Source organism: Hevea brasiliensis, chromosome 11 (genome assembly GCF_030052815.1).
Source record: "Hevea brasiliensis isolate MT/VB/25A 57/8 chromosome 11, ASM3005281v1, whole genome shotgun sequence".
Lineage (NCBI taxonomy): Eukaryota > Viridiplantae > Streptophyta > Magnoliopsida > Malpighiales > Euphorbiaceae > Hevea > Hevea brasiliensis.
Window position 1 is genome coordinate 55,632,853 of NC_079503.1, and position 72,089 is coordinate 55,704,941.

At 35.2% G+C, this 72,089-nt stretch overlaps 1 protein-coding gene across 1 annotated transcript; it reads right to left on the minus strand.

Annotated features, from left to right (window-relative positions):
- Window positions 1-52,182: 52,182 nt before the first annotated feature.
- On the minus strand, window positions 52,183-52,929 carry LOC131170248 (uncharacterized). Its single transcript, XM_058129310.1, has one exon. It carries the CDS (start codon window positions 52,927-52,929, stop codon window positions 52,183-52,185), a length of 747 nt encoding a protein of 248 aa, XP_057985293.1.
- Between the last annotated feature and the right edge of the window lie 19,160 nt (window positions 52,930-72,089).

Genomic DNA, 72,089 nt, shown 5'->3' on the forward strand with positions numbered 1-72,089 from the left:
CTTAAGGTTTCATTTTTCCACATTTAACTCCCAATTTTTGCTATTTAAACTATGTACCACCAATTTAATTTTTCATGACATTTTCCAAGTGTAATATCATGTATTTTTAATGGACATTTAGGTCAAAAGACAACTCGGGGTGTCAAATGACTACAATGCCCTGTTCGGGTTGCATTCCTGATTTTTTGGTAACACCGAGTTTTGTCCGTTTTTCGATTTTTCACTTTTCTTTGTACTAATTAATTAATTAATTTTTTTTTGATATTTCTAATGATATTTATACTTCAATAGGTCTTTATTTAAGTCCTAAAAATATTTTCCAGGGTTCCCCGCGGTCCAGGGCTAGTCAACGGTCCACGCCGCAATTTCCCGGTGCGGTCACCCATCGTTAGGGTTCTCGGCTCGTTTAACTTGGTTACATTTCATTGCTATTATTTTTCCTTTATTTTTCTTGTATTTTCTTTTCTTGTATTTCATTATTTTATGTCTCCTCATCCATATTTAAGTATAGTTCTAGGCATCCTAGCTGTCCCGACAACACTAGTTGCCAGAACAGTAGAACGCTTTACCGAACATAGGGGTGTTACACCCATAGAGATTTTGACATATGAGGTGAAACAGCTACGGAACAAATAGATACCGTTAGTGAAAGGGTTATGGAACCATCATTCAGGCCAGGAGGCTACTTGGGAACGAGAGGAGGACATGAGAAGACAACACCCACAGCTGTTCAGAGACTGATACCAGGTAAAAATATCGAGAAGAAATTTATTTTAAGGGGGAGAGAATTGTAACACCCCTATTTGCATAGCCTGGTATATTTCTCTATTCTGGTGATCAGTATTGGTCCAGACAAGTAAGAGAAGTAGAACCATGTCTAAGACACCTAGATAAGCCCTGAACGTTAATAATTAGTAATTGCCAAACAGTTAAGTATAAATAAGAAAAACAGAATACAAAAAGTTAAATAATCCGAAAGTCATAGCGATGGGTGACTTTCTCAAGAAATGATTACGAGATCAGTCTAAACTCAAATTTTGAATCAAAAAATGTGACGCTGCAGTCCTTATGACTATTGTGAACATAGTAGAAAAGAGAAAATCACAGAAAAGAGTTGTTAAGCAGGTCAAATAATTAGGTTAGGGATCTAGAAGAAATATCAAATAACTTGCAAACCAGATTGAACCAGCGAGGGGCAATTTGGCCAATTCACCCCTAAAGCTTACTCCTGACCTAACTGTCCAATAAAATTGGAGAAAAGAAAATTTCGGGATCAAGAATTACATTAAAGAAGTATGGGAAAAACAAAAGGAAAAGAAAATTAAATTAAAAAGACTTATGACACGATCATGGTGATGCAAGCATGACCTCATTAATATTATAATTTTAAAATATGAAAAAGTGAGGATAAATATTACAAAAATAAGATAAAAAAATAAAAAGAAAAATTGGTCTTCTTCTTCCCAAAAAGTTGCCGCCCACCTCTCTCACCTCTCTCTTTCATTTTATTTTCTTTCCAACATTGTTACATATTTTCAAGCTTTCAAAGCTTGATTTTGTCTTCTAAACCCTAATCAAACTCCATAGAAAACCTCTAATTAACCCTAGATTGGAAGATTGGGAGAAGAAAAGTGAAGAAATTGAAGAAGAATTTGAAGATTGGAGAGCTCAAGTAAATGTAAGTTCTTCTAAGCATGATTAATTGCATATTAGTTGAGTTTGAGTGAAATTGAGTAGAGATAACATGAAAAATTGAGAAAATTATATATGAGAACAAAGGTATAAATTTTAGCCAGCTATGGGGTTGTGAAGTATTGATGTTTTAGTTCAAGTAAATGTGTATGCAAGCCTAATTGAGCATGTAGATATGATTGGCACACTTTGATTTGATGAATTTTGATAAATTGGAAATTAAGGTTTATGGCACTTAGGTTTTGGGTGAAAATTTATTGAAAATTGTCACTTGATGCAAATGACCTCATTTGAGTTGAGAAATGGTCAATTGTGACCATTTGTGATATGTATGAATTGCTGGAACTAAGTTTCAATTCGGATTGGTTAGGGTCAGTCTACAGGCAGCTTGACCTAGGTCCCTTTCACGGACCAAAACTAAAAATTTAGCAACCCAATTGGTATGAGGCCAATTGGGAATGAAATTAGACAAAAAATGACACATTTTTCATTCAGGAATCATACCCAGAAAGTGACCATAACTTAGTGAACAATTAGGCCAAATCCAAAATTGGGCACACTAACCTGTACAAAAATGACCAAATGAACAGTAGTTAAGTAAATGACCATAACTTGGCCTAGGAAGGTCCAAATGACCTGAATTTTATACCGATAGAAAGCTGAGACATAGAACTATAACTTTCATGAAGAAAATAAGCCCAAATTGTGACCATAACTTGTCCAAAAACTCACCTGTAGTTAATGTACAAAAATTGCCAAATCCAGGAAATGCCCAGAATTCTAGGTAACACCAAATCTGGCCAGCCATGTTCAAATGGCCATAACTAGGACTACAAAACTCCAAATGGAGTGATTCAAAAATGGAAATAAAGTTAAGATAATAAGAAACAACTTCTATAAAGAAAATTTAGCCAAATTATCACAGCAACTTGACCAATGGAACAATCCAAAACAGGACAACAAATCTAAAATTTGGAAATTTCACCTAAGAGACTTAGAATTTGAGTAAATAACCAAAACCAACAAATTAGGTAACCAAAATGTGGTGTGTGGGTGAAATTGAAAATTCCATACTTATTAGGCATTAGAAAGTCAACAAATTGATTTGAATAGTGTCGTGAATAGTAACCCCGAAATACAAATTTTAAAAAATGTCAAGTTAAGCTTATTAAAGTTAGATATAAATAGATTTGAATTTAGTTTTGGACTTATGATAAATTATGATACTGAAACACTATAAAATTGTGTGTTTCAGTTGAAAAAGAATATCGAGAAAGAACCCGAGGCATCGAGTCAAGGCCAAGAGGTGACTTGCATAAGGTTTATACATAACATAAATATTTTTTAAAATTTCCTTTGCAAAGTGCATGAAATGAATTGTGATCTACTTATATTGCAAAATGGTGATTAAAATGTATATTATGCTTTTGACTTAAATTGTTGAAAGTTTACTTGTATGTGTTTGAAATGGCAATTAATGTTTTGTAAATTGCTAAGACAGTTTCGAAACTAAAGTGTCATAACCATACATTTGAATACCTCACTAGCATGACTAGTGAGAGGAATTAGTTTTGAATTTTGATTCCCTCTCTGGCTGAAGTGTTGAGGTGTGTGCCAGTAGAAGAAGAAATTTGAATGGATACCCATGGTTTGAGCTAGCTAGCCTTGTGATTTCTCATAAGCCTCCGGTTATTGAGATGAATTTTCTTCTGAATGGCATGATATGACTGTGTGTTTTTATGAAATTCATTTTGAGACTTCCTAAATGAAATTGTTTGGACTAAAAATTTATAAATCATGTTTTGTATCTTTTTTCCATGTTCAGTTTAATATTTGAATAAATGTGATTTGATTTATGCATAAACTATTATTTTAGTATGTTGTGCACCACTGAGTCATAGTACTCAGTGAAAGCTATTATTGCTGTCACAGATATAGAGACTAGAGGAGCAGCAGAGTGAGCTACTGAGGATCTTGGAGCCACATCCCTGAAATTTTGTTGGGTATAATTTTATACCCTATTTGTAATGTTTATATTTGTGTATGTAACCGTATGTACATGTATAAACTGGTCTTGAGCAGTTGTATAGAGTTTGTAATAATATTATTTTGGAAATTGCTAATGTATAGTTTGGTTGATGAATGTAAATTGTTTTTACTTTAATGAAAAATGAATGGAATTATTGAGTATTATTTTTTATGACATTTGAATTGAGAATTGTTTGAAATATTGGAGTTTGGGAAAATTTGTGTTGATTTTATTGTAGTAGTGATGGATTTTAATGAAAAGAATTATAGGAAGTACTTTTATAGGTTTTTTGAAGAACTGTTTTTACTAGCTTTTAAACTTATATTAAATGTAATAAAATGCTCACCACTTCCAAAAAGTAAGAAAATGGTTTTTAAAATTACTTGTAGGGTATTTAATGAGTTATCGGTAGGTGAAGTTCGGTAGTTTATTAGGTATTCTACGGGATCATGTTATGCCTTACAAAGGGGTAAAGTGTGACAAATCTCGAATTCGACTCCAATTAAAAATAATTAAAAAAAATTCATGTTTGATTCATATTAAGAATAGGCAAATGTAAAAGCATAATAATTTTATGCGTTATGATTATACTTAATTTACATTTCTATATTCAGCACATGCAATATACCTTATCCTTGTTTATTTAGGGTTTGTTTAGCATTGCTATTGGTGCTACTATTAAAAAAAAAGTAACTTTTAAATATATTGGTTAAAGAATATTAAAAAATGATTTAAAATTAAATGTGATAAGTTTTAGTCGTTAGGACATTAAAGTAATAAAATAGTTTTTTTTTCAAGTTTTTTTTAAGCAATAATTAAAATAGTGTTTTGTTTTCTAAAAAATAATTTTTGCCCTCAAACCATAATACCAAACAACACTTAATAGTGGTAGTAGTAAGACTGGTGGGCATGGTTCGTGATGTGGTCATGGAAAGGGGGAGAGAGTAATTGAACAAGCGTGAGGGTGATAAACCCCACTGGTGGATCAGTTCTCGCTCTAACCAAGAACCTCTCCCTTCTCTCTAAAATTTCAAACCCAGTTTTTTTAATTCTTAGTTTTAGGGGAGGGTCGGCCTTTTGGTCATTGACTCTCACCCTCTATATCTTTTCTTTATATATTTTCTTTCACTTCCTTAGTCTGTTCTTTTTATTGTAGTGTTTTGTTGTCTCTAGATCTAGAGTTTAGTTCCCCTCCTTGTATGGGATATGTTATTCTATTGATCTTGATGTTCACTTATGGGTGCATGTTTGTTCTAGGGTTTCCCTACTTAGATGGGATCTCAAAGGAGTGTTTATGGTCATATTTGGGCATTGATCTTCTTATGGGTTAGATAAGATTGAGAGGCCAGAGCTCTGTCATTCCTCTCCCAGTTTTCCACCATCATATACATGGGTAGTCTCTCTTTCAGCTTTTATTACCTTCTTTGGTTGGCTTGCCCATTTGGAGGGAGATATCTCCTTTCTTTGATGGAGATAGAGCTTTCTAATTGGTGATTTTTTCTTGATGCTAGTAGTGTTAGTAGTATGCCCTAGAGCATATCATTTAATATGTATCTTGTACATATTTTATGAATAAAAGGCATTTCCACTTTTCCGTTTACATAATATATTTATGTGAAATAGAAAAGGTCCACTGATATTTTGTTAGAAATATTATTCTTAAGTTGTTAAGAATATGAGTGACAATATTTCTAGCACAAAGTATCATAAATAGGTTCACAATCGAGGATACTTCATAATAAGGACATGACTTATTCAGAAAGATTGTATTCATGTTTGTTCCCAAGTTATTTATATGAGATATAAATAAGATGGAATGGTGAGTCTCATGCCATATAACAAACATGATAGGCACTTATAAATGATAAGTAGGCCGAACTAGTGACACTTATGACAAGCACATGGAGTTTACTCTTGTCAATGTTTTGTCATAAATCATATCAGTGCATATAATCTTTAGACTTGATATAGCACAGTATCTTGTATATAGGTATTTTGAGTTTGATACTGCTTTCATACTTGTACTGTGTATGGGTATATGGGCATGTGTTGGCTCCTACTAGTTATATATGGAGGTAGGTGTTGATTAAGATGAAATCTATTCCTCTAAGTAAATAGAGATAAAATCCTATGTTCATTTAATTGTTCTTGATGTTTCAAGTTCCTGGCCAGACAGATAGATTTATTCAGAAAAGAGTTTCCGATGAGAAAATCTTTTTAATCAAGAACTGGAATTAAAAGAGAACATAATACTCATAGCAAATGGAGTTTGACATAAACCATGACTCCAGCTTGAGTTGGAATTTTATAATAGAGAGATTCTAGTGCATGGTAGCATATGATTATAGGTTCATTTGAGGTAAAACTTATTACTAATTGGGTGGCCATGGCATGCTATGCTAGGCATTAACCATGGTCTATGAGGTTCATAAAATGATTTAAAGAAATCATTTATGGTAAGAAAGAGTTCTGATGATATTAAGAGTTGATATCATGTCTCATTGCCAATTAGTGATGAGCCTGGTAAGTCACACACATACACAAGTTATCACCTATTTAAATATGATTTAATTAATTAATTAAAGAGTTTAATTGATTAATTAAATAGGTTTGGTTTGCAATTAAATTACAAAGTCCCTAGCATGACTTGAAACCAAATCTAGATTATTGGATGTATAGTATAAGTTAAATTTATATTTAAAGTGTTTAAATATGAATTTAATTAATGAGAAATTAATTAATAGAGATTAATTAATTAATTTATATTTAATATAAATTGATTAGAAGAAGAAAAATAATTATTTTGGGTTAAGAACTCAAAATTAAGACACAGGGGCATTTTGGTCATTTCACAATGTGACACGTGGCACCATGAGATGGTGACACATAGGATTACACATAAGCTTGCCAAATGTTTTTTAATCATGTAAGATGATTAAAATCAAGATTAAATATAGGTTTGACACTTGGCACAATGTGATTGGGTCACTTAAACCTAGAGCTAATCAAAGGGTGACATGTGGTAAGGGTTTAATGTGTTAACCTAGCTATATAAGTGTTGTTATGAAAAAGAAAAACAACCAGCAGCCACTCCTCTCCTTTGTCAAGCCATTTTGAGGCTCTCCATCTATTCTTCTTCATCTCTCATCAATTCAAAGAGATTAGCCATCAATCTCTTGAATTAAGAACACTAGAAATTGTTTCTAGCGTCCTGTTTACATCTCTAATCTCTTAAAAGACAGAACTTGAATTTCTAATTAATAGAAAAAGCTTTAGAAGCTGTTCAAGGGCTGCCATAGGTGTTCTTGGTATGGACAATCTAGAGGGACAACATTTGGTGTCCTGAAGATAAATCTCAAAGGCGCAGACACGCTGCAGTGCATCAAGAAATTAGTGTAATCGTTCTTGATTTAATCTAGGATTCTAAAATTAATCTGATTAATTTTAAAATCTTAAATGGCAAATACAGATCCAAAAACATATTAAAAGAGTTTTAATATGTTGTTTATCATTGAAATCAAATAGATAAAAATAAATCTTGCATGATGCATGTGACCCTAGGTGAAAATTTTTGAATTCAATGGTATAAACTTGTGTTTTTCACGCTTCCGTTCCTTCAAGTAATTGTTGGTTGGTGTGGTAGCTAAGGCATAGACATGCTTCAAGTTTTTTGGGTATTCAAGTTCATTTGGATCTTTTACCCTATTGAAATGGGTATTTTAGTTATATGGGTTTTGGGCTTTGTTTCTAAAGGTTTAATGGCTGAAGGTGTAGTTTAGAATCCTTGTATGTATGAGACTATTTTCATTAAAAAAAAATGAATATGTCCATGTGATGGATTTAGGATAAGGGTATTGGGGAATTTGTAACACCCTCACCCAACTACAGTGTAGCCGAGCGAAGTGCGCTACATTCAGTGCCGGAGCACCCTATCTTATCTTACTTTATTCCTTTAATAATTTGATCTCATTATATATTATTTTTCTATAAAGAAACCAGCAGAGTTTCCCCTATTTTATTATCAGTTGACGTATTTCACTTTTCACCTGCTTGAAATTTTCAATAATATTTTACAATAAAAGTATTATTCATGCTCATCATATTCATCTCACATTCAATTCTTGTAATTCACATACTCATTTGTACAAATCTATTCATACTCAATTCATATGTAAACATTCTCGAATTACATAAGCAAAATTTTCAAATTTTCTTAATTTACATAATTTACAAAATAATTACATAATTTCATAATTTACATGATCTACAAATTAATTACAGTTCCATAATCTATATTTCAACATACAATTCATAGTTGACATTACAAATATTAACCAATTATAATGTACAAAATACATAATATGATCTATATGGGCCTTATCTACATGCATTGCTGCGGAGGTGACAACCTTGAACACTCTGCAGATCAGACTCCAAAATCTCTGTTTAGTATTCGCTGGGCTTTAACTTCAGTACCTGCGCAAGGAAACAAATCCATCGAGCTAAGCATTGCTGCTTAATGGTGCAATAATACACTAAGAAATAATGTATACAAATAAAAATAATTGGAGCATATTTTCTATACTCAAGAATTTTATTGGATTCATATGAAATTTGCCATACAGTATATTTTTTGTCATTTTTCTTGCTCTCTAGGATCTCTTTTAGCAATTTCTTAATACTTGCTAAGTTGTCTTAGATTATCTCATAATAAGTAAATTTTAATATCGATCCAGTTCATTTTGATTCTTTCTAATAAATAACTATTCTAACTTATTTTAGGTCATCTTACTCATTTATTAATTTAATTTCTAATATTTTTAATTGCTAATATTCTTAACTTATTTTAATACTTTTTTTCTCTCCCCAGGTAACCTATGACAGGTTGACTAAACTGGATAAGGGGTCGTTGGCATAGGACACCGCGGTGCCTCGAGCCATGTATAACACCCCTCACCCGTCTACAGTGTAGCCGAGGAAGACGTGCTACACGGCGTGCCGGAGCACTTAGTCTATGATTATCACATTTTCTAAACTCAATTTGATTTTAAGAAGTCTTTATGTGCTATTCATAGCATACTGGTTCTATTTTCACACTTTAATAAAATCAGTGTTTTAAAAATGGTAATAAAAATTTGGCAAGGTACCATCTGTGTTTCGGACAAACTGTCCTTCCAAACCTGTTGAAAATAGTTTAATATGATAATATCAAAATCTCAAATATTTCACAGTCTCTATTTCTCAGTAAAGTCAATAGACTTTTACAGTCATTAAACAAGTCCATAATACAGTCCTTAATAATTCAAATATATCCAAAAAATTTCCATGTTATTTAATATGTACAAGATATTACAAACTTTAAAGCTTTCATAATATTACAAAATATAAGGCTGAATTTCAAAGATACAACAAAAGTATAAAATACAAGATATCCTAAGTCCTACCATGTATGCAATGCAGTGCAGATGACTCTGGACTCCTGTGCAGATCTGATGTCTCACCCGGTCGTAGGTCTGCTGGGCTCCCCAGCTGTGTCTCCAATACCTACGCGTTACAAAAGCAACGCGCTAAGCAATTTTGCTTAGTGGTGCCAAATATAAAGAAATATACACCAAAATAAAGTAAATAAAGTGTTTACGAATTTTTGGTGGTGCTGTATGTCAGTAGACTGGATTTAGGCATTTGAATTTAATAGTACTTGAATTACTGCCCTTGTAGCCTATATACTGACCAGACTGGATAAACGGATATACTGGCATTGGGTACCTAGTAAATCGAGCCGTCACACCAATGGTCACAAAGTGTTTCCCGGTGTGCAAATAGCGTGGCTAAAAAGCCATATAGTCAATCTGGCGATAAGCCATGAATAAATACAAAATATGTATAGCCGTAGGCTATTAAAGTCACAGTGCAGCATAATAAGCCGTAAAAACACAGTATGGCATGACGCCATTTACAGAACAGCTGTCAGAATCCTATTGGCATGCCAACCTATCCATACTAGTCAACTAGGCAAACTATGGCACATTATAAATTAGTTGTTTAATTCTTCAATCTTTGGAGTTTACTAACTATTATATAATTCACAAGTCAATGCATATGTTGACCTTTTTAGGTAATATGGATAAGTTGTTTCTAGCATCAATATGTCACAATTTATATCTCAATATGCTGCCAATATAGTGCAATTTACCATTTTTACAAGTTGGCATTCATTGCCAAAATGCTTCAAGCATCATTGTATGTAAGATATCAAATTCTTAATTTTTGTGTGCTAGATTGGTCTAGCTTAAAGTTCTATTTCTCTTGGTTTTTAGCTTCTAGTCAAAGAAGCAAAATTGTAGCTCTATGTCTTATTGCACGTGGGGCAAAATTTCAGGTCATTCTGAGTTGTATAGGCCAAGATATGGTCAATTTACAAAAGCTGGACAGATTGCACCTTTAGTTCAAAATTTGGTCAATTTTTAGGTCACTTTTGGTTCGGTAGTTTTTGTACCCGAACTTGTGCAAGTCATTTGACTTTGTTCTGGCCATTTCTAGGCTTTGCTGTCTTCATAAGAATTGTAGATCTATGTCTAAACTAACCATGGTAAATATTTTAGGTCAATTGGACCTGTTTTGAGTGAGTTATGGTCATCCCAAGGACTACTGTTCATATGATCAAAAATCTGGGTTGCAAGGTTGCTAATCTGGATTTGGTCATTTTTAAGGTCAGTTTCTAGGCAGAATTTTAGCAACATTTCTACATGAAAGTTGGCCTATTTGGTGTCTAGTTTCACCCCTCATTGGCCTCATACAAATTGGGTTTATAGTTTGGCACTTATGGCCTAATTTAGGTACTGTCTTCAATACACAACCTGCACAAAGTATATACACTTCCAATTTGATATTCCTTCTCCTCCTCATTACTTCAATATTCAATCAATAACACTTCCATATATATATATTGTACACAATTCCAGCAACAATTTTGGGCAGAATATTCAAGTGCTCAATGCACACAATTCACCATTAAGTTCAACATTCACTTCCACCAAAATTCAACATATCTCAATGTCAATATTACACATACACTTCAACATAATCATACTTCAATATCACTTACACTTGCTGCCCACAATTTAACATTAGCATATTTCATTAATAACTACATGTTCACACACAAATTCATAGTTTAATAAGCTGCCAAACATGGCAGTTTGCCCAAAGCATTAAGGTTCCATTACACACCCTTAATTCAAGCACTACATGCACATACTTAGATTTTAACTTACTACTTCCTCCATTTAAGTTATTCAACCTTAGTTTCCATCCATTATAGAAAAGAAAAATTCAACTACAACATATATTCATGGCTGCCAAAAATGGACCATTTCATTTCTCAAGATTTTCTTCATTTCTCTTAACCAAAATATTCACCTCCACCTAAACACAAGGTTTACTAAAGCAAGGGAGAGATTTTTGACACTTACCACTTTTGAAGCTTATCAAAACTTCACCAAATCTTGTTTTTCTTGTTGCCAATATCTTCCCCAAGGTAAGTAGGCAAGCTTTAATGAAGGAATCAAGAGGAAAGGATGGCTTGATCAATGGTGCATGTTGATGGAGGGAGTTTCGCCAAGGTGGACTTCCATGGAGGTTTTGGGAGGATCAATTCGGCTGGTCATTTGGGAGGAAGAAGATGGACTGAATTTCTGTCCGTAATGACTTAATTAATTGTCCCAAGACTTGAGTTAGTGGAGCACTCACTTTAACTTAATGTTTAATTATTCCAATTTTCCTAAATTGCACATTTATCTCATTTCCTTCACTATTTACATAATGTACCACCATTTAATTTTTTCATGACATTTATAAAGTGTAATATCATTTATTTTTAATGGACATTGAGGTCAAAAGGCAACACTAGATGTCAAATGACCAAAATACCCCACTTTGGGTTATATTCTCGATTTTTCGATAACACCGATTTTTGTCTGTTTCTTGATTTTTCGTTTTTCTTTGTACTAATTTATTAATTTTTCTTTGATATTTCTAGTGTCAATTACATTTCAATAAACCTTTATTTATGCCTCAAAATTAAGTTTCGAGGGTTCCCGCAGTCCTGGGGTTGGCAACGGTCTTCCCAGTGCGGTCACCCATCGCTGTGGTGCCGGCTCGTTTAACTTAGCTTCATTTTCTCTCTTTCATTTTTCTTTGATTTTTCTTGTATTTTCCTTTTATTTATTTCATCATTATATGTCTCTTCACTATCATCGAAGTGTAGTTTCAGACATCCTAACCTGCCTGGACTATTATTTGGCCACTGGAGCAATAGAACGTACAAAATACGTACAGTGGGGATGTTACAACTCTTCCCCTCTAAATAAAAAATTCGTCCTCGAAATTTACCTGATGTGAAGAGCTGAGGGAACTGTTGCCTCATTGTCTCCTCTCTCTCCCATGTTGCCTCTTCCGTGCTGTGGTATCTCCATAGGATTTTAACTAGTGGAATTATCTTGTTTCTGAGCTCTTTTACCTCTCGTGCCAAGATTTTAATTGGTTCTTCTTCATATGTTAGATCAGGTTGTACCACAATTTCTTCTGCTGAGATGACATGTGAAGGATCTGATCTCTATCTTCTGAGCATCGAGACATGGAACACATTATGTATCTTGTCCAGTTCAAGTGGTAAGGCTAATCGGTAGGCTACTAGTCCCACACGTTCAATAACTTCATATGGGCCAATGAACCTGGGGCTTAATTTTCCCTTTTTCCCGAATCTCAACACTTTCTTCCACGGTGAAACTTTGAGAAATACCTTCTCACCAAATTCATACTCAATGTCTTTTCTCCTCAAGTCAGCATAAGATTTCTGTCGGTCTGAGGCAACTTTCAAATTGGCCTTTATCAGTTTCACCTTTTCCTCTGTCTGTTTTATCAAGTCTGGCCCCACTAGCTTATCTTCACCCAATTCAGTCTAACATATAGGTGTTCTACATTTCTCCCATATAGTGCTTCATAGGGTGCCATTTGTATGCTAGTTTGATAGCTATTATTATATGCAAATTCTGCCAGTGGAAGGTATCTGTCCCAACTTCCCTCAAACTCAATAACACAACTTCTCAGCATATCCTCGAGGACCTATCACACATATTCAGTTATTACTATCATTATTATCAGTTTATTGTTTGCAATAACTCAATGAGTTTCAAAATTTAATTGGATTATTCTTTCTGACTGTCCATCCATCTGAAGATGAAAAGCCGTACTAAAATGGAGTTATGTGCCCAAGGATTCTTGTAATTTCTTCTAAAATCTAGATGTAAACCTCAGGTCTCTATCAGATATAATGGAAAGTGGAATTTCATGTAGTCTAACTATCTCACTGATGTACAATTCTGCTAGCTTTTCCAGTGAGTAGTAAGTTCTGACTGGCAGAAAATGTGCTGATTTGGTTAACCTATCCACAATCACCCATACTGCATCATGCTTCTTCTGAGTGAGAGGTAAACCACTGACAAAGTCCATAGTGACTCGATCCCATTTCCATTCAGGTATGTTTATGGGCTGTAACAAACCTGATGGAACTTGATGTTCTGCTTTGACTTGCTGACATGTCAAGCATCTAATTACATAGTCAACTATGTCCTTCTTCATACCTGGCCACCAGTATCGGAGTTTCAGGCCATGGTACATTTTTGTGCTTCCTGGGTGCATAGCATACACACTGTTATATACTTCTCTCAGAATACTAGTTTTCAACTCTTTATCATCTGGTACACATACTTTTTCTTTATAGTACAGGCACCCATTTTCTTTCACTTCATATTCAGTTTCCTTCCCCTCAGTGATTTTGCCCATAACAGCCATTAATTTCTCATCTGTCTTCTGCCCATCCTGTATCTGTTGTAACAGATTCGGCTTCACTTGCAACTCAGCCAAAATAACTCCATAATGAGTTAAGGACAGTTGGGCATTTAAAGATCTTAATGCTACAATAGATTTTCTACTTAAAGCATCAGCGACTACATTTGCCTTCCCAGGGTGGTAGTCAATCACACAATTATAATCTTTCAGGAATTCAATCCATCGCCTCTGTCTCAAATTAAGTTCCTTCTGGGTTGGTAGATACTTCAGACTCTTATGGTCTGTGTATATGTAGCATTTTTCTCCATACAAGTAATGCCTCCATATCTTTAATGCGAAGATAATTGTTGCTAACTCTAAATCATGAGTAGGGTAATTCTTTTCATGTGGCCTTAACTGCCTGGAAGCATATGCGACCACTTTCCCTTCTTGTATGAGTACACACCCTAACCCATTGTGTGAGGCATCACTGTAGACTACAAAGTCTTTTCCAGACATTGGCTGTGTTAACACTGGTGCCTCTGTCAACATAGCCTTTAGCCTCTCAAAACTGGCTTGACACTTGTCATTCTAGTCAAATTTCATATTCTTGTTTAGTAATTTGGTCATTAGAGCAGCTATTGGGGAAAATCCCTTTACAAATCTTCTATAATATCCAGCTAACCCCAAGAAACTTCTGATCTCAATTGTATTTCTGGGAGGCTTCCATTCCATCACTGCTTCAATCTTCTTGGGATCCACTCTAATCCCATCAGCTGATACTACATGTCCAAGGAATGCAATCTCATTCAACCAGAACTCATACTTGGACAATTTAGCATACAATTTCTTCTCTTTTAGAGTCTGCAGAACAATTCTCGAATGCTCATCATGTTCTGCTTTATCCTTGGAATACACTAGGATATCATCAATGAAGACCACTACGAACCGATCTAAGTATGGATGGAAGATACGGTTCATAAGGTCCATGAATGCTGCTGGAGCGTTTGTTAACCCAAATGGCATCACCAGGAATTCATAATGCCTATACCAGGTTCTAAATGCAGTCTTAGACACATCTGCATCCTTAACCCTTAGCTGATGATACTCTGATCTGAGATCAATCTTAGAAAACACACCGGCTCCCTTCAACTGATCAAACAGATCGTCAATTCTAGGCAACGGATACTTGTTCTTCATCATACTGTTTAATCGCCAGAGTCAACACATAACCTCAGTGTCTAATCTTTCTTCTTTACAAACAGTACCGGAGCTCCCCACGGTGACACACTGGGGCGTATGAACCCCTTGTCTAGTAATTCTTGTAGTTGGATTTTTAACTCTTTCAATTCAGCAGGTGCCATCCTATATGGAGCAATTGAAATTAGAGCTGTACCCGGCATAATATCAATAGCAAATTCAACTTCCCTTTCTGGTGGCAAACTAGGCAATTCCTCAGGAAGTACCTCAGAGAAATCCCTTACTGTGGGTATGTCAGACAAGTCAAGTTTACCCTGCCTAGTGTCAACCACGTGTGCCAGATAGGCTTCACACCCTTTTTTCAACCATCTCCTTGCAATTGTAGCTGAGATGACATTGGACAAGAAATCTGTCCTTTCACCCACTACTATTATTTCTTCGTTCTCAACAGTTTTCAGAGAGATTCTCTTCAATTTACAATCTACTATTGCCTAATGATGGGATAACCAGTCCATTCCCAAAATCACATCAAACTCATGGAAAGGCAGTTCAATTAAGTCTGCTGAGAACTCTTTCCCTTGAATCTTCAGTGGACAGTCCTTATACAATTTGTTTACTACCACACTGTGGCCTAGCGGATTTGTGACCAGGATATCTTGGTCACTTTCCTCTAATGGTATTCCCTTTTCTACGGGCAGCTTGATATAAATATATGAATGAGTAAATCCAGGATCCACATATGCATGTACAAAAGTATTATAAAGGAGGAATGTACCCTTGATGACATCTGGAGCATCCTGTTCCTCCTGTGCCCGTATAGCATAGGCTCTGGCTCATTTTCTACCTTCTGCTCTCTCCACAGATTCTAATACAGGTTTCTGTGAAGTACTGGCTGCCTCAGCCTTACCTGGCCTTCTACCCCTTGGAGCTAGAGAGGTAGGCCTATCAGTTGATACTGGAGTGGATGTAGCAGTTCTGCGAGGACAATATCGAACTAGGTGGTCTGTAGATCCACACCGTAAACAAGCACCTATCATCCTCCAACATTCACCCTTATGCCATTTTTGGCAATGTGGGCAAGCAACAGATACTGTTGGGGCTGGTCCCCTGTACCCTGTCCCTAGAGAGCTAGCCATGGAAGGGGTGGACTGACCTCTCCTTGGTGCAAACTGAGATTTGGGCCTCTGTGACTAACCTTGACTTGGTGCTCTACTGAAACTCTGAGTAGGCGAACCTTTGAATTTCTTGCTAGGGGCAGAAGATGTACCAGTCTGACCCTAACCTCTTTTTTGCTGTCTGCCCCTTCTGTTCTGCTCATTCATTCTAACTTTTTCAACCTTCAGTGCAACTTCCACTAATTTGGCAAACTCTGTAATCCCCAAGGCTGTAATCATTACTTTAATGTTATCATTGAGTCCTTCCTCAAATCTCTTGCATCTCTCTGCCTCATTAGGGACTATTTCCCACCCATAGCGGCTCAGTCTGACAAATTCTCTTTCATATTTAGCCACTGTCAGCTGTCTCTGGCATAGGGTAATAAACTCCCTTCTCTTCTCGTCCAGGTATACACTGCCCACATACTTTTTTCTGAACTCAGTGAGAAAGAAATCCTAAGTTATCTGTTCATTTGGCCATAACTCACTGTATAATGGGTCAATTGACCTGAAATTTTTACAAAAACAAGATAAGACATAGAAAAACAACTTTCATGAAGAAACCTATCCGAAAATATGACCAGAACCTATTCAACAAGGCAGTGGCAGTCACTGTTCATGGTACTGTAGATTTGGTAAATTCTGCAATTCTCTAATCCGGCCAGCTGTGGTTTTTGGACCATATCTGAAGCTACAAAACTCCAAATGGAGTGATTCAAAAAAATAAATTCAACTAGACAAAATAAGGAAAAACTTTCATGTTTACCATTTCCTCAAATTCTTAATGTAACAGTCCCTAATGGAATAGTGAAGTTCGGGCACAAAATCTGAAATTTCTGCCCCCTTAGTGCTATGCTTGGAAATGGATTTGGAGATTAATTCCAACAAATTTTGAATGCAAAATGTGGTATCTTTGAGAACTTAGGTTCAATAAATTTATTATGTATGAAAAAGTCAACATTTTGGTTGACTAGTAAGGTGAATAGTAATCAAAATAATTAGCAAATTAAGATGAAGACCTAGAACCAATTCTAAGCTTAAATGCTTAGAATGGTATGACAAATGTGGACTATGCATCTTAGTCAAAATTGTTAAAAGGAAATTAAGAGCATAAATTTGAAGTCCATGAAATTTTCATGGATTACTGGAAACATGAAAAATAAGTCATGTAATTGATGTAAATAGATAGTTAGGGCTTATATGCCCATTACAAATGGAATTCATAAAATATTAGTAACTCAACTTGAAATATAAAAATTTGTAATTACATAAGTAGATTTTTGAATGTATAATTGAGAAAGGAATGTATGAATCATAATTGAAATTTATCATGAAATAATGAAGTCATAAAACACAACATATTAATATTTAATGATATTACGTGCCCTTGTATTGCCTAGACATGTGTGTCAGATTGGATACTTTGGCATGCCAATAGGGTATTGTTTTAGCAGTACTGCGAAAGGCTTTATGCCTGTATTCATGGCTTTATGCCTGCATTCATGGCTTTATGCCAACATTCTTGGCTTTTATGCCTGATTATGTGTTATCATGGCTTTTTAGCCATACTGATTGCATACGTGGTTGACGTTCTGCATCCCATGGTATGACGGCCCAAGGCACCGCGGTGTCCAGTGCCAATGACCCGCTATCCAGTTTAGTCAGCCTGTCGTAGGTTACTTGGGCAGTGTAATTTATTGAACTAAATTAAGACTATTAGTAATTAAAAATATTAGAAATCAAATAAATGAGTTAATAAGACTTTAAAAGAATTAGTTACAATTATGAAATGATCCAAACCACATAAAAATTGTTAAGTAAAATGACAAAAGAGTTGCAAAAATAGGTATAACTTAACTAAATATTTTAAATGTACCTTCTCTTGCCATATGAATATAAATTGAGTATTTTTATTAATTCTGTATATCGTACATTATTACTGTGAATTTCGGAATTAAACGCTTTCAAAGCGAAACAAATGAGAACAAAATATAATTAATATTAGACACATTGTATTAAATTAAATTGATTCTTAAATATTCAAATTATGCTTTGTTCTTTCTTTATTTGTATATTTTATTTTCTTATTCTATTATTACACCACTAAGCAGCAATGCTTAGCGCGATGGATTTGTTTCCTTGCGCAGGTACTTTGACTAAGATTTTTGGAGTCCAGATCTGCAGAAGTGCCTGAAGTATTCAAGGTTGTCACCTTCTCAGTAATGCATGTAGATAGGGCCCATATAGATCATATTTTGTATTTAGTATAAAATGCTAGATATTGTATTATAATGTATATTATGAGCAGGTAATTAATAGAAATGTAATGTAATTTAATAAATTAGCTTTTTCATATGTAATTAATTTATATATCATGTAAATTATGAAATTATGTAAATTAAAGAAATTTGAAAATTTTACTTATGTGATTTGAGCATGAATGAGATTGTATGGATTCGAAGACAGATTTGAAATATATAGATAATGCATGGAAATGAATATGAAATTGAGATATATGAATGAGATGGTTATGAAAATAATTGATGAGATTTTATTTGTAAAATATTATTGAAATTTTCAAACAGGTAAATAGTAAAATATGTCAACTGGTAATAAAATAGGGGAAACTCCACTGGTTTCTTCGTCGAAAAATAATTAATATTAAAATATAATGAGATCAAATTATGAAAGGAATAAACTAAGATAAGATAGGGTGCTCCGGCACCGAATGTAGCACACTTTGCTCGGCTATACTGTAGTCGGGTGAGGAGTGTTACATCACTGTACTGAGAAAGGCCAAAAGTGACTGTCTTCAGCCTACAGTCAATCATGGCAGGATGCCTAGCTAACCAATCCATGCCCAAGATGATATCATAATTTCTGAAGGGCATTTCAATGAAATCAGACAGAAAAGTGTGTCCTTGGATCACCAAAGGACAATCTCTATACATTCTATTAACCCTGACCTCCTGTCCTAACGAACTTGTTACTAGCACCTCAAAGTCCATTTTTGTACATGGAACAGCAATGCAATCAATGATGCTAGCACTCACATAAGAATGGGTAGAACCAGGATCAAATAACACAAACACATCTTGATTAAAAGTTGATAAGGTACCAGCCACAACATCAGATGTCTCGGCCTCTTCCCTCTGTCTCATTGCATACGTTCTGACTGGAGCACTGTCTTGCTCTGATTGTTTCACTGTGCCTTGGCTGCCTGCTGGGCTACCTCTACCCCTGCCTCTACCTCTGCTAGGTGGTTGTGAACTTCTAGTGACAGGGCTCAATCGACCTTCAGTAGTAGTAGGAGATGGCCCAACCCTGCGACTCATCGGTGCGATCCTTGGCAAAGTGTCCTGTGCCTCCACAGTTATAACAGGCTCCAATAGCCTTGTAGCATATCCCACCATGATTTCTTCCACAAGTTTCACATTAGCGGGGAGGATAGGAACCTCTGGTACTCTGCTGACCAGATAGGGGAGGCTTCTGTCCTGAATATCTTCCCCTACCAGATTTCTTGCCACCTCTGCTGTGTCCCCCATAGTTCTTCCTCTTTCCAAGAGGGACCACCGAACTCGTTTCTCTGATTTCCCTCTTTCTCTGTCTTCTCTGATTTCTTTTTCTCAGGAGCAGCTTCAGACTCAATTCTTTCTAACTCTAGAGCTTGAGAAATAAGTTCAGAGAAGTTAGTGTGTTTGAAGCCGACTACTTGTAATCTGATACTGGGCTTCAAGCTGGTTTCAAACCTTTTGCATCTCTCCCTGCTGGTAGAAAGTAAACTTACTGCGTAATGGCTCAGGCGGGAAAATTCTCTTTCATACTCAGCCACTGATCTGCTCCCCTGTTTCAGACTTAGGAACTCTTGTAATTTCTGGTCCACATAAGCATCGGGGACATACTTTTGTCTGAATTCCCTGAGAAAGTCATTCCATGTTAGCACTGCAGGTTCTACCAGACTATGGGGAATGGTTTTCCACCAGTCATAAGCATCCCCCTGTAGCAAAGATACTGAGTATTCAAATCTGAGCTCCTCCGTGCAATGCAATTTCTTGAATACCCTATCCATCCTCTCTAACCATTGTTCAGCTTCTAGAGGATCTACTGTCCCCTTAAACTCTGTAGCCCCATACTTCATCAATTTGTCATACTGCCTAGTAGGAGATTGTGGTTGTACCACTAGTGTTTGTATTGGGACTTGAGTAGGCACATTATCAGCCATTTGTTGGAACATTGCAGCCATCTCACGAGCGAATCGAGCAGAAATCTGCGATCGCAGGGCTGGTGTTGCTGAACCACTGATATTATGTAGGCCTGGGGCATCCCCTTGCACCTCAGCCTCAATAGATTGATCGATTGAACGATCACCCTTTTCCATAGTCAATGCGAGGATTTTAGATCTCCTGAACAAATAACACAAGGAGATTTCCTCCCGTTAGTGCATATTTATAATGTAATGTACTGTATGTATCAAACAATAATGTTGAGCAGTTGTACTATGAAGAAAGAATATTCAAATAACAGGTGAAAACAGAATTTAAAAAACTAGCTCTGATACCACTAAAACATGTCACACCCTACCCTTCTGTAAGGCATAACATGATCCCGTAGTATACCTAATGAATTACCAACTCCGTCTACTGATAACCCATTAAATACACTACAAGGGATTTTAAAAACTTTTCTTACTTCTTTTACAGTGGTGAGCACTATTTACAGGTGTTAAAAACCTTTTTGAACTGAAGTGATAGAACTAACATATTTGAATTATTTGGAATTTTTGTAAATATTTTGGCAGAGTGCCATCTGTATTTTGGATAAAACAGTTCTTCAGACAACCTGTAAAAAGCACTTCAATATTTTTCCAAGTCTCAACTCCAACATATTCTCAACACAACATTTTTCTCAACTCAAATCCACAGTGATTTTTCAAAGACTGAGATAAAAGAAATATAATACAATTTTTACAAGCTAAAATAACTCATAATTATTTTACAACTTCAAGGTACAATTTGAATTTACAACTGCTCAAAATCAAAAACAATATGTACATACAGTGAACATACATTACAGTACAAAATACAAAATGTGGTATACTCGTTATACCCGAAAATCTTTCGCTGGAGGTACTAGCAGCCTAGTCTGCTGCCCTGTCTGTCTGTCTACCTGCGACAACAATAAAAAGCTATCACTGAGACAATGTCTCAGTGGTGCACAACATTCACCAAATACAACTTAAATCACAATTCATAAATAATTTAAATGATGGATATGTAAAATCATAGTTAAATTCAAGACAATGAGTGTCAGAAGGAATTTAACACAATATCACAATAAATCTCAGAGATCAAAACATAGTTAGCTTCAAAAGACAGTGAATGTCAATAAGCATTTAACTCCATTTCACAATCTCATAATAAAAATCAATAAATCACACACAGCTTAATCATGTTCCAAAGTTCAATTCGTCCCAAAAGTCGATGGCTAATGAGGTATTCAATTCGTCCCAAAAGTCGATGACTAATGAGGAATAACATAGCTAGCTAGCAAAAATATGAGTACTCATCCAATTCGTCCTCAACAGGCACACACCTCAACAGTTCAGCCAGAGAGGGAATTCAATTCGTCCTTCTAGACAAGCTAGTGAGGAATACAATCAATATACATGATAGCTGTGGTTTCAAATCATTTCCAATGCTTTTCAATCAATCAGTATCCATCAATATCATTCAAACAATTTTTCACAATTTCAAACCATTTACAATGCTTTTCAAGCAATAAATATTCATTCAAACACATTTCCATAATTTAAAACAATAATGTACAAATAGTCATAATTCATTTCAATTGAAAAATTCAAAAGAAATAGCTGTTGTGCACAAACCTCTGATAACTGTCTCCTGGTCTGGCCTCAGTGTTTCCTTCCCTTTCCCTGAGTCTTTACTAAACAAGAAACACAATTTGAAGTGTTTCAGTACTAAATTAAACTGTCTCTATCGATAATACTTGATAAGTAATTCACTGAAAGCTATTATTTGCTTAATCACCTAATATATCGACCCTCGATAAGTTCTAGGTAATTTAGGTTTTATTGTTACTAATATGTCACATTCGATAGTCTTTTAGGGTTGGTACATGTTACAAATTTCATTTCCTTGTTTAGTGCATTTTATTGCAACTTGCTGGATTCGGGGATACTAGTTTGACCTAGCCGGACGACCTAGTTCCCTCGGTTTTCGAGTTTCGATCAAAACTAAAAACTTGTAGATCTATGTCTTACAGAATGCGGGGCAAAATTTTAGGTCATTCTGAGTTATGTAGACCAAGTTATGGTCATTGTACTATTGCTGATCAAATGGCATCAAATTTGGTCATTTTAGGTCAATTTTGGTCAACTTTGGTTCGGCCGGTTTTTGGATCCGAACTTGTGTAAGCTGTTTGACTTGCTTATGGTCATTTCTGGGATTTGGTGTCTTCATAAGACTTGTAGATATGGGTCTTAACTATTCATGGTTAAAATTTCAGGTCAATTGGACCTGTTTTGAGTGAGTTATAGCCTAAACACTAACTTCTGCCCAAATGGTCAGTTTTCAGGCCTCACTTGCAGTTAATCCGGATTTGGTCATTTTTCAAGCTACCTTACAAGCAGAATTTTGGTATGCATCCTTCATGAAAATTGGCACATTTTGTGCCTAGTTTCACCTCCAATTGGTCTCATACCAATTGGAGCCACACACTTAAAGTTATAGGCTAAAATGCATACTGTCCTTAAATACATTGCTTAACATCTATCAATTGCACATTTACTTGCTATAAATCCACTTCTCTTACCAATTCTGATTTGGTACATTACCAAAACCATTTATCACTTCACAATAAAGTCAGTTTGGGCAGAATACAATATCCTCAATACACCAAATGAAACACTAATTCACAAAGTCCAAATGCAACAATATGTACACATAAAAACTACTAATTATTACATACAATTTCCACAACCAATTTATATACATATTCATCAATCCTCAATGTCACAATTCACCCAATATCTTCATGAATTTAAACATTCATCAAGAAGTTCCAAGGCTGTCGAAATGCTCCCCATTGCAAAAGTTTCCCATGATTTCGTCAACTTCCATTTCAAGTGCACAATCACCATATACATGTGGGATTAACTTACTAGGACATTAAATCACCCTACTCAACATGAATTCCCATCAAATATATGCATGAATATTTCATTAAACATATAACTCCATAGCTGTCCAAAATTGGATATGTCAATAACTTCTCAAACTTTAAAATTTCTTCACAAAGCAAACACCCATAACATGCTTACAAACTTTAACAAAGAAATATTCAAAAATACAAACTTACCTATTGTTAGGATTTGTTAAATCTTCACTAAAACTTCTTGAAATTGTTATCAAACTCTTCCTTGTGATGTGGGGATAAATTTTAATGAAGATAGGTGTGGGAAAAGAAGGCTTGATCGTGGAATTGTTAAGGTTTGAAGGTGGGCGGCCATGGGAGGTTTTGTTGGAGTTCATTCGGCCATGGCGATTCCCAAGCTTGAAGATGAAGTTGCAGATTGTATAATGGGTGTACACCTGCCCATTTAGTTCTTAATTTATTCCATAGTGGTCCACTTACACAAATTAATTCATTTTATATGTTAAATTTTCATTTATTCCACATTAAACCCATAATTTTTGCTATTTACTTTGTATACCACCAATTTAATTTTTTATTATATTTTCCAAGTGTAATATTATTTATTTTTAATGGAAATTTAGGTCAAAAGACAACTCGGGATGTCAAATGACCATAATGCCCCTGTTCGGGTTACATTCCCGATTTTTCAGTAACACCGGGTTTTGTCCGTTTTTCGATTTCTCACTTTTCTTTGTACTAATTAATTAATTTTTCTTTTATATTTCTAATGATATTTATACTTCAATAGGGGTCTCTTTAAGTCCTAAAAATATTTTCCAGGGTTCCCCGCAATCCAGGGCTAGTCAACGGTCCACGCCGTGACTTCCCGGTGCGGTCACCCATCGCTAGGGTTCTCGGCTCGCTTAACTTAGTTACATTTCTTTGCTATTATTTTTCCTTTGTTTTTCTTGTATTTTCTTTTCTTATATTTCATTATTTTATGTCTCCTCACTCATAACGAAGTGTAGTTCTAGGCATCCTAGCTGTCCGGATAACACTGGTCACCGGAACAGTAGAACGCACTACCGAACATAGGGGTGTTACATTCTTTTTATTTATTTCATCATTATATGTCTGTTCACTATCACCGAAGTGTAGTTCCAGACATCCTAACTTGCCTGGACTGTTATTTGGCCACTGGAGCAATATAACGTACAGAATACGTACAGTGGGGATGTTACGCCATGGGACACAGAACGTCAACCACGTTTGCAGTCAGTATGGCTAAAAAGCCATGATAACACATAATCGGGCATAAAAGCCATGAATGCGGGCATAAAGCCATGAATGCGGGCATAAAGCCATGAATACGGGCATAAAGCCTTTCGCAGTACTGCTAAACAATACCCTATTGGCATGCCAATCTATCCAATCTGACACACATGTCTAGGCAATATAAGGGCACATAATATCATTAAATATTAATTTATTGTCTTTTTTTACTTCATTATTTCATGACAAATTCCATAATTTATACATTCATTATAGTATTCATACATTCCTTACATCATTCATATTGATCACAATTCACATTCAAAACATCTTTCCTTTCTCTCTTAATGGGAACCTAAATCCCAAATGAAACTTTTATCACATTTATTCATTCAACAATCTATTCATGTAAAGTACATTCCATACTTCAAGTTGCATTGCTAATATATTATGAACTCCATTGGTGTTGGGAGTATAAGTCTCAACAATCCATCTAGGTTAATTTCATTTCCTATTCAAGTGGTATCACTCATATTTTATTAGACCTAATAGTAATGGGAATATAAATCTTAATTATATATTCACATAACTTAAATGTTCATTAAGTCATTTACGTAAATTACTATTTCTATTCCTAGTAATCCATGAACATTTCATGGATTCCAAATTTCATACCTTAATTTCCTCTACCAATTTAGTTCTTACACTTTGTATATTTGTACTACTATTCACATTACTATTCACTCAAATTGTTGACTTTTTAATACATAATAAATATATTAAACCTAAGTTCTCCAAGATACCACATTTTGCATTTTATTTTTGTTGGTATTGTTTCTCAATACCATTTCAAAGCTTATCTTATGTTATTCAAAATTTTCAGATTTCATACCCTAGGTTTACTGTTCCATTGGTCATTTGTACAGTAGGAATTTGATAAAATTTTCTTCATGAAAGTTGCTCCTTCTTGTGTCTAGTTACATTTCTTTTTTTGAATCACTTCATTTGGAGTTTTGTAGCTCAAGTTATGGTCATTTTACCATAACTGGCCGGATTAACCTATACCCAGAATTTCTTGGCAATTTGGTTCTGCCAGATTTGATGACCTAAGCTTGGTTGGCAATTTGACTAGGTTATGATCAGAATTTGGATTTGTATTCTTTATGAAAGTTGTAGGGCTATGTCTCAGATTTTTTTTTGGTAAAATTTCAGATCAATTGAACTTTTCTACACTGAGTTATGATCATTTGAACAAACACTGTTCATTTAGTCATTTTCCAGGCACAGCTTGTTGGTCACCCAGATTAGGGTAATTTTTAGGTCAACTTGGTTTGGTTTTCTGGGTAGGGTTTCTTCACTAAAGTTTTGCCATTATGTGTCTAGTTTTATGTCCAATTGGCCTTGCACCAGTTGAACCTATACAGCTCCATTTATGGCTACCCAAACCTGCTAGACTCACAACCAGTCCTGTAGGTAACCAAGGGCAGCATGCCTAAGCTCAACTCCATTATCCTTACTCACTTCAATTCCTCCTCACACACATTCATATGGTCACTAATTGACCATTACAACACTAATATACCATTACATAAGCAAAACTCTAATTTTTCACAAACCCTAATTTCCAAAGTGTCCATTTCATCCTATTCATGCCATCTAACACATCCAATCACAAATACCTACTAAGCAACTCCAATAAACACATTTTATTTCATTTAAATTCATTAATTCCCATAGTTACACATGATGACCAAAATTCTTCTTCCATCAAACATGAATAATTTCTCAATTTTTTTCTTGTAATTCTTTCTATTTTCATGCTCAAATTTAAGTTTACTAAAATAATATGGAAGAAAATAGCACTAATGTCACACCTTACCCCTCTGTAAGGCATAACATGATCCCGTAGTATACCTAATGAATTACCAACTCCGTCTACTGATAACCCATTAAATACACTACAAGGGATTTTAAAAACTTTTCTTACTTCTTTTACAGTGGTGAGCACTATTTACAGGTGTTAAAAACTTTGGTGAACTGAGGTGAAACAACTAACTCATTTGATTTATTTGGAATTTCTGTAAAAATTTTGGCAAGGTGCCATCTGTATTTTGGATAAAACAGTTCTTCAGAAAACCTGTAAAAGCACTTCTATAATTTTCCAAATCTCAACTTCAATACATTTCTCAACACAACAATTCATCAACTCAATTCCATAGAAATTTTTCAAAGTCTGAGATAAGGAAATATAATACAACTTTTACAATCCAAAACACTCATAATTAATTTACAACTTCAAGTACAATTTAATTTACAACTGCTCAAAACCAAATACAATATGTACATACAAAGGTCATACATTACAAGACAAAAGCAAAAGCGGTATACTCAATATACCGGTAATCCCTCGCCGGATGTATATGCAGCCTAGTCTGCTGCCCTGTCGGTCTCTCTACCTGCGACAGCAATAAAAAGCTATCGCTGAGACAATGTCTCAGTGGTGCACAACATTAACCAAATCCAATTTAAATCACAATTCATAAGTCATGTAAATAGTGGATACTTAAAATCATAATTAAATTCAAGACAATAATTGTCAACAAGAATTTAAACTCCATTTCTCAATATCACAATAATTTTCCATAAGTCGATCAGTTTGAATTCAAAAGACAATATATGTCAATGAGAGTTTAAATCCATTTCACAATCTCACAATACATATCAATAAATCACACACAGCTTAATCATGATCCATAATTCAATTCATCCCAAAAGCCGATGGCTAATGAGGTATTCAATTCATCCCAAAAGTCGATGACTAATGAGGAATAACATGGCTAGCTAGCAAAAATATGAGTACTCATTCTATACGACCTCAACAGGCACACACCTCAACACTTCAGCCAGAGAGGGAATTCAATTCATCCCACTAGACAAGCTAGAGAGGAATACAATCAATATACATGATAGCTGTGGTTTCAAACCATTTCTAATGCTTTTTAATCAATAAGTATCCATCAATGTCATTCAAACCATTTTTCACAGTTTCAAACTATTCACAATATTTTTCAATCAATAAATATTCCTCAAACACATTTCCACAATTTAAAATAATGATATACAAATAATCAATATTTATTTCCATTGAAAATAATTCAAAAGAAACAGTTGTTGTGCACAAACCTCTGATGACCGTCTCCCTGGTCTGGACTCAGTATTTCCTTCCCTTTCCCTGAGTCCTTGTTAGCTGAGAAACACAATTTGAAGTGTTTCAGTACAAAATTAAACTATCTCTATCGATAATATTTGGTAATTAATTCACTGAACTCAATTATTCGCTTAATCACCTAATATACCGACCCTCGTTGCATTTTAGGTACATTAGGTTTTAGTGTCATTAATATGTCACATTCGATTAAGGTTTTAGGCTTGGTATGTTTTACCAAAGTCAATTCCTTGCTTAGTGCATTTTAATGCAAATTGCTGGATTCCGGAACACTGGTTTGACCTAACCGGACGATCTAGTTCCTCGGTTTTCGGTCTCGGTCGAAACTACAAACTTGTAGATTTAGGTCTTATGGACCGCGGTGCAAAATTTCAGGTCAATCCGAGTTAAGTAGACCGAGTTATGGTCATTACACTCTTGCTGGTCAAATGGTACCATTTTAGGTCAATTTTAGGTCAAATTGGTCAATTCTGGTTCGGCCAGTTTTTGGACCCGAACTTGTGCAAGTTGTTTGACTTGCTTATGGTCATTTCTGGGCTTTGGTGTCTTCATAAGACTTGTAGGTATGGGTCTTAACTATTCGTGGTCAAAATTTCAGGTCAATTGGACCTGGTTTGAGTGAGTTATGGCCTAAACACTCACTGCTGCCCAATTGGTCATTTTTCAGGTCCTAATTGCATCTAATCCGAATTGGTCAAATTTTTAGGTCACCTTGCAAGCAGAATTTTGGCATGGTTTCTCAATGAAAGTTGGCACATTTTGTGCCTAGTTTCACCCCAAATTGGTCTCATACCAATTGAGGTTACACATTCAAGGTTATAGGCCAAAATATACACTGCCCTCAATATGCATTTCACACCCCAACTTCAAACACATTATTTACCTTGCAAGGTTTACTTCCATACCCTACCAAACTGTTTTGGCACATTACCAACAACATTTACTACATTACATTAGCATTATTTTGGGCAGATTCCAATCACCATCAACACACCAATTATCATTCACAATCACAATTCTAAGTACCATTACAATTACACCTAAACACTACAAACATTACATACACTTTACAACTTTAATTTACATACTTAACATCAATCCTTCTAGGTCAATATGCTGCCCACACTTCCTTCAATATACACCCTTTCTCAAGTGTCCACAAGCTGCCACAAATCACTCATCAACATCACATTGCCGTACCATAAGTTAATTTCCATCAAAGTGCATAATTCACCATATATACATGCATTAAATCACTAGGTTACTAAATCACCATGAACAACATTATTTCTCAACAATTATGTGCACAATTTCCTCATCAAAAACGTGACCATGGCTGTCCAAAATGACAACAACAATAACCCATCAAACTCAAAATTTTCCTTCACCAAACTAATACCCATAACATGCACATAAACTTTAACAAAGAAATTCTCAAAATTATGAACTTACCTTATGCTTGGAGCTTGTTAAACCTTGCTTAAACTTCCCAAAATTGGCATCAATATCTTCCTTGTGGTGTGTAGACCATTTTTCATGAAAGAAGCTAAGTGAATGGAGTTGAAAATGGAGGGTGGATTAAGCTTGCATGCAAGCGCCCATGGAGTTCTTTGTGTTCTTCAATTCGGCCATTTTTGAGAGAATATGAGGAAGATGGATTTCAGATGGTGAGTGGACCATATCAGCCATAATTCAATGATAAATTAATCCCTTAGTGCTCCACTAAGTAAAATAATTCATATTATAAACTTAACTTTCCCATAATCCACATTTAACCCATTATTTCCACTATTTATTTTAGGTACCACCAAATTAATTTTTCATTTCATTTTCTAAGTGTAATACTATTTATTTTTAATGGACATTTAGGTCAAAAGACACTTCGGGATGTCGAATGACCATAATGCCCCTGTTCGGGTGGTTTTCCCGATTTTTCGGTAACACCGTATTTTGTCTGTTTTTCGATTTCTCACTTTTCTTTGTACTAATTATTTAATTTTTCTTTGATCTTTCTAATGATATTTACTCTTCAACAATGGTCTATTTAAGTCCTAAAAATGTTTCCCAGGGTTCCCCGCAGTCCAGGGCTAGTCAACGGTCCACGCCGTGACTTCCCGGTGCGGTCACCCATCGCTAGGTTTCCCGGCTCACTTACTCGGTTACATTTCTTTGCTATGATTTTTCCTTTGTTTTTCTTTTCTTGTATTTCATTATTTTATGTCTCCTCACTCATATTGAAGTACGGTTCTAGGCATCCTAGCTGTCCGGACAACACTGGTCACCGGAGCAGTAGAACGCCCTACCGAACTTAGGGGTGTTACAATTCTCCCCCTTAAATAAATTTCGTCTCAAATTTTACTCGCATTAGTCTCTCGAACAGTGTGGGTGCTGTCTCCTCATATCCTCTTCACGTTCCCAAGTTGCTTCTCGCTGAATGATGGTTCCACAAAGACTTTAACGTGTGTATCTGCTTGTTCCTCACTGTTTCACCTCATAAGCCGTAATTTTTATGGGTTCTTCCTCATATGAGAGGTCCGATTTACTTCAATCTCTTCAATTGATAGTACATGAGATGGGTCTGATCTGTACCTCCTTAACATGGACACATGGAAGACACTGTGTATCCTTGCTAGCTCTGGAGGTAATGCCAACCGGTATGCTAAAGGACCCACTCTTTCCAGAACTTCATATGGTCCGATGAAACGAGGACTCGCTTCCCCTTTCTCGCCAAATCTCATAATCCTCTTCCAAGGAGAAACTTTGAGGAATACCTTATCACCCATCGCATACTCAATATCTCTTCTCTTGAGATCAACATAGGACTTTTGACTCCTGATGCAGCCTTTGAGCCTATCTCTCGATCAACTGATCTTTTCCTCTGTCACTGGACAATTTCTCGCCCAATCATCTTCCTTTCACCTACTTCATCCCAACATAAGGGAGTTCTGCACTTCGCCATACAAAGCTTCATATGGAGGCATCCCTATGCTTGATTGGTAGTCGTTGTTATAAGCAAACTCAATCAAAGGCAAGTGTGTATCCCAACTACCTTCAAATTCAATCACACAAGCCCGTAGCATATCCTCCAATATCTGAATAACCCTCTCGGTCGCCATCTGTCTCGGGTGGAATCTTTGTCTTTGAAGTTCAATCTAGTTCCTAGGGCTCTCAAGACTACCCTGCAATCTAGAAGTGAACCTAGGATCTCTGCTGACACAATTGCTACCGCACTCCATGCGTTTTACAATCTCATATATGTACAATCTAGCCAATCTTTCCGTGCTATAGTCCATCCGAATCGCAAAAGTGAGCGGACTTAGTCAATCACAACTATAACCCATACCGCATCATGACTACTCGTGTCCTTGGAAGTCCTGTAACAAAATCCATAGTTATCCGCTCCCATTTCCACTGCATCGACAAAGGATGTAACAAACCAGTGGAACTTGATGTTCTGCCTTTACTTGCTGACAAGTTAGGCATTTGGAAACGAATTCAGCTATATCTCTTTTCATGCCCATCCACCAGTAATGTTCTTTCAACCCTCTGTACATTTTAGTTCCACCAGGGTGCATAGCAAATGGAGACTCATGTGCTTCCTTCAAAATGGTTTGTCTCAATTCCACATCACTAGGAATGCACACTCTGCCCTGATGTAGCAATAAACCATCATCTCTCACAGAGAATTGGGTTTCTTGCCTCACGAACTTCTTTCAGCAGACTTCGATATTTTTCATCACTGCGCAGCCATTACGACCGATCAATCAACACTGGCTGTACATGCCATGCAACTACTGTCTGTCCCTCATCATCAACCTCTAAACTGGCATGCTGTGCTTTCAATTCATATACCATGGACAAAGGAGAAACTCTGAGACTTGCCATAGTCTTGCGACTTAAGGCGTCAGCCACCACATTTGCTTTCCCTGGCTGATAGTCTATTAAGCAATCATAATCTTTAATGAGTTCCAACCATCTCCTCTGCCTCAAATTCAATTCCTTCTGGGTGCCTAAGTACTTCAAGCTCTTGTGATCTGTGAAAATGTAGCATTTCTCTCCATACAGATAGTGTCTCCAGATCTTTAGAGCAAAACAATAGCTGCTAACTCTAGATCATGTGTTGGGTAGTTCCTCTCATGCGGTTTCAGCTGGCGTGATGCATAAGCAATGACATTCCGATCTTGCATCAGTACACAGCCTAACCCATTGTGAGAAGCATCACTATAAACTGTGTATTCTTTACCCGATGTAGGTAAAGTGAGGACTGAGCTTCGATTAAGCACCTCTTCAACTCATCAAAACTCTGCTGACATTTATCAGTCCACTGAAATTTCACATCTTTCCGAAGCAGCTTGGTCAGTGGAGAAGATAACATAGAAAACCCCTTCACAAACCGACGGTAATATCCAGCTAAACCCAGAAAACTGCAAATTTCTGTGATGTTCCTGGGCGGTTTCCAATTAAGGATAGCTTCTACCTTGCTGGAATCTACCTTGATCCCTTCAGCTGACACAACATGTCCCAAAAAGGAGATTTCCTTCAACCAAAATTCACATTTCGACAATTTGGCGTCAAATGCTTTCTCCTTAAAGTCTGCAGTACAATCCGCAGATGTCTATCATGCTCCTCTGCACTCCTCGAGTATATCAAAATGTCATCAATAAACACCACCACAAATTGATCAAGATATGGTCTGAAGATAGTGTTCATCAGATCCATAAAAGCAGCTGGAGCATTTGTTAACCCGAATGGCATTACTAGAAACTCATAGTGGCCATACCGAAGTTCTCAAAGCGCTTTTGGGATACTCGCTCTTGCACCTTCAATCGATGATAACCGGATCACAAATCAATTTTGGAGAATATCACGCACTTTTCAATTGATCGAATGGATCATCAATGCGAGGCAATGGATATCTGCTTTATTGTCACCCTATTCAACCGCTCGTAGTCAATGCATAAGCGGAGAGTACCATCCTTCTTCTTAACAAACAACACCGTGCTCCCCAAGGTGACACACTAGGCGGATGAAGCCCTTTTCAAGTAGTTCTTGCAATCGTATCTTTAACTCCTTCAACTCTGCTGGTGCCATTACGTATGGCGTTATGGAGATTGGATCCACACCAGTGAACATTAATTTCAAATCGCACTTCTCTTCCGAGGTAATCCGGCAATTCATCAGAAACACATCCGAAAGTCATGTATCGTAGGGATGTCCTTCAATGCCGGACTCCCCACTTGGGTGTCTACCACATGTGCCAAGTATGCTTCACACCCTTTTCTCGATCATTTTTCCGCTAGTGCAAATTAAATGATGTTGGATGGCAATAGCTGCTCTCCTTGTATCACCACATTCTCAGATCGAGGAGACCAAAGGTGATCGTCTTCAACCTACAGATAATCATGGCATGATGCCTAGCTAACCAATCCATGCCCAAGATGATATCATAATCTCAAGGGCATTTCAATGAAATCGACAAGAAAGTGTGTCCTTGGATCACCAAAGGACAATCTCTATACATTCTATTAACCTCGACTCTGTCCTAACGGACTTGTTACTAGCACCTCAAAGTCCATTTTTGTACATGGAACAAAGAATGCAATCAATGATGCTAGCACTCACATAAGAATGGGTAGAACCCGATCAAATAACACAAACACATTCTCGTTAAAAGTTGAGAAGGTACCAGCCACAACATCCGATGTCTCGCTCTTCCTCTGTCTCATGGCATAGACTCGATCGAGCACTATCTTGCTCGATTGTTTTATCGCGCCTTGGCTGCTTTGGTTACCTCTACCCCGCCTCTACCTGCTAGGTGGTTGTGAGCTTCGTGACAGGCTCGAGTGACCCTTCTGCAGAGTAGGAGGTGGTCCAACTCTGCGACATCGTGCACCTTGGCAAAGTGTCCGTGCCTCCACGCTTATAACAGCTCCAATAGCCTTGTAACAGATTCCACCATGATTCTTTCCACAAGTTTCACATTGGCGGGAGGGTAGGAACTTCGGTGCTCACGCCGGATAGGGAGGTCTCTGTCTGAATATCTTCCCTACTGCATTTCTTGCCACCTCCGCCATGTCCCCATAGTTCTTCCTCTTTCCAGATGACCACCGAACTCGATCTACTGATTTTCCCTCTTCTCTGTCTTCTCCGACTTCTTCTTCTCTCAGAGCGTCTCAAACTCAACTCTTTCCAACTCTAGGGCTTGAGAAACAAGTTCAGAGAAGTTAGTGTGTTTGAAGCCGAGTACTTGTACTCTAATCTGGCTTCAAGCCGCTTTCAAACCTCTTGCATCTCTCCTCTTTGGTAGAGAGTAGACTCACCGCATAATGGCTAAGGCGGGAAAATTCTCTTTCATACTCACCACCGATCGCCCCTCTGTTTCAAACTTAAGAATTCTTGCAGTTTACGGTCTACATAGGCATCGGGGATGTATTTCTGAATTCACTGAGGAAGTCATTCAGTCAAGATCGCAGTTCTACTGCATCGTGGGGAATGGTTTTCCACCAGTCATAAGCATCCCCTTGTAGTAAGGATACTGAGTATTCAAGTCTGAGCTCCTCTGTACAATGAAGTTTCTTGAACACCCTATCCATCCTCTCTAACCACTGTTCAGCTTCTAGAGGATCTACTGTCCCCTTGAACTCTGTAGCCCCATACTTCATCAATTTATCATACTGTCTCGTAGGAGACTGTGGTTGTACCACGGGTGTCTGAATTGGGACTTGAGTAGGTGCATTACCAGCCATTTGTTGGAACATTGCAGCCATCTGCTGAGCGAATCGAAGCTGCGGTACTGCAGGGGCTGGTGCAGCTGAACCACTAACATTATGTAGGCCTGGGGCATCCCCTTGCACCTCAGCCTCAATAGATTGATCGACTGAACGATCACCCTCTTCCATATTCAATGCGAGGATTTTAGATCTCCTGAACAAATAACACAAGGAGATTTCCTCCTGTTAGTGCATATTTATAATGTAATGTACTGTATGTATCAAACAATGATATTGAGCAGTTGTACTATGAAGAAAGAATATTCAAATAACAGGTGAAAACGAAATTTAAAAACTTTGCTCTGATACCACTAAAACATGTCACACCTTACCCCTCTGTAAGGCATAACATGATCCCGTAGTATACCTAATGAATTACCAACTCCGTCTACTGATAACCCATTAAATACACTACAAGGGATTTTAAAAACTTTTCTTACTTCTTTTACAGTGGTGAGCACTATTTACAGGTGTTAAAAACTTTGGTGAACTGAGGTGAAACAACTAACTCATTTGATTTATTTGGAATTTCTGTAAAAATTTTGGCAAGGTGCCATCTGTATTTTGGATAAAACAGTTCTTGAAAACTCAGAAAAGCACTTCTATAATTTTCCAAATCTCAACTTCAATACATTTCTCAACACAACAATTCATCAACTCAATTCCATAGAAATTTTTCAAAGTCTGAGATAAGGAAATATAATACAACTTTTACAATCCAAAACACTCATAATTAATTTACAACTTCAAGTACAATTTAATTTACAATCTCAAAACCAAATACAATATGTACATACAAAGGTCATACATTACAAGACAAAAGCAAAAGCGGTATACTCAATATACCGGTAATCCTCACGGATGTATATGCAAATTTAGTCTGCACGCCTGTCTCTCTACTGCGATAAAGAATAAAGCTATCACGAGACAATGTCTCGATGGTGCACAACATTAACCAAATCCAATTTAAATCACAATTCATAAGTCATGTAAATAGTGGATACTTAAAATCATAATTAAATTCAAGACAATAATTGTCAACAAGAATTTAAACTCCATTTCTCAATATCACAATAATTTTCCATAAGTCGATCAGTTTGAATTCAAAAGACAGTATATGTCAATGAGAGTTTAAATCCATTTCACAATCTCACAATACATATCAATAAATCACACACAGCTTAATCATGATCCATAATTCAATTCATCCCAAAAGCCGATGGCTAATGAGGTATTCAATTCATCCCAAAAGTCGATGACTAATGAGGAATAACATGGCTAGCTAGCAAAAATATGAGTACTCATTCTATTCGTCCTCAACAGGCACACACCTCAACACTTCAGCCAGAGAGGGAATTCAATTCATCCCACTAGACAAGCTAGAGAGGAATACAATCAATATACATGATAGCTGTGGTTTCAAACCATTTCTAATGCTTTTTAATCAATAAGTATCCATCAATGTCATTCAAACCATTTTTCACAGTTTCAAACTATTCACAATATTTTTTAATCAATAAATATTCCTCAAACACATTTCCACAATTTAAAATAATGATATACAAATAATCAATATTTATTTCCATTGAAAATAATTCAAAAGAAACAGTTGTTGTGCACAAACCTCTGATGACCGTCTCCCTGGTCTGGACTCAGTATTTCCTTCCCTTTCCCTGAGTCCTTGTTAGCTGAGAAACACAATTTGAAGTGTTTCAGTACAAAATTAAACTATCTCTATCGATAATATTTGGTAATTAATTCACTGAACTCAATTATTCGCTTAATCACCTAATATACCGACCCTCGTTGCATTTTAGGTACATTAGGTTTTAGTGTCGTTAATATGTCACATTCGATTAAGGTTTTAGGCTTGGTATGTTTTACCAAAGTCAATTCCTTGCTTAGTGCATTTTAATGCAAATTGCTGGATTCCGGAACACTGGTTTGACCTAACCGGACGATCTAGTTCCCTCGGTTTTCGGGTCTCGGTCGAAACTACAAACTTGTAGATTTAGGTCTTATGGACCGCGGTGCAAAATTTCAGGTCAATCCGAGTTAAGTAGACCGAGTTATGGTCATTACACTCTTGCTGGTCAAATGGTACCATTTTAGGTCAATTTTAGGTCAAATTGGTCAATTCTGGTTCGGCCAGTTTTTGGACCCGAACTTGTGCAAGTTGTTTGACTTGCTTATGGTCATTTCTGGGCTTTGGTGTCTTCATAAGACTTGTAGGTATGGGTCTTAACTATTCTTGGTCAAAATTTCAGGTCAATTGGACCTGGTTTGAGTGAGTTATGGCCTAAACACTCACTGCTGCCCAATTGGTCATTTTTCAGGTCCTAATTGCATCTAATCCGAATTGGTCAAATTTTTAGGTCACCTTGCAAGCAGAATTTTGGCATGGTTTCTCAATGAAAGTTGGCACATTTTGTGCCTAGTTTCACCCCAAATTGGTCTCATACCAATTGAGGTTACACATTCAAGGTTATAGGCCAAAATATACACTGCCCTCAATATGCATTTCACACCCCAACTTCAAACACATTATTTACCTTGCAAGGTTTACTTCCATACCCTACCAAACTGTTTTGGCACATTACCAACAACATTTACTACATTACATTAGCATTATTTTGGGCAGATTCCAATCACCATCAACACACCAATTATCATTCACAATCACAATTCTAAGTACCAATACAATTACACCTAAACACTACAAACATTACATACACTTTACAACTTTAATTTACATACTTAACATCAATCCTTCTAGGTCAATATGCTGCCCACACTTCCTTCAATATACACCCTTTCTCAAGTGTCCACAAGCTGCCACAAATCACTCATCAACATCACATTGCCGTACCATAAGTTAATTTCCATCAAAGTGCATAATTCACCATATATACATGCATTAAATCACTAGGTTACTAAATCACCATGAACAACATTATTTCTCAACAATTATGTGCACAATTTCCTCATCAAAAACGTGACCATGGCTGTCCAAAATGACAACAACAATAACCCATCAAACTCAAAATTTTCCTTCACCAAACTAATACCCATAACATGCACATAAACTTTAACAAAGAAATTCTCAAAATTATGAACTTACCTTATGCTTGGAGCTTGTTAAACCTTGCTTAAACTTCCCAAAATTGGCATCAATATCTTCCTTGTGGTGTGTAGACCATTTTTCATGAAAGAAGCTAAGTGAATGGAGTTGAAAATGGAGGGTGGATTAAGCTTGCATGCAAGCGCCCATGGAGTTCTTTGTGTTCTTCAATTCGGCCATATTTGAGAGAATATGAGGAAGATGGATTTCAGATGGTGAGTGGACCATATCAGCCATAATTCAATGATAAATTAATCCCTTAGTGCTCCACTAAGTAAAATAATTCATATTATAAACTTAACTTTCCCATAATCCACATTTAACCCATTATTTCCACTATTTATTTTAGGTACCACCAAATTAATTTTTCATTTCATTTTCTAAGTGTAATACTATTTATTTTTAATGGACATTTAGGTCAAAAGACACTTCGGGATGTCGAATGACCATAATGCCCCTGTTCGTGGTTTTCCGATTTTTCAGAATAATCGTATTTTGTCTGCTTTTTCGATTTGTCACTTTTATTTGTCCTAATTAGTTAATGTTTCTTTGATCTTTCTAATGATATTTACTCTTCAACAATGGTCTATTTAAGTCCTAAAATGTTTCCCGTGGTTCCCATGATCCAGGAGCTAGTCAACGGTCCACGCCGTGACTTCCGTCTTGATCACCATGCTAGGTTTCCCGGCTCACTTACTCGGTTAGATTTCTTTGCTATGATTTTTCCTTTGTTTTTCTTTTCTTGTATTTCATTATTTTATGTCTCCTCACTCATATTGAAGTACGGTTCTAGGCATCCTAGCTGTCCGGACAACACTGGTCACCGGAGCAGTAGAACGCCCTACCGAACTTAGGGGTGTTACAACTAACCTCTTTTAACCACTTTCTTGGCTTGTTAAAACTTCAATCTCTCTTCAATTTTCTGCTACTTAAAGCTTCCTTAAGGTGCAAGATAAAATTTTTGTGAAGACGACTAGGAGTTTTAGGGTGAGATAAGGGAGAAAATGAAGCTTACAAGCTTCATCAATGGTGGAACCCCTTCTCTCTCTCTCTTTTTCTCTATGGTGCGGCTGTTTGAAAATGGGAGTGCAGATTGATTTTTCATTTTGTCTCTTTTTAATTAGTTTTTTTTATCCCTTTTAATTAGTTTGTCAAGTTGTGATTGGGTGGAGAGTGTTTAATGACATCATATGATGTCAAAATTCCTAATTTCTTTTATTTTTCTTTCCTTTTTCTTTTCTACTCATTTCCAATTCAATTTTTAGCAATATTTATTCACATTTTATGTCATAATAATTATTTATTTAACTGGACAAGTCAGCCAAAAATCTTCTTTGAAGGCGAAATAACCAAAATGCCCTCCATTTGGCTTAACAGACTAAAATTGTCTGTACCGATCGAAAAATTTTTCTAAGTCTTTTCTTGGTATTCTAATGCCATATAAACCTCAATGACTCTTCTCTGGAGTGCCAAAAATTATTTCATGAATTTTCTCCCGAGTTTAGGGCATCTAGCTGCGAAAATCATAACTTCCCACTGCGTTACCCATCGTTAGGGCACCGGCTCATTTAACTTGGTTGTATTTTATTTTTAAAATTTTTCCTAAATTTTTCTTACACTTATTTGAGTTATTAATGAATCCTCACTCTAGTCTAAATATTTTTCCAGACGTTCTAGCTATCCGGACCGGCACCAATCATCGAAACAGTAGAATGTACGGAATTACTATAGTGAGGGTGTTACAGAATTAATAAATAACAAATGATGTGATACGATGTGAGGACCTAGGTAAATTAAAAAAATATAGATGATGTAATGGTAAAGATGTCAATGAGCTAGTGGTATGAATTGCATCATCTATTAGTAGAATCAAGAATGGTTTGGAAGCCATTGGTAATGTGTCACTAGATGTGATCCACAGGGTTTGAAAATAGGGATGAAAATTGCTCCCAACTAGATTCATTCCATCACAAACACAATTAATTTTCTTCAATCTCACTCTAATTCTGATATTGTGCAGGACAGAGATGCAGAGAAAGTATCCCTGCCTCGAATTCCCGTAACTCGCCTTGCACAATAATATATTACTATTTTTATTAACAATAATATATATACACACATAAAAAATTATAGTTATATTATTAAATTTATGTTTTAAAACTTATATTTTTAACCTATAATTTATTTTTTAATAAATAAATTTATATTGCATAATATTAAATTAAAATAATAAATAATAAATATAAAAAGAAAATTGTCTACAGGAAGTTTGCCCTACCCCACTCTTCAGCGATAAAGTCTCCAATCTGACCTTGAACTCTGGTTGGGTGGGGATGAGGGGAGCAATCCTCGCCCCATCCTGTTGCCATTCCTATTTGAAAGGTTTTCTTATTAAAGGAGTTCAAGAGAAATATCAAACATCCTCCATGAAACAAAATATCTCTTTTCATCCCTTATTTAATTCCTTTAGCTTGTCCTTTGATGTATTTTAAATTAGGAAAATTATGATTTAGTCTATTTATTTTAATAAAATTAACTACTTAGTCTTTATATTTTGAAAAAATATATTAACTAATTTTTATATTTTTTTATCTTTTAGTTCCTCCGATAATTACTAAAGTAGAAAAAGTTCAACATGTTTTATTTTTTATTGGAAAGTTCAGTGAAAATGAAAATAAGTTTAGATAAGCCTCTTAAATTTTCACTTCAGCCCAATAACCTAATTTAAATTTTTAGTCTAAATAAACCCATAACTTTCTATTTAAGACCAATTTAGTTCAACATTTGACGCAAAGTACACAAGTGACTCTAAAAGCTCGTGTGTTTGTTAATTATGAAACTGTTAATAATTTTTTAATTAAAAAAGAAGAAGAAGTCAGTTGTTTTCTAGAATCCCACTTTCTCCATTTTCTTTTAGGATTTCCCTCTCTTGCCTTTCCTCCTCAGCTAAATCTACTCTTATTCTTCCCCTCTCCTTAAAAGGTGTCTCTCTATCTCTATCAATATAAGTAATAAACCACCTTTTCAGTTTTTGATGTGAGGAAAGGCGTTTTATGTTTGTGCTTTATTAAAAATTGTTTTGATTTTTCCAAAAAAAAAAGTTTTTTTTTTGATGTTTTTGGGGTGGAATGTTGATGATAATAATGGGACAGCAACAATTGCAAAGAAGCTTTGGAGCTATTTATTATAAATAGCTTATATGTTGGATAGTAGAGAGAGAAAGAATTCCCACATTGTTAAAATACAAGAAAGGGAATAAGCGTAAAGAATGAAATATCTATATCGAATTATATATATTTAAATAAATATATTATTCTATAATGAAAATTGGCACATATGTGTGTAAAATAGAATAAGTATTTTATTTTACTTTTCATAAACAAATTACGAATATGTATATTTGTTAGCAAGTAGATGTGTCTATCAATAAACAGACATATTTATTACATGTTTATTACAACACAAATAGTTACGACTGTTAGGAGATATGTCATAGCAGATATGTTTATTAATAAACAAATATAATCACATATGTGCCGATTTAAAACAAACAGTTGTATCTGTTGGAAATAGACAGATGTATCTGTCTATAAAAGGTACCATGACTTTTCATTCTCTATAAATATGAATGAGTTTTTCAATTCAGATATATACTATATATATTTCTTCTTCTTTTGCTCTTCTAATCTCTCTAAATTCGATTCGCATAAAGAGTTCTTAAGGAAAATCTTAAAGAGTTACAATCTGTAGATTTCAGGCTTTATTGTATCCTAGAGGTATATTACCATAACCTTACAGCAATCTAATGGGGGCAATTAATACCTTAAAGATAGCGATTCATCATGCCTCAAAGCCTATTCTACACCCACTGCCTTAAAAATTTTAAGGTATTAATGGCAATAGAGTTAAAGTTTATTTCTGTGATAAATCAAAGGTTCGTGAAACTAGATTGTTTTTAAGGAGCAAACTATATTCGCTGAAAAGGTGAAAGCATATCAAAATGAGCATGAAGAAGATGAATTGTTATGTAGAGGGCATATTCTCAATAACTTGTCAAATAGGCTATATGATTTATTTACCTCAGTCAAATCTCTAAAGGAAATTTTGAAATCTCTAGAGTTCTAATACAACTTAAAAAAATAAGGTGTGGATAAATTTCTCATTATGAAATATTTTGAATTCCAAATGGTTGATGATGTGTCTATTATGGATCAAGTCCATGATTTACATATCCTTGTTTCAAAGCTTAAGGATTTAAAAGTGGTAGTTCCTAATTTATTATAAGTAGGAGGGATAATGGCAAAACTTACTCCTAGTTTGAATGTTTATAGGAAGAAATTATTGTACACCACATAAGACTTTTCACTTAAATAGATTCAAAAACACTTGCACATTGAAGAAGTTTTTGGTGTGATAATTTCTCATTATTCTGATGACATGCTTATAATTGGAACAAATACAAGGCTATAATATGGTGCTAAAACTCACGGTGAATGTGTTAAAGAAATTGATAAGATTTATGTGTATAAGTCAAAAAACACCTTTTGTATGCATAAATCTTAATTCATGTTGATTGTGTCTATCACTAATAAAGTGGGAGATATTGCTATAAATAATTAGTGATAGGAAAATTTGTTCCATAATTAAAAGAGTTATGTCAGTTCATTAAAAGGTATCAAAATAAACTATTTATTACAAACATTTATATTTATTCTAAGAGGTATAAGTGAACAGATATAATTATTCTAAAAGATACAACGTAAACTATTATATCTGTTCTAAGAGGTATAAGTGAACATATGTAGTTGTTCTAAGAGATACAAAGTGAACTATTATATCTGTTCTAAAAGATATAACTGAATAGATGTAATTGTTCTAAGAGATATAAAGTGAATCATTGTGTCTATTCTAAAAGGTGTAAGTGAATAAATATAATTATTCTAAGAAATATGAAGTGACCTGTTGTATCTTTTCTAAAGGTATAAGTAAACATATGTAATTATTCTAATAAATACAAAGTAAAATATTGTATATGTTCGAAGAGGTATAAATGCTTTATAAGTAGTAATTTTGAACAGAAATCTATTAGCTTTTCTATTTTATCTCTTTTCTTCATTTCTACTTACAATCAACATTACTATTTTTCAATTTCTTATTGAGAGAATGTTAGTAGTATGCCCTATAGTATATCATTTTATATATATCCCATACATATTTTATTAATAAAAGGCAATTACACTTTTCTGTTCACATGATCTATTTATGTGTAATTGAAAAGGTCCATTGATATTTTGTTAGAAATTCTATTCTTAAGTTGTTAAGAATACGAGTGATAGTATTTCTAGGACAAAGTATCATTAATTGGCTCATGATCGAAGATACTTCACTAAAGACATGACTTATCTAGATAGATTGTAATGTTTGTTCCCAAAGTATTAAAATAAGATATTAATAAGTTGGAGTGGTGAGTCTCATGCCACATAACAAACATGATAAGCGCTTATACATAATAAGTAGGCCGAACCAGTGATGCTTATGATAAGCACATGGTGTTTACTCTTGTCAATGCATTGTCATATATCATATCAGTGCATATAATCTTTAGACCTGAGATAACACAGTTATCTTGTATATAGGTGGTTTGAGTTTGATACTACTTTCATACTCGTACTGTGTATGGGTATATGGGCATGTGTTGGCTCCTACTAGTTATATATGGAGATAGGTGTTGATTAAGATGGGATCCGTTTCCCTAAGTAAACAGGGATAAAATCTTATGTTTATTTAATTGTTCTTGTTGATTTAAGTTCCTAGCCAGGATAGATAGACTTAGCCAAAAAGGAGTTTCTGATAAGAAAGCCTGACAAATCAAGAATTAGAATTAAAAGAGAACATAACATTCACAGCATATGGAGTTTGACATTAACCATGACTCCAGCTAGAATTGTACTTTTGTAACGGAAAGATCTTAGTGTATGGTGACATATGATTAAAGGTTCATTTAAGGTATTCCTTATTACTGATTGAGTGGCCATGGCATGCTATGCTAGGCGTCAACCATGGTCTATGAGATGCCTAAAATAATTTAGAGAAATCTTTACGGTAAGAAATAGTTCTAATGATATTAAGAGTTAATATCATTTTTCATTGTCAATTAGCCTAGTAAGTCACACATCTATACAAGCAATTCACCAAGTGTATTGTGATTTAATGAATTAATTAAAGAGATTAATTAATTAATTAAATAGACTTGGTTTGCAATAAGATTAAAAAGTCCCTAGCATGACTTGAAACCAAATCTAGATTGTTGGATGTATAATATAAATTATATTTCTATTTAAAGAGTTCAAATATAAATAAAATAGAGAAATTAATTAATGGAGATTAATTAATTAATTAATTAATTTATATTTGATAAAAATTAATTTAAGGGAAGAATTATAATTTTGGATTGAAAACTCAAAATTATAAGCAAGGGAAAAATGGTAATTGCACAGGTGACACGTGGTACCATGAGATGGTGACACGTGGCACCTATGTGAGTGTGCCATTTGTCTTCCCATAATGGAAGACAACTTTTTCATAATTGAATCAAACTTTGACACTTGTCTTAATGAGATTGAGACAAATGTAAAGTAATATTAAACTGGAGCTTGATAAGTGGCACTTCATTAAGGATTTTGTCTTATGTGTATAAATGAAAAAGGAAGAAGAAGAAGCAATCTTCTTCCCTCTTTCTTCATGGACGGTAGCTATGGACTCCCTCTCTTTCTTTTGATTTCCTTTTAATTCTTGAAGAAAAACTTGATTTCTTCTTGAATTAAAATTATTAGAAAAAGGTTTCTAATTCTTATACACCCATATAATATTCACCAAAGCAAAAGCCCTATCATTCAAGTGGTTGGCAAACTTCAAAGAGAAGTTTTTGGGCTATTATTGGTGAACCTTGGTGTGCTTGTGTTGGACAAACTAGAGGGACAACAATTGGAGTCCTAGGAGCACCCTAAGGGAGTAAGATTGATTGATTCAGCACCTTAGAGGTTAGTTGAATTAGTTTCTTACATTAGCTATGGTTTAATGAATTAATTATTAATTGTAAATCTTAAACGGCAAATGAACTTCTAGTGTGTGCCAAAAATGTGTTTTGGTAGGCTAGAGGGCATTAGAAGTCACATAGGTTCATAACCCTATAAGAAATTTTAAAATTCAATGCTCTAATGCCTTTAAATCCATGCTTCCATGCCTTCAATTGGTATCAAAGCCACTATATTTGCCATTAGGATTGATTTTGAGGCTCAATTATCTGATTGAATGAAGTTTGGGTTGATTTGAAGTTGGTTCGGATCAAAAACCCTAAGAAATGTCATTCTACCGCAAAAAACACGGCCTGGGCCATGTTCCAGGTTTTTACACGGCCCAGGGCGTGTTTTCATAGCACACGGCCGTGTTAACACATGCCTAGCGGCTTATTGTTGAACGACATGGTCCGTGTCCCTTCTCGAGCCCCAACCCATGTTGGGTAGCATTTACATGGTCCACCCCGTATCGATCCGTGCCTCGGGCCGTGTTTTTCAAGCTGGGCATGTAATTTTTAATTAGGGGCGTGTTTGGCTTAATTTTTGGCTTTTTTATGCAATTGTTGTATAATTTTGGACCCAGAATTAAGCCTAAACCCAATTAAATAGTTTAATTAGGATTTTCAATCACACAAATAATTTTGAAAATTGTTTTCATAAATTAAAATTAGGAAAAGTTCCTAAATTTAAAGATTATTTTGAATAAGATTCAAATTTAATCCTAATTGAATTATATGATATTCAATTTAATTTTAACATGTATATTTTATTTAATTGTTAAATTTTAATATGCATGATGGATGATCATGGACAATAAAAGACCAATGTGATTGGATTTATTTCTTTTATTTTTCTTTGGGATGTAAAATAATTAATTTTATTTTAGTAGCATGTATCATAAATGTTGTGATAGCTTAGGATGTATTTTCATTTATTTAAGGACTTTAAAGTCCAAATTCTTGTATATTCATATTGGTATGCCAACGATTATAATGTAATTGGATTGTAAGAAGAACTAGAAGGTCAAGAGCATTGGTGGGACCAGTGGGAAGAGATCAAGATCAAAGGTTGATTATGTACTCCTTTAGCAAATCTTGTAAAATGAATGAATGAAATATACCTAGGAATGCTCTAATTCAATTCTTGGTGGCTCAGAATAAAATCCCTTAGAAAGTCCATGATCGTTCCATATTGTATGTTTATCCATGTACGCATGAGATGTATATGAATGTATGCAAATATGTGATATATGCATGCTAACTGGATAACGTGCAAAGTGAGACCATAATAGTAATTAAGCCGACCACAAAACCTTCCAAACAAATAATTAAGTTGGTAATGGTATAATTATGGTAATTATATCATAGCCCTCCATTGAGGCTATTATTTTAAGAAATTTTAAACACTTGCATTATTAGCTATGAAAAACATAGGAATGATGCATTTGTTTAAGAGACTTCCTTAAGAATAATTGTTAAGCATAAGATGTTGTAAGTATGTAAATGCTTGGTGATCAATAATGGATGTGCCTGAGGTCATTAAAGTTATTTGCATGCTTACCAGCTCAATGGGATTAACTTAACTAATGCAAGATAAACCAATAATGGATGTGCCTGAGATTTTGAGCATTAGGGGTGTAGGAGGGGGGCGTGAGGCGAAATATCATCCATTAGAATTATACAAAATACACCAGGTAATGCCCAGGAAAGATGGTGGAGTCACAATGCTCTCACTTAAGTACCACCTCCTTAGACAGCATTTCCTAGACATGCACTTCATATAATCCTAATATAATCAAACCACTGGTAAGTACTCTCTTCCCATAACACTACCACGGTACTAAGGATTTATGCCACGAAGGCATAGATAGATAAGAGTCATCACCCGGGTAATAACCGGGACATATTCAGTGTTTCTTTCGAGGGTCATGGATGGCAACTTACTCTTTGTAAAGTTTCCACAACCGTCATTACCATAGCCCAATGTCTAGGTTCGGGATAGTGGGTACGTAAGGGGAAGGTGTTAGGCACCCCTTACGCCTGGTCTAACCTCGTTAATTTGAGTGCCAGTCCTCTACTAATCTTTTTAAAAGTCTTGTTTATTATTCCTTTATTAAACTTCATCCTAAAAAATGCAATTCTAATCCTACACACGCAAGTAATTCACAAAAGGGTTGTTGTTTACACACAATTTTCATGAACAAGTAATTCTTATCTATGGGGTTGCTAATTATTTAAATGATATTTACCAGATGACTAAAATTAATTTATTATTGAGAATTTAATTTATGAACAAATTCAATTTCAAACTACCCTACGTTTCTATTTAACCTAATTAATTAATTTTCACCAAGTTACCCTAAGGATAATTGAACTAAGTTAATTATATACATGTGTAATTTATTCTAATATCACATAAGGCCCAAACAGTCACAACCTAATAAATATTTTTAACATGCAAATTTATTTTATAATTATCAAGTATTAAATTAAATTTATTTTACATGCCAATGTTAGTTTAATTTACAAACAAGATTAATTTTAATTTACAAAGTATTTATTTAAATTAATTACATGCAAAAGTCAGTTAAATTAAAAACAAAGTTAATTTTAATTTACCAAATAAAAGTTCTATTATTGCTATAATTTCATGCCAATGGTTATTAGAGAAGTCTAGAGCTACTTGCCTGTTGGTAAATGCAGTTGCCATTGGGGCAAGCTACCCATAAAAAATGGTCTTCTCTTCTAGTATGGCAATGATATCCCTGGCTTACTTCCGTTTAGCTCCATATAAGCTCCACGCAAATGCCCTCTTTGGTACTTACCAATTTTGTTTGTAATAAAAAATAAAGAAACTAAGGAAAATAAAAGAAATAAAGAAAATATTAATAACAATTTACATTGGATTCTAACTCTAGTCTCCTAAAGGGTTAAGATTCCTAATTAGTTACAACAACCTAATGGTCTAAGTCTTCTAATATGATCCAAACACTTCATAACACTTCTTGAATTAAAAGAACACAAAAAAATAGATCAAATATCAATTAAAACCCAAGAAAATACAAGAACATACATAAATATACAATTTCTAAATTCTAGTAGATTAACGGTAGCAAGAAATCTGATTTCTTAAAAATAGTTATACATGCCTAAAACTCATAAAAAAATTACAGAAGACAGCCTACATATCATACAAGATCATAAAATTTATAAATCAAACAAAACCCTAGCCAATTGGTCTACATAAATCGTAACTTTTCTAAGTGACAGAATCGTACTACTTTTTTGTAAAATTCATAACTCATTAACCACAACAGATATGAATGCGAAACTAATTGGAAAAGATTCATAATATTCTAAAGTTAATTTTATACACTAGATTTACACAAAAATATTAAGGAACAAGGGAGATATGGGCTCCATAAGTCGAATATCCTGCAAATTAGATTTTACAAGAACCCTAACTTCAAACAGCCATAACTTACAAAATATTAAAGCTTTTTTTGTGATTCTTGAGCCTAAAATTAATGGAATTTGTGTAGAATATGAATATAATTTTTACAAATTTTTTACAGATTCAGAAAATAAAGAAAAATAGTAAAAATACGAGAGATAGAAACTAAACATGTGCAGAGTTATGTATCCCCTCAAATTAAACATGATTACATGATCTATATGAACATATAAAATAAATTGAAGACAAAGGGCATAGAATTAAAATATTGTGTGGCATAGATCTTTAAAAGAAAATAATAAAAACTAACCTTCCAGAAATCTTGTATGAAAATCTACTTGAAGAAAAGAAAAAATAAGGAAAAACTCAAATAGTCTTGAATATCTCTAAATTTCTTATAGCTCTGAATTTTCTCTTCCTCTTTCCTCCCATCTCCCTTTCTTCCCTTCTCTAGTAGAGTATTTATAGGGTTTTGGGCGAGAGGTGTGATAGGGTTTGGAGTCTTAGGATGATAAAGTTTAGATGACTTAAACAACTACGATTGCAGAATTCGAATAAGACTGGGATATGGGTGAGGTGTTTCAACTAATAGGAAGATAGAAAAAAATGGAAGGCACCAATAGGGAGTGAGGAAGAGGTGTGGTAGGGTTTAGAGTCCTAGTGTGATAAAGTTCAGATAACTTAAATGACTAGAATTGATGAATTTGGATGAGATTGGAATATGGGTGAGGTGTTCCAACCAATAGAAAGAGAGGGAAAGGGGGTGACACCAATAGGGAGTGAGGAAGAGAGTAGGGCCAAGAAGGAGAGAAATATTTTGTTATTTTAATTTTTAGAAAATAATTAAATGGGTCCCATTTAAAATTCCTAACTAGACTTTCTTAGGACCATGAAGCCCAATTAAACTTAATTAGATCCATTTAAGAACTACCCATATTAAATTTAAACAAAATAAAATTTTATTTAAATTTAATTAAATTAATTTCCCCAAAACTTTCTTATTATTTTTATTTTTTTAAGATCATGCCACGGAATTAATAATTCAGCTCCATGCCACCAATTACATCTTACAGTTATATAATTTTTCATCATCGGGTTCCCTACGGCCTCAATGCACATGCTCATCACAAAATAAGGGTCTACAGTTTGCCCCCCACTTTGGCGAAAGTTGAAATCAATGCGAAAGCATTGCTCAAGTTTTGTCAAAGTGAAACTCAAATTTCTAATAACTGTGAAACATTGGCTATGAGGATCAAGTATATCTTGCTCGGTCGACATACTCTATGTTATGAGACTAGCTACGGTCTCATAACAGTAATAACTGTGTCATGTGAAAAATAAGTGTATCTTGCTCTGTTGATACACTCTGTGTCATGAGACTAGCTACGGTCTCATAACAGTGATAACTGTGTCATATGAAAATTGAGTGCATCTTGCTCTGTCGATACACTCTGTGTCATGAGACTAGCTATGGTCTCATGACAATGACAACTGTGTGATTTGAAATGTTGTGGATTCGTATTTAGGACCATAGTCCTAAACTACCTACGTATCCCCCTTATTATCCTGAGGAAGAATCAGACCCACTTGTAGTTCGACACTTGAAATTGTGGTGATGCATGTTCTTCTACGCCTTACACACCTACAGGTGACATGTTGATGTGTATTCTTCTATGCCTTACACAACTATGCCATATGCCCTAAACAACGTCTAAGGACTTACCAAAAAATATCTGTCATGAAATGTTATGGGTTCGTATTTAGGACTGCGATTCTAAACTACCTACGTATCCCCCTCTCTATCCTGAGGAAGAATTAGACCCCCTCTTAGTTCGAAAATTGAAACTGTGGTGATGCATGTTATTCTACGCCTTACACACCCACAGGTGACATGTTGATGCATGTTCTTTTATGCCTTACGCAACTATGTCATGCGCCCTAAACAACGTTTAAAGACTTACCAAAAAATATCTAATTGATGATTTGAAAAAAAAAATAGGATGACTGGGTCTCAAAATTCTCTCTGATTTTTATGCTTCCTGTATGCTACTTCCTATCATGGGCATGCTGATTTTACTAGAGATTCTAAAAAACTTAGTCCTCTGGGGGACCTTTTTTGCAAAAACTTTCTTATAGCCTCAAAGTTTTTTAAAAGAATTGTTCACCAAAAAAGACTTCCTTAAGGTAACAATACAATTTCCTTCTGATTTTTCTTTTTCTTCTCTCCCCCCATGGTTTCTGCCTTGACTCATTTCTTTTCATTAACTCCATTCTCTGTGCCCTAACTTTTGCCTAAAATGTCCTTTTGGATTTTTATGTCAGCGGGCTTGCTCTAACTTTTGCCTAAGCGGCCCTTTTGGGTTTTCCACCTAGCAAGCTCCCTTTTTTTTTAGATGATTATCAGGGCATTCATATCAAGTACCTATCTTATCCTAATCAGAAGGCATAGATTAAATCAAAACAATGCAGTTCAATTACTTAATCATTTGATGTATCCCTCAAGACACAAACATTCGCTATTATAATTAAATAAAATCCATTCCTAGTTAATGTAATAAAAAATTCTTTATTTATTCAGGTATACCATTACTCCCTCTTACATTTGGTTTTGCCAAATTTCTAACCTTCCAAAGTTAGAAATAAGCTTTATAACCTGTTGAATGACCTTTTCAGGTTTTCCATCCAGATCTTCTCTTATCTCTCCTTTTGCCTAGACTGCCTTTCGCAAGTTTTCAATCTAGCATTTTTTTTTTTTTGACTCTTACTTTTGCTTAGACCGTCTTTTGTAAGTTTACAGCCTAGTGGCCTATCTCACACAAAGTACCGTTTGAGCTTGTCTAAGTTGACTGGTTCTTGAAATTCATTCCCATCCAGGTCTAATATTTTTACAGCACCTCCTGATAAGATCTTTTTTACTATGTATGGACGATCCCAGTTTAGCTTTAACTTTCCTCTTGGATCAAAAGGGATGGGCCGAGCTTGTTTCAAAACCATGTCTCCCTCTTTGATCTTTCTTGGCTTCACCTTCTCATTAAAGGACCTTACTATCTTCCTTTGATAAGCCTGCATATGATACAAGGCTCGCATCCTCTTCTCATCAATCAAAGCTAGTTCTTCATATCTTTTCTGAGCCCACTCATTTTCCGGAATCTTAGCTTCTAGTATCACTCTCAAGGATTTGACCTTTAGCTCAATAGGTAGCACTGCTTCAGTCCCATACACTAAAGAGAATGGAGTTGCCCCTGTGGATGTTCTTGTAATAGTACAATAACCCCAAAGAGCATAAGGGAGTTTCTCAGGCCAATCCTTATAGGTTTCAACCATTTTTCTCAGAATGGTTTTCACATTCTTATTTGCTGCTTCTACTGCTCCATTAGTCTGTGGCCTATATGGTGAGGACTTGTGATGCTTAATCTTGAATTCGGTAATCAATTCTAAGAAATCACCTTTGAATTGGCTGTCGTTATCTAATACTATCTCATGGGGTACCCCAAACCTGTAAATCAAGTTCTTTCGCACAAACTTACTTATCTGCTTGGCCCTTACTACTTTATAAGATTCAGCTTTAACCCACTTGGTGAAATAGTCAATTGCCACAATGATAAATCTATGGCCATTAGAAGCCATGGGAGAAATCTTCCCAATAATGTCTATGCCCCATATTGAGAATGGCCACGGTGAAGTCATACTGTAGAGTTCACTGGATGGTAGGTGATTCAAATTCCCATGGATTTGGCACTCATGGCATCTTTTCACAAATTTAGCGCAGTCAGTATCCATGGTAGACCAGTAATAGCCCAATCTTAAAATTTTGCCCAATAATACCCTTTCGTTCATGTGAGGACCACACAGTCCTGCATGTACTTCCTCTATTATCTACTCAGACTGCTTTTTTGTCACACACAAGAGCAATAGTCCTTCGAAGAACCTTTTGTGGAGTTGCCCCCCAGCCAAAGTGAACTGAGTGGCTAATCTACGAATTGTAGCTCTATCCCTACTATTGGCTGACTATGGGTATTCTCTTACCTCTAAATATCTTCTTATGTCCTTATACCATTTCATCTCATCTTCTGGATCTAAATGTGCTATTATTAACCCTTCATAGCATGGGATTCTACTCCTCATCAGGATAACTGGCTGGGTCAACTTTTGATCACCCTTTTCCCATAAGAATGCCAGAGTGGCTAGAGCATCAGCCATCTGATTCTAAGCTCTAGGCATGTGCTTCATTGTCACTTCCTCAAAGCTAAATAATAGTTTCTTAGCATACTCTAGGTATGGCCTCAACTTTTCTTCTTTCAATTCCCATTCACCTTTAACATGGGAAACCACTGGCATTGAATCTCTGAACACCTCCACTTTTTTAGCCCCAATAGCTATTAATGCCTCTAGGCCATAAATGTAAGCCTTATATTCTGCAATATTATTAGAGGTTGGGAAACATAGCCTTTTTGACATTAATAATTGTTCTCCATTCGGTGCTTCTAAAACTACCCCTATACCAGCTCCGCTCTTATTCATGGCCCCATCAAAGTACATTTTCCATGGCTGGACCTCTACTAGCTTGAGACTCTCATCCGGGAAGGCTGTTTCAACTTCTTCCTCTTCATTAACTGGAATTTCAGAAAGAAATTCAGCCACTACACACCCTTTGATGGTTTTTCGAGTCTCATACACAATATCAAATTCAAACAGTAGGACCAACCATTTGGCCAATTTTCCAACTAGTGTCGGTACTTCAAATATGTACTTTAAAGGATCCATTCGGGATACTACAATAACTCGATGGGTCTGAAAGCAGTGCCTTAACTTCTTAGTTGCGCATACTACAGCCAGACAGGTTCTTTCTATTAGTGAATAATTCTCCTCATAAGCAAGGAGTTTCTTACTAATGTAATAGATGGCTCTTTCTAGATTCTCTACTTCTTGTGCCAACATTGCCCCCAGGGCCATGTTTTCCACTGATAGGTAGAGGATTAGAGGGATGCTAGGGATGGGTGGTGACAAAATTGGTGGATTGCTCAGGTACTGCTTTATCTTTTCAAATGCCTCTTGACATTGCTCATTCCACACCACTGGCTAATTCTTTCTTAGTAGCTTAAAAATTGGTTCACAGGTAGTTATAAGCCTAGCTATGAACCTACTGATGTACTGTAATTTGCCTAAGAAACCTCTAATCTCTTTTTTGGTTCTTGAGGCTGGCATCTCCTGGATTGCCTTCATCTTATCTGGGTCAACCTCAATCCCTTTCCTACTGATCATATGCCCTAACAGTTTGCCTGAAGTGACCCCAAACACACATTTGCTAGGGTTCAGTCTCAAATTATACTTGATGACCCTCTGAAGAACTTCTCTAATGCCTCAAAATGTCTCTCCCTAGTTGGGGATTTTACTACCATGTCATCCACATATACTTCAACTTCTTTGTGCATCATGTCATGAAACAACATAGTAGCCATTCTCTGATAAGTCACACTAGCATTTTTAGCCCAAAAGGCATGACCTTATAACAATAGGTCCCCCATTTAGTGATAAAAGTTGTCTTTGCTTTATCTATCAAATCCATGAGGATCTGATTATATCCCAAAAAACCATCCATGAAAGAGTACATGGCCATGCAAGCAGCACTGTCAACAAGCACATCGATGTGAGGCAATGGGAAATCATCCTTAGGAGTAGCCTTATTCAAGTCCCTATAATCTACACACATCCGAACTCACCCATCCTTCTTGGGGACTGGCACAATGTTGGCTAACCACTCGGGATACTCAATTACTTCAATGAAATCAGCCTCAATGAGCTTTTTCACCTCTTAAGCTATCTTTTCTTCCCATTCTGGCCTAAGCAGATGCTTTTTTTGTTTTACTGGCCTCATGTTAGGGTCTGTGGGGATCTTGTGTTGTACTATGTTTCGATCAATTCTCAGCATATCTTTATAAGACTAGGCAAATGCTTCTTGGTACTTTATTAATAAGGCTACAAATTTATCTCTTTCTTTTTGGGTTAAATCTTCAGCTAACTTAATGTCTTTAGGATCATCTGGTGTACCCAAATTAATAGAGATTGATTTTACTGCATTAACAAAAATAGATTCTAAATGATTATGAATGCCATGCGTGTAGCCATTAGGATGAACATCAAATAAGTAAGCAAAAGGACTAGTCATATTATTTATTTTTGCCTCAAAATCATCATTAAGTACATCAGAAAGAATAATATCAGTATCACTACTGTAAGCATTATAAAAGAAAAACTCAAACTTAGGGGTGTAGGTCTAAGTGCTTGGCTTCCATACAGACCTTAACTTGATGGCACTGACCTCTTGTTCTAATTGCTCAACATGCGGCAGCTCCTGGTCATCAGTCCATGCAATTGCGCCCTCCCTAATAAACTTGGTGGGCTTGAGTCCCTCTTCATCTTTAGTTGGCTGATAGCCGAGCCCATATCTCATGATCTGCCTTTTATTTCTGGAAAAGTCACTAAGCCATTAGCTTGTTTTCCAGACCCATGGTAGGAAAAAACTTCATCTCTTTCATCATAGTGGCCACCCTAGGGTCCATCCAGTCTCCATAGATCCCAGCAACTTGGAAACCAGAAAATAGTGGTACTGAACCATCCACTTGCAGCATAGCTACTTCCCCATCTCTTTTAGCATTGATGGTGATTATACCATCTTGGTGCATGATCTTGATCTTTTGGTGGAGTGTAGAGGGGACTCCACCTAAGGGATGGAACCAGATTCTACCCAATAGTAAGGAGAATGTCATTGGATGTCTAGCACAGTGAACTCAACTTCAGTTTCTATAGGCCCCACCTTAACCATAATCTTGAATACCCTATCACATTTCTCTTTGAATCATCATAAGCCCTGAAAACCAGATCAGAACCAGTTAGTTCAGACATAGAAATTCCTAATTTTGGCAAAATCTTCAGAGGGCATATGTTGATGGCTAACCCATCATCTATCATCACACAAGGCACTTTCCACCCTCCAACATCGGCGGTCATAAACAGAGCCCTGCTATGGTTTCTCCCCTCAGCTGGGAGATCATGATCAGAGAAAGTAATATGACCCCCATCTTCTATAAGCACAACTTTGGCAATCTCTTCTAGAGTTATCTCTGTGGAGACCTTGAGTACACTCAGGGACTTGGTCTGTGCAGTTCTGTGTTTTTCTGATGCCAATAGCAATTCCTATACCTTTACGCTAGCCTGAGTCCTTTTCAATTGCCTAAGGAACTGATCATCCTCTTCATCTGTGTCCTCTTCAGCCAACACCTTGGTTTTCCCTCTCACATTGTCCTTCTCCATGGGTGGATCAGGATAATATCTACCACTCTTGGTCATGTGGCTCACCTTACTCTTTTCCTCTCCGTCAGAGTTAACCCAAACATCTAACAAACCTTCCTCATCACTGGAACTATCCCAAATATCAATTGTCATTACAAATCAAGGTTCATCAAGCTTTTGGATAGGTTGGATAAGGTTGAGAATTTGGTCAGGGTCAATTAAGGAGGTGGAAATCATGTAAAGTCCTGGTAGAGGTGGAACATTATGGTTGGGCATTGGGTTAGTGTGTGTGTTGGGTCAATTTTCTGGGTCAGCTATTTTCTTAGCATCGATCAGGTCTTGAACTTCGTGTTTTAGCCAAAAACATCTATCAGTGTCATGGCCATGAGTTTGATGGAATTGGCAGTATAGGTTAGTATTGTAATTGGGTGGCAGTGGGTTTGGTGGTGGTCTAGGCGCCAAGGGTTGGAGTAGGGCCCGAGCTTTGAGTCGCTCAAAGACTTTAGATAGAGGTTGGTTGAATTAAGAGAACTTTTTAGGGGTATGGGACACGGTTTGAACCTCAATGACTTTGTTTTCCTTAGTAATGTTGCCAGCTAACTGGTATCCTCCCCTCTTGGGCTGATAACTCTTCCTTTCATTGTTCAATACATCCTCCACTAATACCCCAGCATCATATAGCTATTCAAAGGTAGCCAAGGGTAATAACAAAGTTTCTCATAATAACTAGGCTACAGACTTTTCACTACCAATCACACTTGATCCTTTTCAGTAGGCCTATCGGTCATCTTCATGGCCTTTTTCCTCCATCTCAATAGATACTCTGAAAAGGTTTCATTTGGTTTTTGCCTAGTGCTCTCTAAGTCTCTCAGGATAACATCTAAAGCTGTATTATAGGAGTATTGTTGCACAAATCTCCTAACTAGCTCCTCCCAATCTTTTCTCACAGTGGCTTCTAGCCCATGATACCATGAAGATGTAACCCCTTCTAGTGACATAGAAAAGAACTGAGTGACTTGGTTCTTAGTCAAACCAGTTGTTTTCATGACTATAAGATAAGACCTGAGGTGGGTTTTTAGGTCACCAGTACCATCGAAATTAGCCAAATCAGGCATCTTGAAATTTTCAGGTAGATTTCCATCCAACTGGATGTCAAAGTCATCTGCATCTAACAACCCCATTCCAGTAAATTTAGCTTGCTTTTTCACACTGGCCTGAAGTTTTTCTATCATCTCAGTAACAACTCTAATCTCCTCACTTGTCCCCTTTTCTTTCTTTTTGGCTATGTCTTGGAGATAATCTTCTTCATCCCAAACATCATCAAAGGCTTTCTTTTTACTAGTCTCTTCTTCGGGACTTTTCACCTGGACATCACTAAGCCCACCCATCTCTAGCTTCTTCTCAAAGTTGGCCATGATTTTTCCTTCAAGCTCAGTCATCTTGGCATTCAAAGCTTCTTCAAGCATCTATCTAAACATGACTTTAGTGTCTTCCATTTTAGCTTGTACAGGTGTAACTCTTACTAATCTCTTTCCCTCCCTAACCCAAGTGACCTAATTAGAAGTCTTCCTAATGTGTTCTAAAGCTATGTTTACTACAAGAGAAAAAAAAAAATACAAGGTTTTAACATCTTATGCTATGTACAAATGCAATGCATGAATGCATGAATATGCACTTTCATTTTTACCTTTGCCTTTACAAAACCAAAACCGAACCGTACTAATACGACCAAAACTGAACCAAAACCGAACTGTATAAACCAAACTAAAATCGGACTAAAGACTAAATGATAAACTGAAAAGAATGTCTCCAGAACTGAATCTTCGCCCTCTTATACCTTCAACTCTCACGTGTAGGGCAAGAAAAAAAAATTCTATCCTAGGCTACGGTACACTAGACACACCAACAGAAAGTGGTCCAGGATGACCTTTCCTCTATAAACAAATGATTTGTATCCTTAAAGTTTAACCATAAGTAAGCATCCTCTTGCTTAACATGGGTTTTAAAATGGACTTGGGCCTATACATACATTGGGTTTACGCATAGGCCTAGCTTCATCTCAACCACCACTAGAACTTATGGTTTGAACAGTAACGATACGAATCCAGCACAACAAAAATCTACAAGGTACCTAGGGTTGAAATCTATGGCTCATGGGCTTTATTGGGTAGGAAAAGGGTCACCCATGCGAGAGCTTGTCCTTTAAGTACAACGGTCGGAGCTGTGGCTCTTTTATATACTCGAAGGTATGGGCATGGGGTGCTAGCATTCACCAATTTGTCAGACATCGAGTAGAACCATGGTCTCCTTGGCTAGTACTAATGAGGCTAAAAGGGTGAGGGTGATCCGTGTGATAGTGTAGTGCAATGCAAAAAGTTTAACAAAGGAATAATATCATACTAATAGAAACATGTAGGAGTAACTATCGATTTAGTCCCCAGTGGAGTCACCAAACTGTAGGAGGGGGGCGTGAGGGGAAATATCATCCATTAGAATTATATAAAATACACCAGGTAATGCCCAGGAAAGATGGTGGAGTCACAATCGTCTCACTTAAGTACCACCTCCTTAGACAGCATTTCCTAGACATGCACTTCATACAATCCTAATAGAATCAAACTACTGGTAAGTACCGTCTTCCCATAACACTGCCACGGTACTAAGGATTTATGCCACGAAGGCATAGATAGACAGGAGTCGCCACTCGGGTAATAACCGGGACATATTCAGTGTTTCTTTTGAGGGTCATGGATGGTAACTTACTCCTTGCAGAGTTTCCACAACCATCATTACCATAGCCCAATGTCTAGATTCGAGATAGTGGGTACGTAAGTGGAAGGTGTTAGGCACCCCTTACGCCTGGTCTAATCTCGTTAATTTGAGCGCCAGTCCTCTACTAATCTTTTTAAAAGTCTTGTTGATCATTCCTTTATTAAACTTCATCCTAAAAAATGCAATTCTAATCCTACACACGTAAGTAATTCACAAAAGGGTTGTTGTTTACACACAATTTTCATGCACAAGTAATTCCTATCTATGGGATTGCTAATTATTTAAATGATATTTACCAGATGACTAAAATTAATTTATTATTGAGAATTTAATTTACAAACAAATTCAATTTCAAATAACCCTACATTTCTATTTAACCTAATTAATTAATTTTCACCAAGTTACCCTAAGGATAATTGAACTAAGTTAATTATGTACATGTGTAATTTATTCTAATATCACGTAAGGCCTAAACAATCATAACCTAATAAAGATTTCTAACATGCAAATTTATTTTACAATTACCAAGTATTATATTAAATTTATATTACATGCCAATGTTAGTTTAATTTACAAACAAGATTAATTTTAATTTACAAAGTATTTATTTAAATTAATTACATGCAAAAGTTAGTTAAATTAAAAACAAAGTTAATTTTAATTTACCAAATAAAAGTTCTATTATTACTATAATTTCATGCCAATGGTTATTCGAAAAGTCTAGAGCTACTTACCTGTTGGTAAATGCAGTTGCCATTAGGGCAAGCTACCCTTAAAAAGGGGTTTTCTCTTCTAGTATGACAATGATATCTCTAGCTTACTCTTGTTTAGCTCCATATAAGCTCTGCGCAAATGCTCACTTTGGTACTTTTCTTATAGCTACTTACCAATTTTGTTTGTAATAAAAAATAAAAAAACTAAAGAAAATAAAAGAATTAAAGAAAATATTAATAACAATTTACATTGGATTCTAACTCTAGTCTCCTAAAGGGTTAAGATTCCTAATTAGTTACAACTACCTAATAGTCTAAATCTTCTAATATGATCCAAACACTTCATAACACTTGTTGAATTAAAAGAACATAGAAAAATAGATCAAATATCAATTAAAACCCAAGAAAATACAAGGACATGCATAAGTATAAAATTTCTAAATTCTAACAGATTAACAGCAGTAAGAAATCCGATATTTTAAAAATAGTTATACATGCCTAAAAATCATTAAAAAAATTACAAAAAGGCAGCCTACATATCATACAAGATCATAAAATTTATAAATCAAACAAAACCCTAGCCGAATGGTCTACATAATGAAGGAACGGAAGCGTGAAAAACATAAGTTTATACCATTGAATTCAAAAATTTTCACCTAGGGTCACATGCATCATGCAAGATTTATTTTTATCTATTTGATTTCAATGATAAACAACATATTAAAACTCTTTTAATATGTTTTTGGATCTGTGTTTTCCATTTAAGATTTTAAAATTAATCAGATTAATTTTAGAACCCTAGAGTAAATCAAGAACGATTACACTAACCTCTTGATGCAATCGCAAATGTCTCGCGCTTTGAGATTCGTCTTCAGGACACCAGATGTTGTCCCTCTAGCTTGTCCACACCAAGAACACCTATGGCAGCCCTTGAACAGCTTCTAAAGCTTTTTCTATTAATTAGAAATTCAAGTTCTGCCTTTTAAGAGATTAGAGATGTAAACAGGACACTAGAAACAATTTCTAGTGTTCTTAATTCAAGAGAATGATGGCTAATCTCTTTGAATTGATAAGAGATGAAGAAGAAGAGATAAAAACCCTCAAAGTGGCGTGACAAAGGAGTGTGGCTGCTAGTTGTAATTTATTTTCTCATAACAACACTTAAATAACTAGGTTAACACATTAAACCCTTGCCACATGTCACCCTTTGATTAGCTCTAGGTTTAAGTGACCCAATCACATTGTGCCAAGTGTCAAACCTATATTTAATCTTGATTTTAATCATCTTACATGATTAAAAAACATTTGGCAAGCTTATGTGTTATGCCATGTGTCACCATCTCATGGTGCCACGTGTCACACTGCAAAATGACCAAAATGCCCCTGTGTCTTAATTTTGAGTTCTCAACCCAAAATAATTATTTTTCTTCTTCTAATTAATTTATATCAAATATAAATTAATTAATTATTCTCTATTAATTAATTTCTCATTAATTAAATTCATATTTAAACACTTTAAATATAAATTTAACTTATATTATACATCCAATAATCTAGATTTGGTTTCAAGTCATGCTAAGGACTTTGCAATCTAATTGCAAACCAAACCTATTTAATTAATCAATTAAACTCTTTAATTAATTAATTAAATCATATTTAATTAGGTGATAACTTGTGTATGTGTGTGACTTACTAGGCTCATCACTAATTGGCAATGAGACATGATATCAACTCTTAATATCATCAGAACTCTTTCTTACCATAAATGATTTCTCTAAATCATTTTATGAACCTCATAGACCATGGTTAACACCTAGCATAGCATGCCATGGCCACCCAATTAGTAATAAGGTTTACCTTAAATGAACCTATAATCATATGTCATCATGCACTAGAATCTCTCAGTTACAAAATCCCAACTAAAGCTGGAGTCATGGTTTATGTCAAACTCCATTTGCTATGAATATTATGTTCTCTTTTAATTCCAGTTCTTGATTAAAAAGATTTTCTCATCAGAAACTCTTTTCTGAATAAATCTATCTGTCCTGGCCAGGAACTTGAAACATCAAGAACAATTAAATGAACATAGGATTTTATCTCTATTTACTTTGAGGAACAGATTCCATCTTGATCAACACCTACCTCCATATATAACTAGTAGGAGCCAACAGATGCCCATATACCCATACACAGTACAAGTATGAAAGCAGTATCAAACTCAAACTACCTATATACAAGATAACTGTGCTATCTCAGGTCTAAAGATTATATGCACTGATATGATTTATGACAAAACATTGACAAGAGTAAACTCTATGTGCTTGTCATAAGTGTCACTGGTTCGGCCTACTTATCATTTATAAGTGCCTATCATGTTTGTCATATGGCATGAGACTCACCATTCCATCTTATTTATATCTCATATAAATAACTTGGTAACAAACATGAATACAATCTTTCTGGATAAGTCATGTCCTTATTATGAAGTATCCTCGATTGTGAACCTATTTATGATACTTTGTGCTAGAAATATTGTCACTCATATTCTTAACTACTTAAGAATAATATTTCTAACAAAATATCAATGGACCTTTTCTATTACACATAAATATATTATGTAAACGGAAAAGTGGAAATGCCTTTTATTAATAAAATTATGTACAAGATACATACTAAATGATATGCTCTAGGGCATACTACTAACAATCTCCCACTAGCACTAGAGCCATTCATTACAATATCTTAGACCTATCTTCTCAAGATGTAGGTCTAACTGAGTCTGTGACATAGGCTTAGTGAATGGATCAGCTGGATTTTCAGCTGATGCTATTTTCTGCATGGCTACATTACCTTGCCCAACTATATCTCTGATAATGTGGTAGTGCCTTTCTATGTGTTTGGATTTTGGTGAGACCTTGGTCCCTTAGCCTGTATGACTGCTCCATTGTTGTCACAGTGTAATGAAACTACTGACTCAATGGAAGTAACTACTGTAAGTTCTGTCATGAACTTATTTATCCAAATAGCTTCCTTTGCAGCATCTGATGCAGCAATATACTCAGCCTCTGTAGTGGAATCTGCAGTCGTGCTCTGTTTGGAACTCTTCCAACTGACTGCACCTCCATTACAAATGAACACATATCCAGAGGTAGACTTTCTATCATCGATATCTGAATGGAAATCAGAATCAGTATAACCATCCAATTGCAAGTCTCCACCTCCATAAATCAAGAATAAATCCTTAGTTCTTCTCAAATACTTAAGGATATTCTTGACAGCTATCCAGTGTTCCAAACCTGGATTGGATTGATACCTGCTGGTCAAACTAACAGCATATGCGATATCTGGCCTAGTACACAACATTGCATACATTAAACTTCCAATAGCCGAAGCATATGGAATCCTGGCCATCTTATCTCTTTCTTCAGGTGTCTTTGGAGACATCTCTTTAGAAAGATGGATACCATGTCTCACTGGTAACAATCCTCTCTTGGAATCAAGCATGTTAAACCTCTTTAACACCTTTTCCAAGTATAGACTTTGGGATAAACCAATTATTCTTTTCGCTCTATCTCTATAGATGCGAATCCCAAAAATCTTTCATTTGACAACCATACCTTTATAGTCGTCAACATACCTGTGTCATTACCCATCAACAGTATGTCATCTACATATAAAACAAGGAAAGTGATAGCACTGTCACTAACCTTCTTATATACACATGGCTCATCCTCATTTTTGATAAAACCAAAGGATTTAATGGCTTCATCAAAACGGATGTTCCAACTCCTCGAAGCTTGTTCAACCCATAAATGGATCGCTTTAGCTTGCATACCTTGGAACTATCTTGGGATTCAAATCCCTTAGGTTGTTCCATGAAAATGTTTTCTTCAATGTATCCATTGAGAAAAGCTGTTTTGACATCCATCTGCCAAATCTCATAATCATAGTACGCAGCTATTGCTAATAAAATCCTAATTGATTTAAGCATGGCAACAGGCGAGAAAGTCTCCTCATAGTCGATTCCTTGCCTTTGGCGAAACCCTTTCTCTACTAGCCTTGCCTTATAGGTCTCTACCTTCCCATCAGAACCAATTTTCTTCTTGAAAACCCATTTGTTCCCTATAGGTACAATACCTTCAGGTGGGTCAACAAGATCCCAAACTTGATTCTTATACATGGAATCAATCTCGAATTTCATAGCTTCAATCCATTTTGAAGAGTCTATATCTGATATAGCTTCTTCATAGGTAAGTGGATCATCCCCATGATCTACTTCTTCATGAGTAGACAACTCTTGTTCTTCTTCATGAAGAAAACCATATCTCACTGGTGGGTGAGATACCCTGGTTGTTCTACGAGGAACAGCTATAGATGTTTCATCAATGGGTATAGGTTGACTAGATGGATCTATATCCATCTGATCTGTTGGTTGGTCAGAATTCTCCAATTCTAACTCTATTTGCCTTCCTTTGCCTCCTTCTTGAACAAACTGTTGTTCAAGAAATGTGGCATCTCTACTTATCACAACCTTTTGTGAAGTAGGCAAATAAAAATAATATCCAAAACTATCTTTTGGATATCCAACAAATCGACCTTTTTCTGATCTGGTCTCCAATTTATCAGTGTTCAGCTTTTTGATATAAGCTGGACAACCCTAAATCTTAACATGCTTAAGACTTGGTTTTCTTCCATGCCATATCTCATAAGGTGTGGAAGAAACTGATTTTGATGGAATCCTATTCAGAATATACAAAGCTGATTCTAATGCAAATCCCCAAAAGAATATTGGCATATCAGTATAGCTCATCATACTACGTACCATATCCAATAGGGTACGATTTCTACTTTCAGATACACCATTTAGCTATGGCGTTCCTGGAGGAGTCAGCTGAGAAACAATGCCATGCTCTCTCAAGTATTCATCAAATTCAGTACTCAAATATTCACCTCCACGATCTGATCGAAGAGCTTTAATACTCTTTCCTGTTTGATTTTCTACTTCAGATTTAAATTCTTTGAACTTTTCAAAGGATTCATGTTTGTATTTCATCAAATACAAATGCCCAAATCTTGATTTATCATCAGTAAAGGTAATAAAATAATGAAAGCCCCCTCTAGCCATTTCTTTAAATGGACCACATACATCACTATGTATTAACTCCAAAATATTTTCAGCTCCTAGCCCTTGTCCAACAAAGGGTGATCTAGTCATTTTACCCTGAAGGCAAGATTCATAAGTTGGAGTAGGCTCAGAGCCCAATGAGGATAAAATCCCCATTTTCTCCAGTTTTGCAATCCTATCTTCTGCAACATGACATAACCTTAAGTGCCAAATATATTTTTAACTTGAGTTGGTTTTCACCATGGCATTGCATTCTTTTAGATTGCTATACTCTGGCCAGTGGAAACACTTTCTTACTGGCAATGGAAACACTTTCCTGTTAGCAATGGAAACACTTTCCTGTTGCCAATGGAAACACTTTCCTGTTAGCAGTGGAAACACTTTCCTTTGCCTTTGTCAGCTTTGGTCTTCCTTTTCTGTTTAGCTATTTTCTTAGAAGGACCAGGAATCTAAGGTTTCTTTTCTTATTGCCCTTTCTCTTGTTGGACTTTCCAGCAGAAGAAGATGCAATCAAAGCAACCTCTTTTCCTTTATTGCCTGGCATATTCTTTTGGGCAATAACCAACATGTTGAGTAAACCAGCTAAGGTGCATTCCTGTTTAGTCATATGGAAATTTGTCACAAAATTCCCAAAAGACTCAGGAAGGGACTGAAGGATCAAATTCGTCTGTAGTTGGAAATCCATGTAGAAGTCAAGATGTCCCAACTGCTCAATCAGCCAAATCATCTTGTGGACATGATCCCCAACATAATGTCCCTCAGACATCCTCATACGGAATAGCTGTCTAGATATCTCATACCTAGCATTCCTGTTGTGCTCACCATACAACTCTTGTAGGTGAAGGAGGATCTCACTCGCACTCTGCATGTTCTCATGTTGCTTTTGTAACTCATTACTCATTGAAGCAAGCATGTAACACTTAGCTCTCATATCATGTTCCTTCCACTTATCCAAAGTTTCATGTTCCTCTTGTATGGCCTCTGGAGGTAAGGGACCAGGAACATTTGAATCTAGAACATATCCTATATGTTCAGGACAAGTTTTAAATTTCTTAGCCAATCAGACAGATTAGGTCCTGTCAACCTATTGCGATCAAGCATGCTTGCAAGGATATTGGATGGTGGTGGTTGTTCTGTGCTCATTATTATCAGAAAATTAATTGCAGAAATAACCAGATTAATTAGTAAATGTATCATGTAATTAACCAAAATGATTATGGTATTTTAATCAAATTGGTCCTCCCACTAACTTAGCGAATCCTACACTTCCAAAGTAGCAAACGGAAATCCTAGTTGGATGGATTTCTAGTGGGTGATTGAATTCTTATAATTATATTGATCATCCTCAGGTACATCCATTATTGGAATTACAATAAACTATAAGTGAGCAACTCCTTGCCCATCACATCTCATGTGAGGCTCAATCCTTTACCTGGCCCCTAATGCTCAAAATCTCAGGTACATCCATTATTGACTTATCTTGCATTAGTTAAGTTGATCCCATTGAGCCAGTAATTATGTAAATAATTTTAATGTCCTCAGGTACATCCAATATTGGCCACCAAACCATTTACATATTTGCAACATCTCATGCTTAACAATTATTCTTAAGAAAATCTCTTAATTTAATTGCATCTCATGCAACTATTTAAAATTTCTTAAAATAATTACCCCAATGGAGGGCCTATGTTATAATTACTTTAATTATAGCATTTCCAACTTAATCATTTGTTTGGAAGATTTTATGGTCATTCTAATTACTATTAAGGTCTCACTTTGCACATTATCCATTTAGCATGCATATATCATATAATTGCATACATTCCCATACATCTCATGCATTCATGGATAAGCAGAAAATATGGTATGATCATGGACTTTCTAAGGGATTCAATTCTGAGCCACCAAGAATTGAATCAGGGCATTCCTAGGTGCATTTCATTCATTCATTTTACAAGAGTTGCTGAAGGAGTACATAATCAACACTTGATCTTGAATTCCTCCCACTGGTCCCACCAATGCTCTTGACCTCCTTGAACTTCTTGCAATCCAATATTACATAGTAATCCTTGGCATACCAAGGCGAATTTACAAGAACTTAAATAAATGAAATTACAACCCAAAAATTATTACAAACTTAATAATACATGCCCAAAATAAATTAAAATAAATTAATTAATTTACAATCCCAAAGAAACATAAAAGAAATAAATCCAATCACATTGGTCTTTTATAGTCCATGATCATTCATCATGCATATCACTATTTAACAATTAAATAAAACATACATACTTAAATTAAATTGAATATCTCATATTCAACTTAAAAATCCAGATTTGAATATGATTCAAATAAATTTAAAAATTCATATTTGAATCACATTCAAACAACTTAAAAAATTCAGATTTGAATCACATTCAAACATTTTTTAAAAAATCAGATTTGAATCACATTCAAACATTTTAAAAAAAAAAATCAGATCTGAATTTTATTCAATCAATTTTAAAAAATCAGATTTAAATATGATTCAAACAACTTTAAAAATTCAGATTTGAATCACATTCAAACAACTTTTAAAATTCAGGTTTGAATCACATTCAAACAATTTTTAAAATTCTGATTTGAATCATAATTTAATTGTGTGATTAAAAATCCTCATTAAACATTTTAATTAGCCATATGATGAATCTTTCATCATGTAACAATTGCAGAATTTAATAACAACCATCCGCACCATGATCTTCCAAAGCCATGCGCACCATGTTGGAGTTCATCAAGCATGCCGCCACACCTCTTGATCCAACCAGCAATGGATCAATCATCTCATGATCAAATCACACAATTAAATCATGTAATCAACAATCTAAATGGCAAATATAGTGGCTCTGATACCAATTGAAGGAACGGAAGAGTGAAAAACACAAGTTTATACCATTGAATTCAAAAATTTTCACCTAGGGTCACATGCATCATGCAAGATTTATTTTTATCTATTTGATTTCAATGATAAACAACATATTAAAACTCTTTTAATATGTTTTTGGATCTGTATTTGCCATTTAAGATTTTAAAATTAATCAGATTAATTTTAGAACCCTAGATTAAATCAAGAACGATCACACTAACCTCTTGATGCACTGCAGCGTGTCTGCGCCTTTGAGATTTGTCTTCAGGACACCAGATGTTGTCCCTCTAGATTGTCCACACCAAGAACACCTATGGCAGCCCTTGAACAGCTTCTAAAGCTTTTTCTATTAATTAGAAATTCAAGTTCTGCCTTTTAAGAGATTAGAGATGTAAACAGGACACTAGAAACAATTTCTAGTGTTCTTAATTCAAGAGATTGATGGCTAATCTCTTTGAATTGATAAGAGATGAAGAAGAAGAGATAAAAACCCTCAAAGTGGCGTGACAAAGGAGTGTGGCTGCTGGTTGTATTTTATTTTCTCATAACAACACTTAAATAGCTAGGTTAACACATTAAACCCTTGCCACATGTCACCCTTTGATTAGCTCTAGGTTTAAGTGACCCAATCACATTGTGCCAAGTGTCAAACCTATATTTAATCTTGATTTTAATCATCTTACATGATTAAAAAAACATTTGGCAAGCTTATGTGTTATGCCATGTTTCACCATCTCATGGTGCCACGTGTCACACTGCAAAATGACCAAAATGCCCCTGTGTCTTAATTTTGAGTTCTCAACCCAAAATAATTATTTTTCTTCTTCTAATTAATTTATATCAAATATAAATTAATTAATTATTCTCTATTAATTAATTTCTCATTAATTAAATTCATATTTAAATACTTTAAATATAAATTTAACTTATATTATACATCCAATAATCTAGATTTGGTTTCAAGTCATGCTAGGGACTTTGCAATCTAATTGCAAACCAAACCTATTTAATTAATCAATTAAACTCTTTAATTAATTAATTAAATCATATTTAATTAGGTGATAACTTGTGTATGTGTGTGACTTACTAGGTTTATCACTAATTGGCAATGAGACATGATATCAACTCTTAATATCATCAGAACTCTTTCTTACCATAAATGATTTCTCTAAATCATTTTATGAACCTCATAGACCATGGTTAACACCTAGCATAGCATGCCATGGCCACCCAATTAGTAATAAGGTTTACCTTAAATGAACCTATAATCATATGTCATCATGTACTAGAATCTCTCTGTTACAAAATCCCAACTAAAGCTGGAGTCATGGTTTATGTCAAACTCCATTTGCTATGAATATTATGTTCTCTTTTAATTCCAGTTCTTGATTAAAAAGATTTTCTCATCAGAAACTCTTTTCTGAATAAATCTATCTGTCCTGGCCAGGAACTTGAAACATCAAGAACAATTAAATGAACATAGGATTTTATCTCTATTTACTTAGAGGAATAGATTCCATCTTGATCAACACTTACCTCCATATATAACTAGTAGGAGCCAACAGATGCCCATATACCCATACACAGTACAAGTATGAAAGCAGTATCAAACTCAAACTACCTATATACAAGATAACTGTGCTATCTCAAGTCTAAAGATTATATGCACTGATATGATTTATGACAAAACATTGACAAGAGTAAACTCCATGTGCTTGTCATAAGTGTCACTGGTTCGGCCTACTTATCATTTATAAGTGCCTATCATGTTTGTCATATGGCATGAGACTCACCATTCCATCTTATTTATATCTCATATAAATAACTTGGTAACAAACATGAATACAATCTTTCTGGATAAGTCATGTCCTTATTATGAAGTATTCTCGATTGTGAACCAATTTATGATACTTTGTGCTAGAAATATTGTCACTCATATTCTTAACAACTTAAGAATAATATTTCTAACAAAATATCAATGGACCTTTTCTATTACACATAAATATATTATGTAAACGGAAAAGTGGAAATGCCTTTTATTAATAAAATTATGTACAAGATACATACTAAATGATATGCTCTAGGGCATACTACTAACACATAAATCGTAACTTTTCTAAGTGACAAAATCGTACTACTTTTTTGTAAAATTCATAACTCATTAACCACAACAGATATGAATGAAAAACTAATTGGAAAAGATTCATAAGATTCTAAAGTTAATTTTAGACACTAGATTTACACAAAAATGTTAAGGAACAAGGGAGATATGGGCTCCACAAGTTGGATATCCTGCAAATCAGATTTTACAGGAACCCTAAATTCAAACAGCCATAACTTACAAAATATTAAAGCTTTTTTTGTGATTCTTGAGCCTAAAATTAATGGAATTTTGTGTAGAATATGAATATAATTTTTACAAATTTTTTATTGTGTAAATCTAGTGTACAGAGTTGTGTATCTCCTCAAATTAAACATGATTACATGATCTATATGAATATATAAAATAAATTGAAGACAAAAAGCATAGAATTAAAATATTGTGTGGCATAGATCTTGAAAAGAAAACAATAAAAACTGACCTTCCAGAAATCTTGTTTGAAAATCTTCTTGAAGAAAAGAAAAAATAAGGAAGAACTCAAAGAGTCTTGAATATCTCTAAATTTCTTATAGCTCTGAATTTTCTCTTCCTCTTTCCTCCCATCTCCCTTTCGTCCCTTCTCTAGTAGGGTATTTATAGGGTTTTGGGAGAGAGGTGTGATAGGGTTTGGAGTCTTAGGATGATAAAGTTTAGATGACTTAAACAACTACGATTGTAGAATTCGAATAAGACTGGGATATGGGTGAGGTATTTCAACCAATAAAAAGAAAGAAAAAAATGGAAGGCACCAATAGGGAGTGAGGAAGAGGTGTGGTAGGGTTTGGAGTCTTAGGGTAATAAAGTTTAGATGACTTAAATACTACGATTGCAGAATTCGAATAAGACTGGGATATGGGTGAGGTGTTTCAACCAATAGGAAGACAGGAAAAAATGGAAGACACCAATAGGAAGTGAGGAAGAGGGGTAGTAGGGTTTGGACATGAGACTGGAATATAGGTGAGGTGTTCCAACTAATTGAAAGAGAGGGAAAGGGGGTGACACCAATTGGGAGTGAGGAAGAGAGTGGGGCCAAAGAGGAGAGAGATATTTTGTTATTTTAATTTTTAAAAAATAATTAAATGGGTCCCATTTAATTATTTTTTAAAAATTCCATTTAAAATTCCTAACTAGGTTTTCTTAGGCCCATGGAGCTCAATTAAACTTAATTAGATACATTTAAGAACTACCCATATTAAATTTAAACAAAATAAAATTTTATTTAAATTTAATTAAATTAATTTCCCAAAACCTTATTATTTTTTTTAATTTTTCAAGATCATGCATGGAATTAATAATTCAGCTCCATGCCTCCAATTACATCTTACAGTCATATAATTTTTCATCATCAGGTTTCCCACGGCCTCAATGCACATACTCGTCACAAAATAAGGGTCTACAAAGGGCTAAATAAATGATTGAACCTCACATGAGATGTGATGGGTAAAGAATTGCTCACTTATAGTTTGTTGTGATTCCAATAATAGATGTGCCTAAGGGTGATAAATAAGACTATAAGAATTCAATCACCCACTAGAAATCCATCCAACTAGGATTTTCATTTCCTACTTTTCAAGTGTAGGATTCGCCAAGTTAGTGGGAGGACCAATTTGATTAAAAGACCATAATCATTTTGGTTAATTACTTGATACATTTACTAATTAATCTTGTTATTTTCTACAATTCATCTTCTGATAAAAATGAGTACACAACAACCACCACCATCCAATATCCTTGCGGGCATACTTGATCATAATAGGTTGACAGGACCTAATCTTTCTGATTGGCTTAGAAATTTGAAAATTGTCCTGAATTTAGAGCATATTGGATATATTCTAGATTCAAAAATTCCTAGTCCCTTACCTCCAAGGGCTACTCTAGAGGTATTAGAAACTTTGGACAAGTGGAAGGAGCATGATATGAGTGAAGGAATGGAAGTGTGAAAAACACAAGTTTATACCATTGAATTCAAAATTTTCATCTAGGGTCACATGCATCATGAAAGATTTATTTTTGTCTATTTGATTTCAATGATAAACAACATATTAAAACTCTTTTAATATGTTTTTGGATCTGTATTTGCCATTTAAGATTTTTAAATTAATCAAATCAATTTTGGAACCCTAGATTAAATCAAGAACGATTACACTAACCTCTTAATGCACTGCAGCGTGTCTGTGCCTTTGAGATTCATCTTTAGGACACCAGATGTTGTCCCTTTAGCTTGTCCACACCAAGAACACCTATGGCAGCCCTTGAACAGCTTCTAAAGCTTTTTCTATTAATTAGAAATTCAAGTTCTACCTTTTAAGAGATTAGAGATGTAAACAAGACACTAGAAACAATTTCTAGTATTTTTAATTCAAGAGATTGATGGCTAATCTCTTTGAATTGATGAGAGATGAAGAGGAAGAGAGGGAGAGCTTCAAAATGGTGTGATAAAGGAGTGTGGCTGCTGGTTGTATTTTATTTTCTCATAACAACACTTATATAGCTAGGTTAACATATTAAACCCTTGCCACATGTCACCCTTTGATTAGCTCTAGGTTTAAGTGACCCAATCACATTGTGCCAAGTGTCAAACCTATATTTAATCTTAATTTTAATCATCTTACATGATTAAAAGACATTTGGCAAGCTTATGTGTAATGCCATGTGTCACCATCTCATGGTGCCACGTGTCACACTATGAAATGACCAAAATGCTCCTGTGTCTTAATTTTGAGTTCTTAACCCAAAATAATTATTTCTCTTCTTCTAATTAATTTATATCAAATATAAATTAATTAATTAATCTCTATTAATTAATTTCTCATTAATTAAATTCATATTTAAACACTTTAAATATAAATTTAACTTATACTATACATCCAATAATCTAGATTTGGTTTCAAGTCATGCTAAGGACTTTGCAATCTAATTGCAAACCAAACCTATTTAATTAATCAATTAAACTCTTTAATTAATTAAGTAAATCATATTTAAATAGGTGATAACTTGTGTATATGTGTGACTTACTAGGCTCATCACTAATTGGTAATGAGACATGATATCAACTCTTAGTATCATCAGAACTCTTTCTTACCATAAATGATTTCTTTAAATCATTTTATGCGCCTCACAGACTATGGTTAACACCTAGCATAGCATGCCATAGACACCCAATTAGTA

Bases quoted from the DNA above. Each gene is read 5' to 3' on its own strand.
- LOC131170248 (XM_058129310.1), bottom strand. From the start codon at position 52,929: ATGGCCCTGGGGGCAATGTTGGCACAAGAAGTAGAGAATCTAGAAAGA.